The sequence below is a fragment of the Takifugu rubripes genome, unplaced genomic scaffold (assembly GCF_901000725.2).
Source record: "Takifugu rubripes unplaced genomic scaffold, fTakRub1.2, whole genome shotgun sequence".
NCBI classification, from domain to species: domain Eukaryota; kingdom Metazoa; phylum Chordata; class Actinopteri; order Tetraodontiformes; family Tetraodontidae; genus Takifugu; species Takifugu rubripes.
The window spans coordinates 17176-83211 of record NW_021821664.1 but is presented as its reverse complement, the minus strand read 5'-3'; the positions used below and the strand labels follow the sequence as shown (position 1 = coordinate 83211).

At 44.1% G+C, this 66036-nt stretch overlaps 2 protein-coding genes and 2 pseudogenes across 2 annotated transcripts; 2 read left to right on the top strand and 2 right to left on the bottom strand.

Moving 5' to 3' along the window:
• The first annotated feature begins 6857 nt into the window (after positions 1 to 6857).
• LOC115248741 (X-linked interleukin-1 receptor accessory protein-like 2) lies at positions 6858 to 37496 on the top strand (annotated as a pseudogene).
• On the top strand, positions 22007 to 22360 carry LOC105418507 (small ubiquitin-related modifier 3 pseudogene; annotated as a pseudogene).
• Positions 37497 to 45134: 7638 nt separating the features above from the next.
• Positions 45135 to 53712, bottom strand: LOC101077300 (stress-70 protein, mitochondrial). Its single transcript, XM_003977039.3, is given in 17 exon segments — positions 45135 to 45972; positions 46158 to 46298; positions 46603 to 46695; positions 46784 to 46878; positions 46967 to 47189; positions 47269 to 47496; positions 47906 to 48115; positions 50163 to 50255; positions 50347 to 50509; positions 50587 to 50693; positions 51995 to 52012; positions 52014 to 52069; positions 52152 to 52276; positions 52370 to 52551; positions 52769 to 52856; positions 52931 to 52989; positions 53422 to 53712. Coding segments are annotated over 17 exon segments (2031 nt in total). The 5' UTR covers positions 53503 to 53712; the 3' UTR covers positions 45135 to 45903.
• A 2479-nt stretch (positions 53713 to 56191) lies between these two features.
• On the bottom strand, positions 56192 to 62869 carry LOC101062138 (centromere protein U). The gene is made up of 13 exons (XM_003977054.3): positions 62752 to 62869; positions 61486 to 61564; positions 60956 to 61124; positions 60768 to 60866; positions 60615 to 60687; positions 59742 to 59828; positions 59591 to 59660; positions 59214 to 59316; positions 58086 to 58164; positions 57942 to 57989; positions 57754 to 57815; positions 56582 to 56738; positions 56192 to 56469 (listed from the first exon to the last, which is right to left on the bottom strand). Exons 2-13 carry the CDS (start codon positions 61562 to 61564, stop codon positions 56359 to 56361), a joined length of 1137 nt encoding a protein of 378 aa, XP_003977103.2. The 5' UTR covers positions 62752 to 62869; the 3' UTR covers positions 56192 to 56358.
• Between the last annotated feature and the right edge of the window lie 3167 nt (positions 62870 to 66036).

Sequence of the window (66036 nt, the reverse complement as noted above, 5' to 3'; positions counted from 1 at the left end):
CCTTAAAAAATATCCTTCAGATGCAAAATAAAGAGTCATTTTCCCAACACTGACCCTTGGGGAACCCCACGTTTAATCTTACACAGTGATGACTTTTCACTGTTTATCTGCACATGCTGGTAGCTGTTTCCTAGCTAGCTGGTTTCCAAGAATGCGCTAAACCTCTGATTCCATATGCTTGCAATTTATTCAACAACAATTTAGGATCAACAGTATCACAGTGCTAAGACCATTAGTGCTGTGAAGTGGTCCTGTTGGTTCTGTATCCATGTTCCTGCTCACAAAGTACATTGTGTTCAGTGAGAAAGTTGTTTAATCTTGAATGTCTGTTTTAGTATTTTAATGTGATGTACATATTTTTGAAACTGAAAGCAAAGAGATGGATGTGTGCTTTGAGAGAACTTTTGAGAGAACTGTATGTGCTATGTATTACATTTAACCAACATGCAGTTGTGGGTGGATCCTGCATCAGCTGCATCCTGGCTGGTTTATGCCATCACAGGACAATGGTCCTGCAGCTAGCATGCAGTAATGTTTAAAGGAATGTTCATGTAAACAATCAACTAAGGACAATAAGCATTTTAAAGTGTTGCTCAACAAACTGACATCACATGGTTAGTTTCAATATTACATATTCAGTTGGAGTAAAAAGACCATTTAACTGGCTATAAACAAACAGCTCAAAATATATCATAGTTATCCAGGGTAGTTTTCTGTGTCAACTGGACTGTTTTTCTTCTCTTTTTAAGATGTTTTGCCTTCTATCCAGAAGGCTTCTTCAGTTCTGAACTCGCTGGGGAACAAGCTTGAAAATATAGCCCTTGTGGACCATTAGCATGCTAATGATCTGGGTGGTCACCTACTTTCAGTTGAGGTGTCTCCCCTTTGTCTGCTGGATCACATGGTGGTGAGTCACTGGGTCTCCTGGAATGGTGTGAATGTTTGTTTTGCTGTTGGAAAGAGTGGAGGATTGCATTGTATGTGGGTGATAGGAAGTGCCTTAGCCCACCACCTCTGTTCAAGGATGGTTTTCCAATTTGACATGGCTTCCTTGACACCTCTCTCAAACCAACTGGCCAGTACCCGTACTTGGCTGTCCTCAAAGGAGTGCCCGCTCTCACACCTAAAGGAGAGCGGGCTTTATTTTAAAGCTCTGTCCCCAGCAAGTTCACAACTAAAGCCTTCTGGATAGAAGGCGAAACATCTTCAAAAGAGAAGAAAAACTGTCCAGTTGACACAGAAAAACTACCTTGGACAGCTCAAAATACTTCACTATAAATGGCTTCTCAAATATTCTTCCTCTCATCACAAGTGTGTCATTTTCTCTTTTGGGGTTGCTTATACCTCTACTTACTTTATTATCATCTTTTGGCTCCTGATGTCTTCATCGTGAGCCCCAGGCCATCTTCATCCCCTCCCACTCCCCTCTGTCCTGCATTGCTGCTCTGTTCTCTGCAACAGCACCTGTCCTATCTGATCCCCTCCCACCTCTTTCTCTTTGCCCTGCACCCCCCCCCACTCAGTTACATTCTTCTCTGCTCAGAGAGGCGACTCAGCCTGACAACTTAATGAGAGCTTAGTGACTGTTTTAGTCTTAATCTGTCTTATTACGCCCCCCCCCACACCCCTCGCACACACACACATGATCTAGCCTATATTTGAACATATACCATATGATTTTCTTTTTGTGGAGTACATTTTGCATAAGACAATTATGTTATTATGATGTATTTTTGAAATATTTTGCACAATAGTTTACATAAAGTAGCTATAATGTCCCAGCACCAGAGGTTGTACAAGTAGTCCAACTCCTCCAGGATGGCACATCAATATGTGCCGTTGCAAGAAGGTTTGATGTGTCTCCGAGCACAGTCTCAAGAGCATGGAGGAGATTCCAGGAGACAGGCAGTTACTCCAGGAGAGCTGGACAGGGCCGTAGAAGGTCCTTAAACCCTCAGCAGGATCGGTATCTGCTCCTCTGTGCAAGGACGAAAAGGGTGAGCACTGCCACAGCCCTACAAAATGACCTCAAAATGAATGTTTCTGACCAAACAATCAGAAACAGGCTCCATGAGGGTGGCCTGAGGGCCCAACGTCCTGTAGTGGGTCCGGTGCTCACTGCCCGGCACCGCAGAGCTCGATTGGCATTTGCCATAGACCACCAGAATTGGCAACTACACCACTGGCGCCCTATGCTCTTCACCGATGAGAGCAGGTTCAACCTGAGCACATGCAACAGATGTGAAAAGGTCTGGAGATGCCGTGGAGAACGTTATGCTGCCCTCAACATCATTCAGCATGACCGGTTTGGTAGTGGGTCAGTGATGGTCTGGGGAGGCATATCCCTAGAAGGTCGCACAGACCTCTACATGTTAGATAATGGCACCCTGACTGCTATTAGGTATCGGGATGAAATCCTTGGACCCATTGTCAGAACCTACGCTGGTGCAGTGGGACCTGGGTTCCTCCTGGTCCACAACAATGCCCGACCTCATGTGGCTAGAGTATGCAGGCAGTTCCTGGAGGATGAAGTAATTGATACCATTGACTGGCCCCCACGTTCACCTGACCTAAACCCAATAGAACACCTCTGGGACATTATGTTCAGGTCCATCATGATCCTCAGACTGTCCAGGAGCTCAGTGATGCCCTGGTCCAGATCTGGGAGGAGATCCCCCAGGTCACCATTCGTCATCTCATTAGGAGCATGCCCCGACGTTGTCAGGCATGCATACAAGCACGTGGGGGTGACACAAACTACTGAGAATCATTTTGAGTTGCTACAATGACATTTTGGCAAAATGGACCACTCTGCTGCATCATTTTTTCACTTTCATTTTTGGGGTGTCTTTGATTTTCCCCCCCCCCTATAGGGTGATCATTTTCATTTCTATCAAATTATGTGGCATCATTTTGTTACTAATACATCACCTACTTTTCATCAGGAAAGATATTCAAGATCATTTTTCCCCCTTTTAGATCTGATGTGTTTTAGAAGTGTTCCTCTAATTTTCCAAGGTAGTTTTCTATGTCAACTGGACTGTGTTTCTTCTCTGTGAAGATGTTTCGCCTTCTATCCAAAAGGCTTCTTCAGTTCTGAACTCGCTGGGGACAGTGCTTGAAAATATAGCCCATGTGGACCATTGGCATGTTAATGATCTGAGTGGTCACCTGAGTGTCATTGGCAGGGTCATTGGTAGGGTCGGTCACCTAGTTTCGGTTGAGGTGTCTCCTCTTTGTCTGCTGGCTCACCAGTCAAGAACTGCCAATAAACTTTATTAAGTGGGTTGGCCTGAGGTTTAAAAGACGTGTGCTTGACAGCCGTACAGATTAATCTCAAGTCTATAAGACCAGCTGAGTTTATTATAGCACATTTCAGGTGCAACGTGTGACAAAGTGCTTTACATCAGGATAACAAAGATCTGGAATTTTCTGGTTATTTGTTCCTGATATTTTGCACAGAAACTAAAATCTGCTTTTTTCTCACCTTTGAAACAGTCAGTAGACTCGTTCCTGGTGGCCTAAGAGTTCTGGATGGCCCATATTTAAGTAATAGACCATGAATGGATCTAGGCCCTAGTCAAAGCTTTGTAGGGCAGCAGGAGTCCATGGCCATCCCCTGATTCCTAGCCTGGACTGTGGTTTTCAATGTTCCAGACTGAAGCTGATATCTCACCTTTTCCTATTCGTTGTTGGCAACAAAGACCAGCAGCTCAGTTTTATCCTTGTTTAATCAAAGAATATTCTGGTTCATCAAGTAATTTATTTGGCCAATGCAACCAAGGTAGTTTTCTCTGTCAACTGGACTGTGTTTCTTCTCTTTTGAAGACGTTTCACCTTCTATCCAGAAGGCTTCTTCAGTTCTGAACTCGCTGGGGACAGAGCTTGAAAATATAGCCCCTGTGGACCATTGGCATGTTAATGATCTGAGTGGTCACCTGAGTGTCGTTGGCAGGGTCGTTGGTAGGGTCATTCACCTAGTTTCAGTTGAGGTGTCTCACTTGGTGGTGAGTCACCAGGTCTCCTGGAATGGTGTGAATGTTTGTTTTGCTGTTGGAAGGAGTGGAGGACTGCATTGTATGTGGGTGTTAGGAAGTGCCTCAGCCCACCACCTCTGTTTAAGGATGACTTTTCCAATTTGACATGGATGGCTTCCTTGACACCCCTCTCAAACCAGCGGTCTTCTCTGGCCAGTATCCGTAAAAACTACGTTGGATAACAATGACCTGGATGACTGAGAATCTACACAGACTTCCTCTAATTTGTTTGAGCAGTGTATATGAGTCAAACAGAGAGAATAATCTACAAAATTATTTTATGCTATGTATTGAGAGGACTTTCCTCGTGCTTGTCCTCCATATTGAGTCAAAGTCAACCCTGAATCATTGGGTCTCATTCATGAAATGTTAGTAATTTAGCCAACTCCAATAAAAACCTATTCTGGGTTCAGGAACAGGTGAAACTGTTGGGGAAAGTCAGATCTGAGTTTGGGGGACATTAAAACAATATCAACAAAAGGTTAAAAATGTATCCTTCCCAGGATACATTTACATAGACAAAGCCTATGCTGAGAGCCAGCAAGGTATCACTGCTGCCATCTTCAGAAAAACTATCCAGACCACCAACTTGCTTTGAAACATCTCACCTACAAACTGTTTGGTCCATGTTCACAGCCATCATCTATCCCCTAAACCAAGCCACATCCCTCCTTCCTCATTTTGACCCAGTTATCCACCATCTCACTTTTTGTTCTCCTGGACAATTTATTTTACACATCAATGATGTATATAAGGTAAGCAACCAGCCACATAATTTCTGTATCTTCTACAATGTCTCAACTTAATCCAACACATTATTTTCCCAACACACAGTTGTGGACACATTCCTTACTTGGTGTGCTCCACCAGTCTCAGCATTCAACAGTTATCTAGCCCCAATCTCCAGATCTTTAACCACCTTGCTATCATTATTCACATAGAAATACCTATCCCTTCCACGAAACACAACTGGACCCCAACTTTCAGAATTCTTGAATTCACTCCTTCCTCACCAACAGACACCAGTTTCAGTATAAAAAAAACTGTACCTCTGCCACTGCCCCTGTCACAGGGTGTCTCACAGAGGTTGATGTTTGGCCCCATCCAGCTCATTCTCTACATGCTCCTCTGTGCCCAGACCATCTGTCAATGAGGCCTCCAGTTTCCCTGCTATGCCAATGACATCCAAATGTATACCTGCACCAAAGCCATCACCAACATCACTCACTCATCTCTGACTCTCAATAGTGAGTTAGCATCCTCTATGGTCTACCATCCAAAGTCATCAATAAACTACACAACATCCATAGCTCTGTTGCAGTTTTTTTTCATCTGCACCATCTCCCAAGACCACATCACCCCTGTTCTCCAAAATCTTCACTGGCTCCCCATTACACAACAAATACAGTTGGAAATTCTCTCCCCTAAACTCAGAGCACGCAATAACCAGGCCCCCTCCTCCATGATAGATCTACTAAGTAACGTCTGCTCCTCTGAAGGACATCTCTCGATATTTCCATGGACCGCCCCCCTAACCCATCCACCCATCCAAACCCTCTTCAATCAGCTCTTATTATATAATTTTTAAAATGCATAATTTATATAATTTGTGTTATGTATATTTTTGTATAATATGTAGTTTGTAATATATGATGTATAATAGCTAATTAGCCATCAGTGCTAACTCCATCCTCTGCTTCTAGTTTGCACTTCACTACTAATTTCAATGAAATAAACTAGCCTTATTCTAGGTTGTTCTCATGTCTTGCAGTTACCTGCCAACTGTTATGAACAAGGTATTCTTTAGAATAGATGAGAAAACAGTAAAAAGGAGTAAATGATCAGAGACATTTCAGTGTTTTCCACAGTTGTATACATGTAAAAGTCTAATGGATAAGCGTTTCAGCCCGCTTTACTTTAAAGACACGACCACACCATGGTGGTATGCTAGTGTAATGGAAAATCACCGCGACAGTACCACCCTCCTACTGTACTGTGTTGCATTGACATTGCCTGGTGAAAAAGTGTCTTTAGTAAATGCTTGGATGCTTTCCTACCCCATAATTGCTTTGTGCAGAGGTTAGAGGCCAAGAAAATGAATCCCCAAAGATGTCATTCATTAGCCTAATGTGATCATTGGTGCAGCAGATACATCAGTATAAGTAACAAGAAATTGTTTTGATAAAGAGTTTCAGTGAATAGTTAATCTAGCATTGTTCTTGCTCCCTCAGAAGTAGGAAACAAAGAAAGACAGAAATGTAGAGATTAGTCTGGTTAAGAGAACAGCAGCCTTGATACAGTCTTAAAACTTTCGCAGCCTGTTTACCCAATGTTGATGGGGGTGGTGTGTGTGTGTGTGAAGACATTCAGGACCTGTTTAAACAATCTCTTCCAAATGTTCTGTTTTTACATTACAGAGGATGGGCTAGCGTTTACAACATGCTCACTCTGGAGCCCAGTTTCATAATGTTTTAATTTCCTTCCATTCTTCTGGAAACACACAGAAACTGCTTTCGAAGATCTAAGTACAACATTAACCAGGAGCTGAAGCACAAAGGACATGACCACATGTTGGTTAAGCAAAGGTGGTGACGCCCTGTGGTCGGGCAAATGTGGAAGATGCTCAGCAGGGGCTTGCATTTATTCTTTAAAAGCAGGCCTGATGTTTGCTGGCACCTCTAATGGCCCAGATATTTTAATTTCAGAGTGTGGTAAGAAGCACATTTGGTGTTTTTGCATTTGTTTTTCTAGTTGTTTCATGATGTTCAGGATGTGGTGCGATGATGAAGCTGTTTCAGGGTGATTGGACCAGTGTGATAGCGCTTTTGTATTTGGTATTTGAATCTGTCCAGGAACTCCACCTACTGCATGAAAGTGTCGATGTCAGTGACCATAGAGGCCAGTGACGAGGGGAAGTGCTTCAGCAGCAAAATGCGCTACATGGAGAAAGCTGAGATAACTCACGGCAAAATGATGAGCTGCCCAGATATTGAAGATTACCTGGCTCCATACAAGCAACCACAGATGAATTGGTACAAGGTATGAGAACAGTTCGGGCATACAGTCAGTGGGTTCTGCATGTGTTCTTGATTGTGATTTGATGTGGTGTCTTGGCAGGAGTGTGAACAAATCGAATGGAGGAAGTCTATTGTAGCAAACAGCACACATGTCTGGATTCCTGAGGTGGAAGAGGGTGATGGCGGGAACTACACCTGTGAGTTGCAGTATGGCTCCAGACTGGTACGCAGAACATTACTGCTAAAGGTCACAGGTAAGAAGCTGCCACTGATGATCATACTGTGTTCACAAAACCAAAAACATTTTTCCTTTTTTGAAGCAAAGTTTGGTTAATATACAGAATATAGATTTTTTTGTATTATTATTTATGGGCACATTTGGAAAGGGATGGTTGGCTGTTAACATTAACTATAAAACTATCAATACATTTCAAGATAATACAAAGAATCAATCAATCTTTATTTATATAGCATCTGTTACAATGAGAATTATTTCTAGGCGCTTTCCAGAATCCCAGGGCCTGACCCCCAACAAGCCACAGTGGCAAGGAAAAACTCCCCTTTAACAGGAAGAAACCTTGAGCAGGACCAGGCTCATATAGGGGGACCCTCCTGCTGATGGGGGCTGGATAGAGAGAGAGGAGAAGGGGGAGGAGAGAATAGGTAGAACATAGAGAAACATAATATTAATTAAAATAAGCTGCCGGTAGAGTTGAGTTGAGTGGGTCAGCGGGGTCGGAGGTCAGTAGGTCAGCATACAGCTTATGAAGGCAGTGATACCTGTACATGAATACAGAAGGGGGGGCGGGGGGGCAGAAAAACTACACAAGAAATAACATCACTGGTCGGGGAGAGGAGAGGAGAGGAGAGGAGAGGAGAGGAGAGGAGAGGAGAGGAGAGGAGAGGAGAGGAGAGGAGGCTATGACCCAGCAGGGTGACAGAGGCCTGTCAGGTGATCATGTTTCTGGACCCTGGCAGCCTCAGCCTATAGCAGCATAGCTAAGATGTTAACCTAATAATTAGACGACCCCCTAAAACAAGAAAAAGAACCTCATGTTTATAGTTGCATATAATAAACAAGATTTTCATTATAATTTAATTATTTAGAAGTTGTGAAAGATTTGGAAAGCTCTTGCAGTCACTAAAATTAAAGAATTAAAAAATAAAATATTCTATATTATAATATTCTTCTACAAATATGTTTTTTCTTAGCCTGACTGTGTTTACAATATTTCCAGTGCTGACCTGGACTAAAAGTGTCCTGAGGGTTCTCTTGCTGAGGGTCCTTTGCAGAATCTTAGCTGTTGCTATGACAGAGAACAAGTCAGAGTGTCCCTATCCCTGAGGGACAAAGGCTTGTTGAGTACATCCTCCAACCCACATCACAGCCCAGAGTGCACCAATCACCCCACCTGACACCACAGCCTGGATTTAACTCCCAACATTTTCTAAAAGTCACTTTTCAGCCTTTCAATTCAGTATTTTCTTCCTGTTGTTTATCTGCTTGAGGTTTTCTATGATCCAGGTGTAGTTGGATATTAGTTTACTCATCCTGGATGGTCGTTCTGAGTTTTTTGTAGGGGTCTATTAACAAATCACATCTGGACTTGGACTGACTCATATTTATCCATCATCTTGGTCAAAGCACACCGTTGATCTGATCCCTTGCTGTGCTGCAAGGGAACAGATCAACAGTGTCCCTGCCACCTGCCACACTCGATGCTCATTTGTGCAAAGATTTGCTAGTCTGGTTACTGGCTGCTAGTGACTCAGCTCTGTCTGGTTGTGTGGGTATTCCATAATGGAACTTTCTTGTGGTTTGTTCTTGTGTGTATGTGTTGGGTCTTGCCTGTTGGCAGCTGGTTCTTTTGTGCCATGTGGCATCTTGAAGGTCTATTATGGCACTTCTGCTACCATGTCGACGCCTGGATGTAGCAGCTGTATGTTGGTGGGTCTTGGTAGCAAGGTACTCTAAAACTCTAGTGACAGCAACACAACTGTGCATGTAGAAATGGAAAAAATATATAGATCTCCAGAGATAAAAAAAGAGAGAAATGATGATACATTAAATTACAGTCAACAGACAAATCCTGATTATTTACAGTGCGCACAATCCAAACTGTAAAAGCTTCTCATGAAATACACTTGCACAAACAGCCTGAAATTCCATCATGGAACTTAAAACTTTAGAACAAAAAAACATGACATAACCAGCCAAATGTTGCCGACAGGCTGAATTTATATTTTTCTTTGTCTTTTTTCTTTGTTTTAGCTGTGTGTTTAGCACTCCAACAACACACCACCAAGAAATTGTAAATTCAAACTCTCAACACAAAATGCAGCTGATGGGTTTAACTCTGTAAACATGTTACCTCGGTTTTGGCCAGTCAAGAGAGAGTTCTCAAAGAGTTCTGACCCCCCTCCCCCATCACTCTGCAAGATGACCTTTCACCTTATTAGCTCCACAGTGTTGATAGTTATCACACTGGCCAGAAAAGATATACAGATACACACACACACATACACACATACACACACACATATACTGTATATGTGTATAGATAAGTCCTTTCTATTGGAAGGACAGAATACTTTATCAATTACGCACTGCTTTGATTAAACAGAAAACACAAACTTGGGTATAATTAGCTGACAACACAAACAGTTCGACACAACCAGGTCACCATTTTGAAGTTTCCCATTATTCCTCATGCTCTTCATTTGGACTAACCCAATCCTCTTCCTCCACTTCCTGTCTTTCTTTATCCTATCTTCTTCTCCACCTTCTTATCTTACATCATGATAACTGGATCTGTGATGTTAGTTTCTTGTTGGTTTTTTCTCATTAATCCAGTGGATATTCTCTTTTTGTAAATTCTTTACTTACATTTTTTGTCCCAACTCATCGTCCTCTTCCTTGTGTGCAGTTCATTGTCAGATCATCTGCTGTCCCTGTTCCTGTCAACATGCCATCACCATGTAAGTTATTTGTTTGCAGCTAAATTCTCTCCTAGCTCCATTCATTGTGTGTTAGTGCTGTCTTTATTTGGGTGATCCCTAAATTGTTTAAATTGCATGGTTTTTGGATGAATCACCTTCGCAGCTCCATCTGCCTATTCATTTGGACCTCCATGTGCTTCACCTGTGGACTGTCACAAGCCATAATATTCAATATTATGGTTCCATATTCCACTGCCACTCCCGTAACTGGCCTGGATAGATGTCAGTATGATCTGGCCTCGCTGAAACACCGAAGCTTGAAATAAGTAAATTGAGATTAACAAGCGTTAAAATAGTTAGCGACCATAATGAAATACCTTGTTACCTGTTGCTTTAGCAGCTTTAATACATAGTTGCCATTCTTGTGTCCTACTGCTGAGATACCCAAGTTGGACTCCTTTTGTTCCTCAAGAAAGAATAATGAAACAGATATCGTCATAAACAGGCACATACACACAGCAACATGGTGCCAGGGACACTCAGTCAACACAAGACACGAGCTCCATCTAATCTTGTAGACCCCAGCATCCCCTGGTGCCGCAGCCTCACCACACCTACAGGTCAAGTTTCTGCAATGTCACAAGATTTATTTCTGTGCAGAACTGTATTACACCAAGATCTTGTATTGATGGTGGGGAGAGCTGGACACAAGCTTCTCCATCACAACCCAAAGATTCTCCAAGCGTGGACTCTGTGGTGGCCGATCTACGACGGAAAAATGTGTCTTTAATGCTCCCCAGCAAATGGAAGCCTTTTTTTCCTGAGTGGTTTTCTTACTTCCTTGGCTTCCTTGCGTGCATTGCCCCTGTTGATGCGCTCTTACTTCACCACTAAGCCCAGAGTTGAGTTCTGCTGGTGGTTTTCTAAGATCTCATTTCACAAAACCTTCATCATTCAGGATTTTTTCCAGAGCACATTTCTTGAAACTGATGGGTCCACAGTATCCTTACAGTTATTAATAATGGGCAGTTTCCAGTTCTTAATCCAATTTTAGTAGTTTCTGCAATCTCCTTTGGGGTTTTCCCTGCTTAATGCAGGAAAATGGTTTGATCGTTTTCAAACAGACTAATATGGTTCCCTTGAGCACAGGATGAGTGTTCCAACATGAGATATTGCTTACTGCATCACTTACTCTTAGATAACTGTTGCCAGCTGAAAGATAATGGCCTCTACAGTAATTACCCAGTAGGAGGCTCGTACCTCTTTGCTTAGTTAAATCAAGGTGGTGACGTGTTTTTTGGGCAGGCCATTAATCAGTTAGAAAGAACTACAATAAAAATACAACAGTATTTTTGAAAGGAATTCTGAGGTAACTGCAAAAGTCATAAACCCTGCATTAATTATTGTTTTGAATTCTTAATGATAAATCTCTATCTTCCCGTTAATTCCAAATCTTCATCAGATTGTGTAGCCTAATACTGTGAAGAAAAGAATCACACAAATATAATAGGAAATAAAAAAAACAGAAATAATTACAATACAACTGCTCTGATTTAGATGTATTGATTAGCATTTTACTTAAATTGTAAGTAAATACGAACCATCTATTTTCGTCTTTTATTATCCTTTACCTTACGCTTCTAAAACTTTATCACTCCCAGCTCTCCAGACCAACCCACCCTCCCAGGGTTCTTTTCCCTCCAGAGAAGCAGACACAGTTGACAGAAGTCATAGCAGGTAACAGCTGTTTCCTTCTTGTTTTTTCTGTTCACATAGAAAAAATATTTATGCTCTTGTTGCAGGTGTGAGAAGTAACCATGCTTGCTTATGATTCTTAAATTCAATGTATTATTATTATTATTATTATTATTACTACTAATATTATTACTATTATTATTGTATTGTAATAACAACAATATTATTGTTGTTGTTGTTGTTATCATTATTAATATTGTTGTTGTTGTTTATTATTATTATTATATTTTATTATTATTATTATTATTATTATTATTATTATTATTAGTATATTATTAACGTCCAGTAGAAATGGTAAATTCCATCTCTGGTGTGTTTTGGTCCCTGAGGACACAGTTTCATGTTTTTACTGTCAAAGCATTTTCACACTTGGAATGGCTTTGGAATGTCTGGAGGCTAACCCGGAGAGATGCCTTAAGTGGAATATTTTTGTCACTTTTATGTGTGGAATGGAGGTTAACGGATGGGGTATTCAAAGTCTGGTCTGAAAAACTACATATTAACGTTGAGAATGTTTTTTTTATGTTCTCATCTCTCGTTAAGGAAAGGTCTGTATGTTTGTGCATTCATATTTTTAGTTTTTGTCTCTTTATCCAGCATCTATGACCAATCAACCTCTTCTGGTCGAGTGGTTTCTAATTGGTTGAAGGGCCCTACTCTGTCCTCCCATTCTGTTAACTTACATGTGCATACGCACTTTAGTTGAGGAAGCAACGCTGCAAGCTGCTCGCAGGCATCAGCAAGCATCTGATTCTCCTGGTGGCTTAAGTGGCCTTTTCAAGGCAAAGTAACAAACTCTAAACTCACTGAAAAGCAATAAGGAGAGTTGGAATGTGAGAGAAACATTACAAAGTGAACATCGATATGGCATAGCCGTGATGTACACCTGTGGATCTGAAAAGGATTTAATGGATGTGGAGGTTGCTGCCCCTTCTGAAGCTTTTCCACTGCTCTTCTGCTCTCTTGTCTCTTGAGGACGTCCAGATTCTGAGCTGTCCTCTTGTAAATACGATGAAAGTTTTTACTAAAATTTGCTGCCAAGTTTGCTTTTGTTGCTGCAGTGGCTGTGTAGCTTCGGCTAATTATGTGTTTTACCTCATTGGATTACTCTTCAAAAATACTGTGTTTATCCTCTGTGACTGTTGGTACTGTGTCCTCTGTGCACTGTGACTGAGAGTAACATCTACTTCTCGTTCATGTTTAGTAGTTTTTATACTTCATTGGACTGTTTGTGGAGTGGGAAGAAGAAGAATGTGGATTCTGGGAGACATGCAGTAGGAAGGAGGGAGGGATCAGTAATAGAGCCAGGGTGGGAGGAACTTTTCCCCGTAGTTCTGCATGCTAAAATTCTAATATCCCACCCTTAAGAATCCAAGATTTAATGGTTAATGGATTGTGTAGAAAGCACTCAGAAGGTTAAAGAACATGTCCCTTATAGTGCTCCCAGTACTCTCCAGATGTGAAACTGACCAATGCAGCAGGGAGATGATAGCATCTTCCACACCAAAGCCCAATCGATATGAACGGCTGCAACCTCGCTGCTCACCAGGTGTCACCAGGTTGGTGAGAACAATCTTCCCCATCATTTTTATCAGGTGAAGGTTCAAGCCACTGGCCTGAAGTGGTTGGGCTTCCTGGGATGTGCTGCCTAGGAACTGGACCACACATGAGGGTTGGGTCAGGGTTATTTTCCCACAGGAGTGGAACTCTCTACGACTCACCCTGACATTCAAGATGTGTAGAAGTATTCCACAGAACTGATTTGCACAGTCCTGGAGTTAATGCCATCGGGCCAATGGCTTTTCTCATCTTGGGTGGGGGGTGGGGTTATGGTGTGACTCCTGTTGGGAGCAAATTAAAATCACAAGGATCAAAAAAGGCACTCAAAGGCCAGACCAGACGCGGTGGGACCATCCAAATATTAATATGTCCAAATATTAAAGATGGTCTGAGTCCAATGAACAACTGAATGGCATATTCTACTACAATAAACTATAGTGATTGATCCTGAAAAATTCAATATAATGGGTTTTTAAATTACAGGAAGCAACGCTTAAAATAATGATCCTGAAAAATTATGTGAAATAATAACTGCAAGTAAGTCCATTGGTGTATAATTTAAAACACACCCCTTGTGAATAGCCATTTAATTAAGCCTGTCAAAAATTTAATTTCAGTCAGTAATTTCAGTCTAATTTAATCTGTTCATTTAAAATGAGGCCAGCCCTCCCAGCTAATCAATTGTCACTAAATAGGCATTAAAGATGTAGTAATTAGAACTGTCATCAAATATAAGTGTAGAAGGGGTCATTTGTTGCAGTACTTTGACAAGACCTTTATACAGGTTATATGAAAAATATGTGCATGGGAAGAAAAATATATTTTTATAAATATATATTCACAAATGAAATTAATTAGTGATTCACTCTAGTGAGTATCAGTAATAGTTTACACTGGGAGCCTTTGAGTTGTGGGTGACACTGAATCGTGGAATTGCTGTTTTTACCACCCCATCCAGATGAAATAAACTTCTTGATGTTACGTGCTGCAAAAGCAAGTTACGGTTGCAATCTGGTTGAGATCAGGGCATCTGCAAAGCGCCTAGAGACAATTTTGATTGTAACAGATGCTACATAAAGTGTAGAATCCTGAGTGTTTGATTGATTGACTGAGTCTGCATATAAGCCTCTTGTCATAATTGTCACCTGCGCCTTGCTGTCTATCACCCTCCCTTGTAAGGAAGCAAGCCCTATTATTATCAGATAGTCAGATGAACTGCATTTGTTTGCCAGCTGTTGTTTGTTAGTGTGAATTTGTGTGAGGGTTTGTTGCCTGGTATGTCTGGACTAACGACCTGGACCACAGAAATGCACTTCTGTCCCTTTAAAAATGTGGGTCTCGGTTGCTTGCAACTGGACCCTGGTGTGGTTCTTTACAGTGGTAATGCAAATGGACCGTAAAAGGGGGGTGGCTTGCCCTTTTTGGGTTGTAGAGAGGTCCTGCCTCAAGTGGAGGACTTCAAGTATCTCGGGGTCTTTTGTGGTTGGAGTACTGGACGATTGTGGTAAAGAAACAGGCCGAGTCAAAATGTGAAGATCTAGATTTAGCGGTCAGTCTATGTTCCCACTCACTTATGGTCATGAACTTCGGGTAGTTACCGAAAGGACAAGATCAGATTCCTGTACCCAAAATGAGGCTATGTGCTTCTTTAGAGGTTGGCTAAAATGCTCAGTCACTCGGAAGGAGCTCAGGGTAGAACCGCCTCTCCTTTCCATTGAGAGGTGTCAGCTGAGTTGGCTCAGGCATCTCTTTCAAATGTCACCTGGACGCCTGACTAGGGATGTGTTCCTAGGGACATGTCCTACCAGAAGAAGGCCCCGAGGTAGACTCAAGACAGGCTGGAAAGAATATGGCCTCTTTCACATTGCACAAAATTAGCTCTTTGTCCCAGGGTGACGTTTGGCACTGTGAAAGGGTTGTCATGGCATTTCGTCCTGGGTCCTGCTATTGACCCAGGAAATTAGCAAGATGCCGCTGTTTTGCCTGTAATTTGAAAGCCGTCCAACATCGTCCTACTAAATTAAATGATGATGATGACGATGATGTTCTTAGCTATCGTGACAGTGCCCTTACAAATCACAAGATCCGCAAGCTGTTCAGCTCTGGCAGGGAAGGAATATTCGGAGGCAGATTTTTGCAAAAATATTGCCACCCTGGGACACTCAGAGTGTCCCAACTTTGCACATTAATATACGGCCACTCAGCTCTGGTTCTACCTCCTGAGCATCTCCATCTCGGAAGCGGCGCCATGGTGCCCCTGGGTACTGTTGCAGTTTCCTGACCAGACAGAGTATTTATTTTCAAAAATTCTTTAGAGAAATTATTCTGGAGTTTCTCCTTTGCCTAATCACTGGAGCAATACATTTGACACATTATCACTCAGACATTGTTCAATCTGCACTGAGCTTGTAAATTTGAAAAAAAGGGCCAAATTTGCAAAGTACAAACCAAAGTTGACATTCCTGCTGTCCACTGGTTACCTCACACTTGTCTGGTGCTCGTAAAGATGTAATGATGACATTGTAAATGCAATGATCCAATGACATATGAGAGAAAGGAAAACAGCCACGCCCCTCTCAGGGAGGTCAGACCAGCTAGTGCTGGCAATGTGAAAGTGCTGATCCACGCTAGAAAATACCGCTAATTTTGTTAAAGTGCTGAGCGTCTCTAGGCTGGCCTGGGAGTGCCTCAGGACACTCCTTAAGAATCAAGTTGGAAATATCTGTCTCTTTGAATTCTTGTTGCAGGAATGCCCCTGAGTTTGGACTGCAAGGCATTTTTTGGCTACAGTGGAGAAAATAAACAGCCTATTGTCTACTTGATGAAAGGAGAGAAGTTTGTGGAAGAACTTGCAGGACACATCAAGAAAGTGGAAGTCAGGTAACAACATGAGTGACAAATAACACGTTTCAATTGCTTTAGATGAACCTCTTCTAACTCGGGACACTTATAATACACTTATTATGTGTATTATTCCAAATTATGGACAATATGAGCACCCAGAAAAGTGTGTGTCAACTGAGAATATGACAAAAAACACTGTTTATAACTGTTGGTTAAACATCTGTTTGGGGTCATATACAACAAACTGCTGCCAAAGGGGGCTATAGTGTGACACAGATTAAAGATGCTGAGGTCTTCTTCCCTGACAAAAACTAGCCGGGTGTGTCAGGTAACCCAGCAACTTTTTCTTTGACTAGTTATTTCTGGAACATGGGATGGACAGAGACCAGATCAATTACTCCACAGATTCTGATTCACAGAATATTTCCTGATTTGACACAGAGGGGCTGATTTCAGGATAAAGAGCTTTACGTTCTGGCCTGGCTCATAGCGGGCTGACACTGTTGTCAATATGCTGCTCCCTCTATTACAACTGAGCTCTTCAGAAGAAGCTGGGAAGCTGCAGCCAAAAGTTATGCACTGTAAAATCCTTGAGGTTCTTGATTCTAAGCCAGATTTGGAAAATGTGACTTGTTTCTTTTAAAGTCAAAGTGATTTTTTTTGGTGTTTTCTTCTGTGCATTCATTCAGGGATTTTGAAGGAGCATCTAGGAGAAGGGAGGTGCAGCTCTCCTTAATATTTGATGCTGTCGAGGAGGCTGACCTTGACAATTACACCTGCTATGTGGAAAACCACATAGGGAGGGCGCAGCGGAAGTGTTTTTTTCTGCGTAAGAAATGTATGTATGATGTCCATTTCTGGTACTCAGACCCAAAAATTTTAACTTTTGACTCATGACTTGAGCTCCACATTTCTGATGACTGCACTATAAAACACAAGGTTGTGTTGGTGTTTTGTGTTTTTATTTTTATTTTACAATTTTTTAACGAAAACAGTCAAACAGGTTTGGACATTTGACAAACACATTTTTAAGTTATCTTTATATCTTCCTGTCTGAATCAATTGATTTGTGTTGATTTTGGTTTGGTTTTTGTGTTTATTCCCATCTACCTGTGTGGATTTGTCGTGTGTCTTTTGTCTCTGTCCCATCTGTGACTAACCAATGAAGCTGATGATTCTGGTGAAACAGAAGGACTATAAATGTTTGCTCCATCAACAGAGAGGATGCTCCTCTGGAGGGCTTTATCACCACAGAGTGGGGAGGTCTATCAGTGAATTCCTAAAGAAACCATTGTCCCAATGGAAAATATTTGCTGTATCACAAACAATAAACCACAAATAAATCAAGATATTGAATGTCATCAAGAAAACTGTGGCAAGACTATAGCACTGATGATTTGAGGAGGGAACTGGAGAGGTTAAGAAAAGCTTTAGGGAGAAGATTCAGAACACGTTTAGTGATAGTAACCAAAAAAAAGGCTGGGAGAAAACAGATGGGCTCCAACTAGCCTGGAGCCAGAGTGAAAGCAGACCTGGGATTTGCTTCTAACTTAAACCTGTTCTTCAGCAGGTTTGTCACAACCCCATTCGTGAGTTCGTAAGTGGGTCTGAGTTTTCTCAGACTTTCATCCTCATCCCCAGGTAGCACGTCCTTTTCATTTTCTCAGCAGCTTAAAGACGCTGGCCTGGGGGATTAAGGGTCCTGTGGACGTTTTTAGCTGTTCCCTGAGCTGCCCTCTTCTGAGCAGAGGTGTCAGTGCTTCTGCTGGAGCCATCCCTCCAGCTTGAGAGTCACAGCCGCAAGTGCTCCGATGACCACGGGGACCACTGATGTCCTTCTTGCCCACATCCTTTCCAGCTGCTCTCTCCGACCCTGGGAGTTTCTGTGGTTCTCCTGGTCCTTCTTCCTGATGTTGCTGTCATTGGGAACTGCTACATCTGCCACTCCAACCTTTGTTCCCTCTTTGTCCACCACCATATGTTCTGGCTGGTTTACCATCACCTGTTATTCAGTCTCTATCTGGACGTTCCACAGGATCTTAGCATGGTTGTTGTCCACCACCTTTGGAGATGTGTCCCACTTTTATCTCGGATTTTCCAGTCCAAACTTGGAACAGCTGTTCTTGCAAGAATAGCAGCGACCTGGTCGTGAGGTTCCACGTAGGTTTGCTACATTCCTACGTCCTGCTCCTACACGACTCAATGCTCATCATTTGACTCTTTACACACCACAATGACTTTGAAATGAAACAACAAGATCTAAATATTACCGTCTGTTTTACTATCGTTTTGTTTGTCCCATTACCGGTACTTCTGGCCCTTAAGTGGGAGGCTCATATAGAAATTGTTCATTTCATTTCAAATCTACTGTGGTGGTGCATAGAGCCAAAGATGAGAATTGTGTTGGTGACCTATTGTTATGATCATGTTCCAAGGGCGGTAGAGGACACTGAGTCTGAATAGACCATGTTCCGCTCCACCATTGTCGAGGCGGCTGTCGCGAGCTGTGGCTGCAAGGCCGCTGGTGCTGGTTGTGGCGGTAATCCCCGTACCCGATGGTGGACACCAGAGGTGAGGGGAGGCCGTCAAGCTGAAGAAAGAGGCCTACAGGTCATGGCTGGTCTGTGGGTCTCCGGAAGCAGCTGACCGGTAACAGGTTGGCTAAGCGGGTTGCGGCCGCGACAGTCACGGAGGCAAAAACTCGGGCATGGGAGGAGTTTGGTAAGGCCATGAAGGAAGACTTCGGTCTGCTCCGAGAAGATTCTGGCAAAATGTCCGGCGCCTTAGGGGCGGCAGGTGGCAACTCGCCCACACCCTGTTAGGTGTGCGTGGGGAGCTGCTGATGTCTCCTGGGGCAATTATCCGGCGGTGGAAGGAATACTTCCAGGAGCTCCTCAATCCTACCAACACGCATCCTCAAGGTGGAACAGAGTCGGATGACCAGGAGGTGGACCATGCAATTTCCAGAGCGGAAGTTGCCGAGGTAGTGAAACAGCTGCCCGGCGGCGGAGCTCCAGGAGCGGATGAGATCCGCCCGGGGTATCTTAAGGCTCTGGATGTTGTAGGGCTGTCCTGGTTGACACGTCTCTGCAACATTGCGTGGACATCGGGGGCAAGTGCCCTTGGACTGGCAGACCGGGGTGGTGGTCCCTATTTTAAGAGGGGGGACCAGAGGGTGTGTTCCAACTATAGGGGGATCACACTCCTCAGCCTCCCTGGGAAAGTCTATGCCAGGGTGCTGGAAAAGAGGATTAGACTGATAGTTGAACCTCTGATCGAGGAGGAACAATGCAGGTTTCGCCCTGGTCGTGGAACCACGGATCACCTCTTTACCCTTGCGTGGGGTGCTTGAGGGGGGTTGGGAGTTTGCCCAACCAGTCCACATGTGTTTTTGTGGACTTGGAAAAGGCTTATGACCAGGTCCCCACCCTGTGGGGGGTGCTCTGGGAGTATGGGGTGGAGGGTCCCTTGATAAGGGCCGTCCAGTCCCTGTACTGAAGGAGCAGGAGTTTGGTCCAGATAGCCGGTTGTAAGTCGGACTCGTTCCCAGTGAGGGTTGGACTCCGCCAGGGCTGCCCTTTGTCACCGGTTCTGTTCATAACTTTTATGGACAGAATTTCTAGGGAGTGGAGGGTGTCGAGTTCGGTGGGCGGAGGATCTCGTCACTGCTTTTGCGGAATGACGTAGTTCTTCTGGCGCCATCGAGCAGGACCTCCAACAAATGCTGGGACGGTTGGCACCGAGTGTGAAGCGGCAGGGATGCGGATCAGCACCTCCAGTCAGAGTCCATGGTCCTCACTCGGAAAAAGGTAGAGTGGCCTTCTCCGGGTTGGGGAGGAGGTCCTGCCCCAGGTGGAGGGAGTTCAAAGTATCTCGGAATCTTGTTCACGAGTGAGGGCAGGATGGAACGGGAGATCGACAGGCGGATCGGAGCGGCGTCAGCAGTGATGCGGGCGCTTAACCGATCCAGTCCTCACCTATGGCCATCAACGCTGGGTGATGACCGAAAGAAAGAGATCGCGGATACAAGCGGCTGAAATGAGTTTCCTTCCTCCGCAGGGTGGCCGGGCTCAGCCTTAGAGATAGGGTGAGAAGCTCGGACATCCGGGAGGGGCTCGGAGTAGAACCGCTGCTCCTCCACAACGAGAGGAGTCAGTTGGGGTGGCTCGGGCATCTGGCTAGGATGCCTTCCGGACGCCTCCCTTTAGAGGTGTTCCGGACATGTCCCACCGGGAGGCGGCCTCGTGGCCGGCCCAGGACTAGGTGGAGAGATTACATCTCTCGCCTGGCTTGGGAGCGGCTGGGGGTTCCCCCAGAAGAGCTGATGGAAGTGGCCGGGGAGAGGGCTGTCTGGGAATCCCTCCTGAAGCTGCTGCCCCCACGACCCGGATCCGGATAAGTGGGAGAAAACGAAACGAAACCTATTATCTATAGACCTGATTGGATAATATGATAATCACTTTTCATCTTTAACAAAATATTAAAGTTTTCTATGCATATGCTTTGATTAAAGCCCTGACGAAGAAATGCTAAAAAGTTTGGTTTTTTAAAAGTCCAAATTGAATTTAACTAGAATATTGAACCTGCGGGCTCATGCACACCTCCGTGCTTGTGGCAGAGTGTCATTGTGCTTGTTCATAACAGTTTGATGATCGAGCAGCAGGACTAAAAATGTTACACACTCATTAAATATGAGTCGTGCTGTAGTCAGGGGTATCATAGCATGTTATAGATGGCTATAATTCTGAAGATAATTTGATTATTCAAGAAAGGTTTAGACTTTAATAAATAAGTGCCACAAATCCAATTTTGACATAGAAAAGGAAACTAATGTATCTACTTAAGCTCTTCTTCTGTAGAAGGTCATCATGTAATAACAGTAGTTTAAACGTCTTGTGTCTCTGAATGCAGATATGTATCGTCTGGAGTTGGCTGGTGGTCTGGGGATCATCTTGTTGTTGCTGGGAGTCCTAACAGCATTTTATAAGTGTTTACAACCTGGAGATCGTACTTTGCTATAGGAGGCACTTTGGGAGTGATGAAACAGAGGATGGTGAGCCTTAAAACATAAATAAATGCATGTCTCCAAACACGCAGGTAAAGTAATCAACTCAAAAATGGTATACATGCAAAATTATTTAATCAACTAAACAATTCAGAGAATTTCTTTAGGTTTTTAAATGTTTAAACGGATATTATTATTATTAACTTTTCTAAGTGTATAAGCCATGGACAATGTCCACGAGTGAGGATCGTAATGTCTTTGTATTATTATTATTGCTGTTGTTGTTATCATCCCCAAATGATCACATTTTTGAGCCCTGTTTATGCCAGAAAACTCCCAAAAAATGTGCATCAGCAGTTGGATATATAAAAGGTTTTGGAACTCAAAGATTTCTATAAATTAATTTCTGTTTCTTCAGTGAAATAACATTTTTTACTAAGAATGAATAGAGTAACATAGGTAGATGAAAAGTGCCACGCGTATGGATCCCTGTAGGATCATAAAACCTCCAATTAACAGGAAACCAGTCCATTTAGCTACTGTGGTCAGTTGAGGCCACGTTTGACCTGTTTTGGCCTTTTCTGCACTTGGAATTTGAAGGATCAAAGGCTGTTGGGTTACAGCAAATTGAGGTGGGAATTGTCACACATCAACAAGACAATATGTAAACTTTCTGAAACAGAAAAAACTGCAAATAACATGGAAGAAAAACAGAAATATAAAGGAGGATATACTTGAAAGGCCCTCAGAATCATTGTGATTCACTCATCACTCAGATTCTTTATTGTAGTGGCTTGAAATTTTCTGGCCTGAACACTCCAAAAACCCTCCCCACAAATACAGTCGCCATGTCAGAGGAAAAGCCAAAGGAGGGAGTCAAGAGAATGATCACATCAACCTCAAGGTTGCAGGGCAGGATGGTTCTGTGGTTCAGTTCAAAATCAAAAGGCACACACCCCTCAACAAACTCATGAAGGCTTACTGTGAACGACAGGGCCTTCAGATAAGGCAGATCAGATTCAGGTTTGATTGGCCAGCCTATCAACGAGACAGATACACCTGCACAGCTGGAGATGGAAGATGAAGACACCATAGATGTATTCCAGCAGCAGACAGAAGGTCGCTGCTAAACCCTCCCCACTTCGTTGGCAGCCACCCTAAGATCTTTCCCTCAGTCACCTTCACTGTTCCACTGCTTGTCTCAGATTTATTATTATTATTATTCCTCTCTACATTTAAATAAGTTTTTCACGGTTCCATAATGATCTAGTATGGGGCTGATTAATGTACTGTCTCAAACAGAACTGAACTTTGTGCATGTCAACAGTCTCTCTGCTGGCCAATCAGGGCAACGCGTTCTTCTGACACCGCAAGCTACGATTGGATCAACAGCCTTTCACAGCTCTTACTGGTGTGTCAGTCCCTCCCAGGCGCTCTCCAGTGACAGTTTAGTATCCTGTAATGTGTGATCCCCGTTGTAAGGTTTGTGTCCAGAGGTCGCAGTCGGTGGGCACAGAAAAAGGTTTGTGACCATGATGAGGAATCAGCTCTAAGGGAAACAATATTCAATCCTCCACTTTCCCTTTGTGGTATGAGGGACAACAACAACAAAAACATTAATACTAACAACAACAACAATAATAATAATTAATAATAATGCTGTAGTAATTTCATGGTCCGGAGACATAAACAGAGAGTTTTAAATGGTTTCTAAGGTTCAGTAAGGTTTCCAGGAAACATGAAAACCTGCTGAGTTGTAATGTGCAGAGTAACTGATGAACTGATCTTGTGTCTCTTGTGTGAACTGTGTCCTTTTCCAACTGTGTCACAGACAATAAGGAGTATGACGCCTACCTGTATTACACCAAAGTGGATTTCAACTCATTGTGCAGGTCAGTTGTTTCTGACTCTTCAGAGTGGTCACACCATCAAAACTAGCTGCAGTTTGCACCACATTGCACCGTTTGTTGGATAGCAGCTGCATGAATAGTGTCCCTGTATGTTGAGAGACTTTTATTTTGTGCTACACATACTAAACCATACATTAAAAATTGAAAAAAAGAAAATGCCTACTTTAGTCTGGAGCAGCTTTTTTTGAACTTCACTTTGGTTGGTCATCCTTTGGAGAGCGGGGTAGATGTGGCACACAGAGTCTCACAGAAGCTCTGGTACCTCTCCGTAGACAGCAAGGGGGCATGAGTCCATGAGAGGGGTGATGGGGCTGCCTGATGATGGTGGGAGCTCTGAGGATGCAGGGCTGCTCCGAGGCTCCTTCAGGTAGGGGAGATGGGCACCATTATGGTGCTCCTGTGAAAAGTGTGAAAAGAAGTGTTCTTTCAGGCCTTTCTGAGCTGCCACAGGTGTTGAAGACGACTCTGGGCTCTTTTGATGAATGCAGTGGTGACGTCTTTGCATGCACCAGATGGACTCCCAGGAACTGGATGTTGCTGCTCAGTTCCACAGCAGCACCACAGATGGTTACTGATGCCAGTCAATCACCATGTCCATCATTGTTTCCACATTCCAACTGAGCTTGTGGACAGCTCCACCTCTCTCCTCTACAGACTCACCAGTGTCATGGATGAGCTCATATGAGGCTGAGCGGAAGTCAATAAGTAGGATTCTAGCAAAGGTGTTTTCATCTCTAGGTGAGACAGTGGGAAGTGGAGTGTGGCGCCCTCTGTGGATCACTTGGTCCAGTATTCAAGCATAGCTCAACTATAAACCCCAAAAATTCTCATGTTAAAAAATGGATTTCATATTTTAAATAATATCAGAGGCTTCCAGCAACCTCTGTTGTCTAATTGCACTCTTCTGTCTTTGAGTCTTTGATGCTTCCTTGCTTTTGTTCTGTTGTGATGATGGGTTCCAACTGTATACATTTAACTTAACTTTGCTTAAGCTAAAAGAAATTCCACTTCTGGATTGATGGAAACTTTTTTGAATTAAATAATCTAGATTTCAAATGAGCAAAATGACATTTTATTTTTACATTTATGACTTAATTTTTATTTTTTTATTTTCACTCCCCGTCAGAATGAACGATGATGAGGAAACCTTGGCTTTGGAGATCCTGCCAGATGTTTTAGAGAACCAGTATGGATACAAGCTGTTCATACCAGATAGAGATCTAATACCCAGTAGCAGTAAGTATCCATTAATCTGTGGAGAGATTTCCAGGGGATCTCCGCTAACATTTGTTACACAACTTTAACATGTACATTCATTTGAAACTGTTACACGTTGGTTCAGAACTCGCTTCTGTCACATCATTCATTTGCATTTCTGTTTATGGGTTCTTCCTTGTTCAAGAGGCTGTGTATCACAGCAGATGTCTGACAGGCAATGCTGGAACTAAATTGAAGGTAGTGACCCCTGCACTGACCCCTGGACCATCCGAGGTCTGTGCAGAGAGCAGTAAGTCAGTCGGGTTTCCGTGAGATTGACTCTCTTGTCAGCTTCCTGTGAGCCTGCACCTCCCCCCACCTCCTCCTTGTGCAGAGAAGGAGGTTCACGCCTTTGTTTAGTTTCTGGAGGACCTTTAAGAAGAAAGCGCAATGGTGGATGCCCCCAGCTTCAGGAGGGATTCCCAGACAGCCCTCTCCCTGGCCACTCCATCAGCTCCTCCGGGGGAACCCCCAGCCGCTCCCAAGCCAGGCGAGAGATGTAATCTCTTCACCTAGTCCTGGGCCGGCCACAAGGCCGCCTCCCGGTGGGACATGTCCGGAACACCTCTAAAGGGAGGCGTCCGGAAGGCATCCTAGCCAGATGCCCGAGCCACCCCAACTGACTCCTCTCGATGTGGAGAAGCAGCGGTTCTACTCCGAGCTCCTCCCGGATGTCCGAGCTTCTCACCCTATCTCTAAGGCTGAGCCCGGCCACCCTGCGGAGGAAACTCATTTCAGCCGCTTGTATCCGCGATCTCGTTCTTTCGGTCATCACCCAGCGTTGATGGCCATGGGTGAGGACTGGGACGTATATCGACCGTTAAATCGAGAGCTTTGTCTTTCGGCTCAGCTCCTTCTTCACCACGACGGATCGGTTGAGCGCCCACATCACTGCTGACGCCACTCCGATCCGCCTGTCGATCTCACGCTCCATCCTACCCTCACTCGTGAACAAGATTGTTGAAAGTTTTTTTTTTAAATTCATTTTTAATTTTAGATCTGCCTGATTTGTTTTAAATATTAGATTGAACATGGACTTTATTTTATCTGTAGGTGAATACCAGGAACCCAGGTCCCCCCCTCAAGGTTTTTGATCTAAAAGCAGAGAGATCATTAGCATTCTGTTCCCTGCTAGCTCAGCTCAGGCTCAGCTTTAAAGATTCTGGCAACCACAAATAAACCGGCAAACCAGGATGAAGCTGGCTTTGAGAATATAATGCTGCTGTCCGCTTCTCCAGATGTGATACCGCTGGGACTCTAAAGAGTTTAAAGCAACCTAGCCACACCAACCAGGATGGCTCATGCGTCCATCTTAAGCATACAGGGCAATTAGACTATTTAACATGTGTGCTTTCTGTGAAGAAACACCTCATTCCAGATTTCATCACTGACTGCAAGCATGGCTTTCTCTGGCATGGCAGCAACCTGATGACAAGGCTAAACTGCAGAAAGCTACAAGCCCTGAGTGATGAGTTATGGTGCAAGCAGAAGTTTGATACAAACTGCTGTCAAACATGACCCAGTGCAGCACGTGCAACAGTTCCTCAGTGGTTTGGTGGTTCGGGGGTGCTGCGTGCTACTCACATGCTCGGTTGTGCTCATCTGTCTCACCTGCCAGCTCTGGTAAACTGGCTTGCACCCTTGTCCCCTGTAACGTGCATTGTTTTGGTATACAAATACCTCCAAAAATGCAACAGTTTCTGCCCAAGAAATACTGTTGGCTCCCTGCTAAATTCTTATTATCCATAGAATTCTTGTTCTTCCGTTCTTCCGTCTGAAACATCCGGCCTGTCCCACTTTCAAATGAATGTTTTCTTTTTTTATATAAGACGGGTCTGAAGTTTCACAAACTTTCGTGTTTCCTCTGGTTTGATGGATATTTTAAAAACGATAGTACAGCTGATGAAGATGTTTCATTTAATTTATTCCAAGAGTTCAACTACGTGATGAGCCCTACTCATATGAAGTGGAAACATCATGTCCACGAAGAAACTAGAATCCAATCACCTGGACACCTTATCACTGGCAGCACTCCAGCCAAAACAGCAGAGATACAGTCCTATCATGGTCTGAGAAGATCATTTGGAACTTTAACACGTGACGTTTCTGTGCAGTGATTAACTCCACATACTGACTGAATCATTTGTGTCGTCAGTCCCTTTGATTTTATAATGACAAGTTTAAATACAGGCCTATCATTTGTTGGTGCATGTGGATCAAGTGAAGTGGGTCATTAATCAGTGGCCAATTACTACACTCTTAAAACAAAGAGGTTCTAGACCTGCTGCTAAAGAAAAATGAATTTGGCGTTGAAGACAGCCACCAGTCAACGATTTTCGGGTTGGGTTTTACAGACGGGGTACATTTAGAGATTCTAAATACAGGGAACAAGCACATGTTTATTTTTCATTTTGTTGTCTGTTATTTTCTTTCATTTAACAAAATGCTGACATGACATTAACCAAACTGTTTACTCACCTGCAACAATACAGCGATACTGCTCAGTCAGCAGAGGATAGATGTAAACAGCATTAAAGACGAAGCACAAAGAAATTTAAGGGCTCATCAGAGCCTTCCCATTTTTCTAGCGCCAACAAGGGGGGAAACTAACTGCTTTTGTGATGGTTAATTCATTTTCTTACAATTGTGAAGAAACACAGAAGTCTTGACTAGCAAAAGCAGAAGGAACATGTGTCTCCAGAGGATCTGGATCTTAGACAGTCTGTTTAGTTAGACAGTCAGCTACAATACGATTAAGAAATCTGTTTTCCTCAAAGAGAGTAGCCTTTTATTTTCAAAAATATCAGGTTTTCCAACTTTCCAGCTTGACGGTCCTTGTCGGGGAATTATATATGCTTTAACCCTAGATCTAGTTCTGGTTTCCCAGGTTTCTTTTCAGGACTGTGGCCAAATTAACTAAGAGTCACAGTGTTTTAGATCCACGTATCTTTTCTTTCCCTTAGTGGTGAAGACTTCATGAGCTTCTTCACTGATAAAGTTCTAGCTATCAGAGAAAAAGCTAACCAGGCCAACAACTGGACCATCACCAGATGTGCTGACTGTGGGAACATACAGGTTCTCCAACGAGCCCTTAAACTCTTTCATCTCTATATATTTTTCTGAGGCATCATCGCTAATTCAGAAATTCAAGTCCACCACGTGTCTTTGAGATCCCATCCCAACACACCTGTTGAAGGATGTTTTACCATTGATAGGAAGTTCTATCCTGGACCAGATCAATGGTTCTTTAGTGACAGGCTATGTACCCCGATCCTACAAGGTGGCAGTGATTAAGCCGTTGCTTAAAAAAACATCACTGGATCCTGACGTATTAGCAAATTATAGGCCAATAAACAACCTTCCTTTTATCTCTAAAGTTCTTGAGAAGGTGGTGGTGAGAAGGTGGTGGTGGTGAGAAACAGCCTGTTTGAGATGTTTCAGTCAGGCTTTAGAGCTCATCACAGCACAGAAATGGCACTTCTTAAAGTTATTAATGATCTTCTCATAGCTTCAGATCATGGACTGGTCTCTATGCTGGTTCTGCTGGATCTCAGTGCTGCTTTTGATACAGTTGATCACAGCATCCTGTTACATAGACTGGAACATGTGACTGGGATTAAAGGGACAGCACTAGACTGGTTTAGATCATACTTATCTGATAGATACCAGTTTGCCCATGTCCATGGTGTTCCCTCCTCATACAGTAGGGTTAGCCATAGAGTTCCTCAAGGGTCTGTACTTGGACCAATCCTCTTCACCTTATACATGCTTCCCTTAGGGAACATTATTCGGCAGCATGGGATAAATTTTCATTGTTATGCAGATGACACTCAGCTTTATTTATTCATGAAACCAGAGGAGACAGAGAAGTTAGTGAAGCTCCAGACCTGTCTTAAAGACATAAAGTCCTGGATGTCTTCAAATTTTCTCCTCCTTAACCCAGGAAAAACTGAGGTCATGATGTTTGGTCCTGAACCTCTCAGGGATAGATTAGATCACATGATCACTCTAGATGGTATCTCATTAACGTCTAGTCTCTCTGTGAGGAATCTAGGAGTAACTTTTGATCAAAATCTCTCCTTCAACTCACACATTAAATTAGTCTCTAGAAGTCCCTTTTTTCACTTGAGAAACATCACAAGGATCAGGAAGCTACTGACACGGCATGATGCTGAAAAGTTAGTCCATGCATTTGTTACTTCCAGGCTGGACTATTGTAATTCTTTATTATCAGGGTGTCCAAACAGCTCTTTAAGAAGCCTCCAGTTGATCCAAAATGCTGCAGACAGGTATTGACAAAAGAGATCACATAACTCCTGTAATGGCGTCGCTTCATTGGCTGTCCGTTAAATTTAGAATAATTTTTAAAACCCTTCTTTTGACCTACAAGGTCCTCAGAGGCCTAGCTCCATCCTACCTGGAGGAGCTAGTCACTCCTTATCAGCCCAATAGACCGCTCCGCTCTCAGAATGCTGGTCTACTTGTGGTTCCCAGAGTTTCTAGGAGTAGAATGGGGGGCTGAGCATTTAGCTACCAGCCCCCCTGCTATGGAACCAGCTCCCTGTCCAGGTACGGGAGGCTGACTCCATCGCTACTTTTAAGATCAGACTTGAAACCCATCTCTTTGAAAAAGCTTATTGTTACTAATTCTGTAGTTCCAGTTACCATCATAGATAGACAAATTATCATACTTAGGGGGTCGTCTAATCGTTAGGTCACATTCTAGCTATGCTGTTATAGGCCAAGGCTGCCGGGGTCCGGAAACATGATCACCTGACAGGCCTCTGTCACCCCACTGGGTCGGGTGTGTAGTTGTGTGTGTTTCTGTGCTCTGTGCTCTGTGCTCTGTGCCTCTCCTCTCCTCTCCTCTCCTCTCCTCTCCTCTCCTCTCCTCTCCTCTCCTCTCCTCTCCTCTCCTCTCCTCTCCTCTCCTCTCTTCTCCCCCTCCCTCTTTCTCTCCTTCTCCTCTCCCTCTCCTCTCCCCCTCCTTCTTCTTCTCCTTCTCCTTCTCCCTCTCCTCTCCTCTCCTCTCCTCTCCCTCTCCCTCTCCTACCTATCCTATCCTCTACCTGTCCTCCTCCCTCTCCTCTCTCTCTACCCAGCCCCCCCCATCAGCAGGAGGGTCCCCCTACATGAGCCTGGTCCTGCTCAAGGTTTCTTCCTGTTAAAGGGGAGTTTTTCCTTGCCACTGTTGCTTGTCTGGGGTTAGGCCCTGTGATTCTGGAAAGCACCAATTTTGATTGTAGACGCTATATAAATAAAGATTGATTTGATTTGATTTAAGAAACTCCCCATCTGTTATTTTGGTAAGTGTATGACCATTCTGGATTCCACCACCCCTTTTCTACTGGAAGAACGCCTGGGCCTGATGACTTTAAGATACACTGCCTGTCCCGTTCTGATTCACTCACAGACATCATGTCAGCAGACCGACCTCTGAAGGACACACAATCGTCCTGTTATACCATCGTAATGGAAGCACATATGTGAAGTGTGTCATGCATGGGAAATGCCACTGCAGCTTGAGTAATAAGTTTTTATCACTCCTGTCAGCACACCGACAAAAATCCCAGATCTGTGAGCTGCTCAGCTCCTGCAGAGAAGAGATTACACAGTGCCTGAACTGGCAACATAAACAGCCGGGGATGCACTTCGGAACCTAATCACTAGAAATAGAATTTTGGCAAAATAGGCAAATGTTGTTTTCCAGATTAGCCGCCTTTGCTAAATTAGTGCTGGGACACTGGGCAGTCTGCGCTGAGCTTGTCAACTTCACAAAAGGGACAAAATTGCAAAGTCTGAAACAAATAGGTTAATCGTTACCAAATAGGTTAATCGTTACCCGAGCTAAAGTTCCATGCTGTCCATGGTTTAGCTCGCAGTCTTCCGGCGGATGTAAAGGCGTAGTGACGACAGTATCAACATGATGAAGTATGAGGGGTGGGAAAAAAGCCACTAATCTCTCAACCGCTGCTGCTGGCAATGTGTGGAAAGGCCACCTTAGAAAACTCTTCAAGGACAGACACATTTAGGTATGAAAGCATTAGCTCGGCATGCTACGAGACAACAAGAGGGGAGAAGGTGCGTGTCTCCATAGGAATTTACAGTTTTTGGGACAGTGGCTCCCCACAATCCTGTCCTGTGGAAAATGTGTGGATGTTTTTAGATGACAGCAGCTTTGAGTTAAGGATCAGTTATAGACTTACACATTCTCCCTCTATTTAATTCATCTGTTTTGTAATTATGCTTTTGAAAGTCCTTTACAGCTAAATGTCAGCTTGACTTAAAAATATATATATAGTACAAAATTTTAGCAACATAAGTTTTAATCTTGACCTCAGCAGTTCCTCCATCCTAAATTGCTACAGTTTTGTCATGAAATGGTTCACTATGTGTTTTAACCTCTTTAAGGAAGGCCAGGATGTCACTTTGCATAGTTATCTTGGTAACTCCTTTGGAAACATTGCTTCTTGTTGTCTTTCTTCTCTTATATTTCTCCAAGCTTACGTTGAGGACTTGGCTCGCAGCGTGGATCAAAGCAGACGTCTCATCCTTGTTTTGACTCCAGATTTTGTTGCCAAAAGAGGCTGGAGTGTCTTCCTGATTGAGACTCGTCTCCATTCCATGCTGGTTACTGGAGAGATCAAGGTGTTCATTTGAGGAGGCAAACTGAAAAGCTAGTTTTATGCAAACAGATTGGGATTACATTCTGTAGTATTGCTTGGTTGATGGTATTGAGGTGTTATCTAGGTTCCAAAAACCTGATGTGTAGCTGTGTTTCTGTCTGCAGGTGATCATGATTGAGTGTGTAGACCTGAAGAACGTTATCAATTACCAAGAGGTGGAATTGCTTAAACAAACAATTAAGGTAAGAATGACAATGTGTGGAGTAGTTGTGTGATGTGAAAACCTTCAGCTAAAAAGTTACATTTCTCTTCAGGCGCTATCGGTTATTAAGTGGAAGGGTCCAAAGAGCAACAAGCCCACTTCTAAGTTTTGGAAACAGATGTTATATGAGATGCCTGCTAAACAGAAAGAGATTCTGTCTAAAGATCAGGTAAACATGTTGTCTTGCAGAATAATTTGAACAATATATAAATTGAACTTCGTTAAATTGGCAGTTTTCATTGAAATATTCCTGCAGTTTTAGTAGATGCTATTTATAGAATGTATTTTTGAAGGAGTCTAGATATACATCATATGTGTGCATATATCAGGGGTGTGTGGTCCAGGGAGGCAAAGACCATTGTCAGATGTTAGCCAGAGAAAACAAATGATTTGAACAAAGGTAAAAGAAACCTTCTTTGTCAGGCTAGAACATCCATCCTTAAGGTGTTTCCTTTGATCCTCTTATAACACAGTACTGACTACTCTCCTCAAACAGGGAGACACCCATTCACACAAAGGTGGAGTCACACAGGGGTGATCCCTGACTCGTCAGACGTGACCCTAACCACTCACCCGATGGACACTGCATCACCTGGTTTCTTGAGGCCTTTTTTGGTCCATGACTAACTGCTATTCATGAAACCTACTCCCTGGTGGTCAGAATTCATCCTTTTCACACTGCATCTTAAATAGTCTCAACTCCTACCAAACCAGAAGAATGAAGACTTCAAATGCTACTTCAGTTGCTTTCAACAATGCAGTTGACTCTTCACTAGACTTTAAGGGAATAATATGACCTGGCTGAATGAAAATCTACAAAGACTATTTCCACATCTTTCCCACTAATGCAGACTGGGGAAGGAGGGGACTTGCTTTTTCTGAAATCCACCACCATCTCCTTCGTCTTGGTCACGTTGAGCTGCAGAAGGTTCTCCCTGCTCCACCTAACAAAACTCTCCACAAGGTCCCTGTATTCATCCTCCTGTCCATTCTCCACACACCCGACTATGACTGTGTCATCCGAGTACTTCTGGAGATGACATGTCTCAGAGTGGTACTGGAAGTCAGCTGTGTAGGTGGTGAACAGAAAGGGGGAGAGCACAGTTCCTTGTGGAGCTCCTGTGTTGCTCATCAGGGGGTCGGACACACAGCTCCGCAGTCTCACAAACTGTGGTCGACCTGTCAGGTAGTCCTCGATCCAAGAAACAAGGGGAGCATCCATCTGCATGTTCTCCAACTTAGCCCTCAGCAGTCTTGGCTGGATGGTGTTGAAGGCAGAAGAGAAGTCGAAGAACATGACCCGCACTGTGGTGTTTAGTCTGTCCAAGGAGGAGTAAGCCCTCTGTAGCAGGTATATCACTGCGTCCTCAACCCCCACCTTGGGTTGATAGGCAAACTGCAGAGGGTCTTGAAAGGGGCTCACCAGAGGTCTGAGGTGTGACAGCACCAGCCGCTCCATGACCTTCCTAATGTGGGAGGTCAGTGCTATTGGCCTGTAGTCACTCGGTGCCACAGGATGGGTCTTCTTCAGCACCGGGACCAGGCAGGATGTCTTCCAAAGCACTGGGATCCTCTGAAGATGAAGGCTCTGGTTGAACAGGTGCTGCAGTATTCCACTCAGCTGCCTGGAGCAGTTCTTCAGCACTCGTGGGCTGATGCCGTCCGGTCCGGCAGACTTTCTCTGGTTGAGCCTCTCCAGCTCTCTCCTCACCTGGCCAGACGTGAAGGATAGTCCTGTCGGGGGGATGGGTGACATGTTAGAATCTAAGTAGGGTGTCAGCAGGGGGGAGGGGGAAGAAGTTGGCAGAAGTGTTAGGGGCTCTGGGAGGTGTGAAGGGGACCCACTGTTATCCAGAGGAATATTGGGACAGCTGGGGGAGGAGGAGCTAGAATCAAACCTGTTGAAAAACTGGTTCAACTCATTAGCTTGGTCCACGTTCCCATCAGCTGAGCGTGTTCCTCTCTTCTGGAAGCCAGTGATTGTTCTCATCCAAACATCCCTGGTCTGGTTCCTCTCCAGTCTCTCCTCCAGCTTCTTCCTATAGGCGTCCTTGCTCTCCTTCAGACTGCGTTTCAGTTCCTTCTGTACTCTCCTGAGCTCAGCTGGGTCCCCAGCAGTGAAGGCCCTCTTCTTCTAGTTCAAAAGGGCCTTCAGGTCACTTGTCGCCCATGGTTTGTTGTTTGGGTAACAGCGTACCTTCTTGGTGGGGACGGAGTTCTCAGTGCAGAACTTGATGTAGTCAGAAACACAGTCTGTCAGTCCATCCAGGTCCTCACCATGTGGTTCACAGAGAGCAGACCAGTTGGTGGTCTCCAGGGCATCCCGCAGACAGTCAATGGCACCATCAGACCATTGACTTGACCACCTGTTGCTAACGAACACGGCAAGTCCCCCTCCTTTCTTCTTACCGGCCGCGGTGGTGTCTCGGTCCGCTCGCACAGTGGTGAAACCAGCGATCGTCACATTAGAGTCCGGTATCAGTCCATGGAGCCATGTCTCTGTGAAACACATGATACTGGCCTCTCTGTACTCCCGCTGGGTCCGTGTGAGCGCCTCCAGCTCGTCCATCTTATTTGCCAGGGACCTGACGTTCCCCGTTATGACCGCGGGGACGCAGGGTTTAAAACGTCGCCTCTTCATCCTGTTTAACTCCAGCCTTACTCCATCGTTGTTTCCTCCTCAGCTCCTTCGGGATTTGGGGCTTCTCTCCGGCCACGAAGGATGGTGGTCTTAGAGCCATCAGCTGGTCTCGTGTATAGACAATACCGGTCCGCTTCTCAGCACAGCTGATGGGGGCCGTGAATATCCCAAGCACCGCAAAACAGAGAAAAAAGTATTCGAGCCTCCAGAACATGGTGTCTGAATACTCCAGTTGTAAATGGAAAGAAAGAAAGTAAATCCAAATAGAAAAGAATGTAAACAAGTAAATAGAAAACACTACGAAAATTTAAAAAAGAACAATTAAGTTTAGGGAGCTGCTACTACTGGCTGCCGCCTGGGACAGCGCCATTTTGATCATGCCATTGATACATGCATGGCCAGATAATATTTGTACCATGAAAACCCTTAGGGAGGATTTGGTCTAATTTGCAACATTTGCTGTGCGTAGGCTTTATCCCATGCTGGGTTAGTCCAAAGTTTTCAAGGACACGCCACCTTTATTGTCCTGTGGAATGTCAACAGGAACGTTCATGTTTTCAACAAATATTTTACATTCAATATCCATATAGGTCATAGAGAGCAGTTCAAGGATGCTGTCCAAAAATCTATTACAGTATTTAGGGGGGCCTTATCAAGGGGGATGACATTATTCACTGTAGCAATGTTTGGGTTTGGGGTTACTTAAGACATTGGAGTGTCAGGAACTAGTCAACTGGGCTGTTAAAAATAACTAAGGAATGTTCTCCTCTCGTCCAGAAGGCTTCTTCAGTTCTGAGCGGCTTTGTGGGAGTGGCCTGCCCATCATTAAGGAGTTGGTTTCATGAATAGCTGTCATTTAGGGTCATTAGCTAGACAAAGGCCCAGGTCAGTCTTTAGGGTCACATGTCCCAGGAGAGAGTGGAGTTTTTTCACCTGTGTGTGTGAACAGGTGTTTACCTGTTTGGGGTGAGTATTCTTCACTGTTATAAGTTATGATTTAGGCCTCCCCCTCCATTTTGGAATGGTGCTTCTAGACAAAGATGATGCTGGTGTCAAGATGATCTTTAACGAGCATCACATTCCTGTTTATTATTGTGACAACAGGTGGCTTTGGCCACGGAGATCCCTGACTACAACCAGCTAGTACCAGTGGGAGGCAGCCATGCTTCGACAGGAGCACAGATGAGGCATTTCTGTCACAGTTATGATTTCCAACTTCAACCACAGTCTTCCATCCTCTTGCCACTGCTTTCATCTTCTTCCAACATGCGGTTCTCCACTCTGGGCCCTGGAAGATGCCATGATTATTGCAATATCCCCATGACACTTCTGAATGGAGAGGTGGGACAACAGAAACAAGTACATTTTTGTTAACCTTACCTACAACAGCACCATCTAGCCTGTTAGACAAGGGAATGGAAAACAGGATGTGACCAATGAGCTCTAAAGCTACTTCAGGAGCCTAAATGAGAGAGGCCTCAATGTAAAGGTTAATCTGTAGGGTGACATTCTCTCTACTGGTAAGAAAGACTACTTGTTAAGGAAGAGTCATTTTTCCTTCATGCTGAGAACAGTTCACTGTGAAATAACAAATTGAAAAACATCGCCTCACATGACCCTATTATATATACCAGTATACTGTATATACAGTGTGTGTGTGTGTGTGTGTGTGTGTGTGTGTGTATACACACACACACACACACACACAATCATTTAATAAACCTTTGAACAATGTACTACACTCCAACCAACATGTTACATACTTTAATATGGTTTGAAGTAAGACAAACCATCTTAGTGAAAGGACGAAAGAATAACTGAGACAAAGATGAGTTAGCAGACAGCATTAAACAGGGTTGCAAATATGATGGTTTCTAGCTCAGTGAGTGTATACGACTGTGTAGGAAAGACAGAGACAACATCTGTTATGGCGGATGCCACACAGGACACTAAATCCACAGAGGTTTATTTCAAACAAAAAGAGCACCAAACAAATCTTTCAGGTGTCGTTGAAACGAGGGCAGGCTGGATTAACCAGACAAGACTGAGCGTGGTGAGCGAGGCTGGAAGCAAAAAGCAATCAGAAAAACTGAAATTTGTTCAACTAGCTTACAATGCAGCAGGTGAGAAGCTCCAGAGAAGGGGTCAGAGAAATCTGCCTGCCACAGCCAGCCTGCACAGAGAGGGAAATGAGCACAAAAAACAAACCTGACCTCCACATCCTAACAACCTCTGCTCCTACCCCATGGCAAAAATAGTAGTAGCAGCAGCAGTAACAGTAGTAGCAATAATAATAGCAGCAGTAGCAATAGTAGTAGCAGTAATAGCAGCAGTAACAGTAGTAGCGGTAATAGCAGCAGTAGCAATAGTAGTAGCAGTAATAGCAGCAGTAGTAGTAGTAGCAGCAGCAGTAGCAACAACAGTAAAATCACTTTGTGTTGTGTTTTTACCAGGTGTCTCAGACCAGTACACGGGGAAAGAAATTGGACCTCAACTTCAGCAGCACACGGCTCAGCACCAGAGAACTGAGGTCGGACATCTGGTAGAAGGACTACTCGTTTGATGCTGGATTCCTTTTCAGCTTATAGTCTGATCTTCCACAGACAACAGAGATAATATTTTGTGTTTACCAAGAAAGATTATCAAGACAAGACGCTGTACTTAAAGAAGCTGCTAATCTTCAAGTAGTGAACAGTGACGCGCTTCTTTCATTCTTGAGTGGGCAGCATGATTGAAAGGCACTCTGAGCATTAGGCCAAGCCAACATTTTACTCCTGATAAACCATGAACAAAACCAGTGACCGAGCCAAGATACAACTTTACTGATGATCAAACAAAAGTGCATCATAGACTTTTTTATTTTTTATCTAGTTAAAGCAATTCATAGAATACTGCATTTTATAAGAGAATGTGAATAAAGACCTGGATGATGCATCCAATCAGATCCTTTTTCAAAAGTAGATTTTTCATACTTTTTTGGGGGCATTGACAAAAAAAAAGAGATGTTCCTGGTGGACATGATTAATTGTTTTCTCAAGGTTTCAGGAAGAGTTTAAAGGCTGTTTGACACTCTCACTGTTGCATGTGAACCGTTGTTGGCTCACACGGTGGCCTGGACCTCTTCTACTGGCCTCTCTCTTAGTAGACAAGCTACTAACTGTTTGTGAGGGAAGTTCTCCTAATCATGAACAACAAGGATTTGGCTAAGAATTGCTGATGCAACCTTTAATCCTTCTAGAATGTTAATGTGTGTTTTTTTAAATCCAGTCTTTATTTAAATACCTGTTAGTTACTGAATCAGTGCAGTTTTAATAACATAAGACGGTAAGAATGACAGCTATCCTTTCATGTGGTGTCTGAATAGGGTCCAGATCTGAAGAGTCATTTTTTAAAAATATTACCGTCCTTGCTGTTTTTAATTCATGTGAAAATGTGTTTTTTTTCTGAAAGTTCTGAATTATTTTTGTTGATAATTATTAGTTATTCATTATTTCTAGGTGTAAGGTGGATCATAGTTGTCTTATTCAGTAGCAATATAAAGTAAGGTGGGTGTCCATTGGTTTCAAAAGATTTCTTTAATCTTTCACTGATTATAGTTGCAATAATTTAACTAATAATAAATAAAATAAATTGTTTTCAACATTTTGATTTTCATTTTGTGATTCCATAGCAGATTCAAGTGAAATCCCCATTAGGGATTTAAATCAGGATATTGACGTTTTCAGCATTTGAATGACGTCTTGAACCAATTATATTCAGACCATGCTGTAGAGACTGAACCATCACCAACAGATGTTGACTTTTTCATCTTGAAAATGGCGTGGACAACCTGAATTTGTTTGATCTTACAGAGACCCGCAAGCTACAGACCAATCTAGGGACCAATCTAGCCAGACAGACCAAACCCCAGACAATCTAAATTCCACCATTTAGCAGTAGGAGCAGCAACAGCAGGAGCAGTGGAAGCAGAAGCAGCAGCAGCAGTAGTAGCTACAGCAGCAGCAGTAGCGACCGCAGCAGCAGCAGGGTCAGTAGCAGCAGCAGTCGCAGCAGCAGCTACAGTAGCAGCGATGGCAGCAGCAGCAGTCATACCAGCAGTCGCAGTAGCAGCAGGGTCGGCCGCAGCAGCAGCAGCAGGGTCGCCAGTAGCAGCAGTCACACCAGCAGCAGCAGCAGCAGTCACACCAGCAGTAGCAGCAGCAGCAGCAGCAGGGTCAGCAGCAGCAGTAGCAGCAGCAGGGTCAGCAGCAGCAGAATTTTCCCAAACATCTCTCCCCTTGAGGCTCTAGCTGGGGTCTGACCAGTGCTTTCAGGTTGAGGTACACGGCAGGAGTGGAGGAGCACATGCTGTATGTAGATGTCACCTCTTTGTATCACTATGTAAATACCACCTGTGCTTATCCTCTGGGTCACCCCATTGTCATACACTAAGATTCTGACACTGCTGAAAAATACTTTGGTCTCATCAGGGACATTGTTCACCTGACTTGAGGCCTCTACTACCCCGTGCTGCTCCACATAGCCTCTAAAGGTAAGTTGGTGTTAATGTTGTGCCACACATGCACTGAGAGTAACAACCAACATGGGATTTGCGAGCAGAGCCAAGAGGTCAGAGCACTCACAGGAGTCTGGGTGACAGAAGAGTTTAACAAGGCTCTCCAGCTTGGTTACAGAGTAGGTGAGATTACAGCGGTGCTGGAGCAGCAGTGGTTTTACAGGATACATCCAGACATTCCTGAAGGGAAAGCAGGATATGTACACGTGTGATGCAAGCCTTCACCTTGTAGATGCTCCCCTAAGAAACAATCATTACCTTTACTCTGATAAGCAGGGGAAGGTCGGGGTTGGGCTGTATTGTGTTTTCCACTAGTGTGGTTGACCCATCTCTCCTGCTGGCTGTGTCCACCGCTGCAGCTAATCAGAGTGATTTGGAGCCTCTTCAGGAGCCAAGAGCAGCTGTCCATCATCACATGGTTTCATTGTTGCCAGTGGAAAATCGAGCATTCCAGACTCTTTGTTCTTGTGATTTTTGCATTTTGACTAACTTTTGTCCTTTTGTCTCCTTTCCTGAGGTCACCAGGTTTCCCTCTCTGAGGAGCACCTCACCTTTTGTCTGTTTCGGACACCATTCACCACCGCAGGCACAAGCAGCACGCGCACCTTGCTTCATTTGTGTAAATTACATTGTGTAAATAGAGGAGATAAACCATTTTTCATGATAAGCTGTCTGCATTCTTGAAGTTTGGCTGCAAATCAAATCAAATCAATCTTTATTTATATAGCGTCTTATACAATCAAAATTGTTTCAAGGCGCTTTCCAGAATCCCAGGGCCTGACCCCAGACAAGCAACAGTGGCAAGGAAAAACTCCCCTTTAACAGGAAGAAACCTTGAGCAGGACCAGGCTCATGTAGGGGGACCCTCCTGCTGATGGCCGGCTGGGTAAAGAGAGAGGAGAAGGAGGAGGGGGAAGAGGAGAGGAGAGGAGAGGAGAGGAGAGGAGAGGAGAGGAGAGGAGAGGAGAGGAGAGGAGAGGAGAGGAGAGGAGAGGAGAGGAGAGGAGAGGAGAGGATTGGCACAGAGCACAGAAACACACACAAAAAATATGATATACAATCACTTCAGCGGGGCCGGAGGTCATTATGCAGCTCCGAGGGCGGCAATACCTGTAAATAAATAGGGGGGGGGGGGGGGGAGAAGCAGAAAAACTACACAAGAATCAGCATAACTAGTCTGCTTGATGAGGAGAGGAAAGGAGAGGAGAGGAAACCATGACCCAGTGGAGTGACAGAGGCCTGTCAGGTGATCATGTTTCCGGACCCCGGCAGCCTTGGCCTATAACAGCATAACTAAGATGTGACCTAACGATTAGACGACCCCCTAAGTATGTCTAGTAACTGGAACTACAGAATTAGTAACAATAAGCTTTTTCAAAGAGGTAGGTTTTGAGTCTGATCTTAAAAGTAGCGATGGAGTCAGCCTCCCGTACCTGGACAGGGAGCTGGTTCCATAGCAGGGGGGCCTGGTAGCTAAATGCTCGGCCCCCCATTCTACTCCTAGAAACTCTGGGAACCACAAGTAGACCAGCATTCTGAGAACGGAGCGGTCTATTGGGCTGATAAGGTATCACTAGCTCCTCCAGGTAGGATGGAGCTAGGCCTCTGAGGACCTTGTAGGTCAAAAGAAGGGTTTTAAAAATTATTCTAAATTTAACGGGCAGCCAATGAAGCGACGCCAGTACAGGAGTTATGTGATCTCTTTTGTCAATACCTGTCAGAACTCTGGCTGCAGCATTTTGGATCACAACACAACACATCCACTGTTCCCTTATTTCTGTAAATAATGTTTCTTTTAATGTTAACTTCAAATTAGACTTTATTCACGAGTTTGAAATTAAGGCTGTGGCAGTTAAAGTGAACTCTCATTTAGGTATATGTGGTCAACCAACATTACTGTACATCCAGGAGCCGGGTAAAGATATGACTTATTTACATATAGACTTATTTTACATATAGACCCAACGATCAGCTCAAGATCAGCTAGAGGTTCTAAACACAAATGTCCTGCACTGAAGGATGAATCTGGGACCATGAATTGTTCTACCAAATGAAGCATTATTCAGCACTTTCCGTCTCATGGTGACCATGTTCCACTTAGTTGTGTGTTGGTGTTCTACCCCATGTTGTCATGAATTGATACCAGTCACGGTGATGCTGAGCACCAGTCTTTTCTTTCTCATGTTAATGAATTGATTTGTCGGATTACTAACAGAAAAGTGTGTGTGTGTGTGTGTGTGTGTGTGTGTGTGTGTGTGTTTATGAATGCGTAGTAGTTTAAAATGTTTATGAATTCAGTAGTAACACAAGTAATAGAAGAATAAGTACTGTTGTCGATCTTGGGCCCCCATTGTAAAGAGGTGGAATAGGCAGGTGAGGTCAAAGATGGTTGCTTCTGCCTTTACTAATAGCAGTTTTAGATTTTGCCAAAATATAAATGACTACAACTGGAGGCTTCTTAAAGAGTTGTTTGGACACCCTGATAATAAAGAATTACAATAGTCCAGCCTGGAAGTAACAAAAGCATGGACTAACTTTTCAGCATCATGGTGGGTCAGTAGCTTCCTGATCTTTGTGATGTTCCTCAGGTGAAAAAAGGCACTTCTAGAGACTAATTTAATATGTGAGTTGAAGGAGAGATTTTGATCAAAATTTACCCCTAGATTCCTCACAGAGAGACTAGATGTTAATGAGATACCATCTAGAGTGATCATATGATCTAATCTATCCCTGAGAGGTTAAGGACCAAACACCATGACCTCAGTTTTTTAGGAGTTAAGGAGGAGGAAATTTGAAGACATCCAGGACTTTGTCTTTAAGACAGGTCTGGAGCTTCACTAATTTCTCTGTCTCCTCTGGTTTCATGGATAAATAAAGCTGAGTGCCATCAGCATAACAATGAAAATTTATCCCATGCTGCTGAATAATGTTCCCTAAGGGAAGCCTGTACAAGGTGAAGAGGATTGGTCCAAGTACAGAACCTTGAGGAACTCCGTGGCTAACCCTACTGTATGAGCAGGGAACACCGTGGACATGAGCAAACTGGTATCTATCAGATAAATATGATCTAAACCAGTTAAGTGCTGTCCCTTTAATCCCAGTCACGTGTTCCAGTCTATGGAACAGGATGCTGTGATCAACTGTATCAAAAGCAGCACTGAGATCCAGCAGAACCAGCATAGAGACCAGTCCGTGATCTGAAGCTATGAGAAGATCATTAGTAACTTTAAGAAGTGCCATTTCTGTGCTGTGGTGATCTCTAAAGCCTGACTGAAACATCTCAAACAGGCTGTTTCTCTGCAGGTGCTCCAGTAACTGAGTCACCACCACCTTCTCAAGAACTTTAGAGATAAAAGGAAGGTTGGATATTGGCCTATAATTTGCTAATACGTCAGGATCCAGTGATGGCTTTTTAAGCAACGGCTTAATCACTGCCACCTTGTAGGACCGGGGTACATAACCTGACACTAAAGTGGTAAAGCATCCTCCTTGGGATGGGATCTAAAAGACACGTGGTGGACTTGGATTTCTGAATTAGCGATGACGCCTCAGAAAAATATATAGGGCTGAAGAAGTTTAAGGGCTCGTTGGAGAACCTGTATGTTCCCACAGTCAGCACATCTGGTGATGGTCCAGTTGTTGGGATGGCCTGGTTAGCTTTCTCTCTGATAGCTAGAACTTTATCAGTGAAGAAGCTCATGAAGTCTTCACCACTAAGGGAAGAAGGGATACGCGGATCTAAAACACTGTGACTCTTAGTTAATTTGGCCGCAGTGCTGAAAAGAAACCTGGGGTTGTTCTTATTTTCCTCAATTAAAGAAGAAAAATAAGCTGTTCTAGCCTTACGGGGGCCTTTTTGTAAACTAATAGACAGTCTTTCCAGGCTACATGATAGCTGTCTATTTTACAAGAATGCCACTTCCTTTCCAGTCTTCACACTTTCTGCTTGAGGGTCCTGATATGTGAATTATACCAGGGGGCACACCTCCCCTGATTTACTATTTTCTTTTTCAGGGGGGCAGAATCAAGCATGATTCTCAGTGAGTTTGCTACCTTCCGCAATAGAGTCAACCTCAGCAGGGCTAAGATTATAATGATTTACCCCTGGGGAAACACACGGTGGTCCTGGGATTAGCACAGGGATCACTTCCTTAAACTTAGCTACAGCATTATCTGAAAGACATCTGCTATAGCAAGACAGTGCTCTGAGCATAGAAGAATCCTTAATCATAAATGTGAAAGTGATAAAAGAATGGTCTGACAGGAGTGGGTTCTGAGGGAAGACTGACACATGTTCTAACACCATAAGTCAGAACTAGATCTAGAGTGTGGTTGAAGTAATGAGTTGGTTGGTTTATCTGCTGGAGGAAACCAACTGACTCAAGTAATGAGATGAAGCCATTTCTAAAGCTGTCATTTACAAAGTCTACATGGATATTAAAGTCTCCAATGATAATGACTTTGTCCATTCTAAGGACCAAGTCAGATAAGAAATCAGAGAACTCAGACAGGAACTCTGAATGTGGCCCAGCAGGGGGCCGAAGATAGAATGGCTGTCGGAGTATGTGCAAATAGAAGAACAAGCGGTGAAACTGAGTGAGCTGTTTTCCTTTTCCAGGACTCTTCCTATGGTTAAAGCAGGTTTCTGAGGTTTCCACCTCACCCCAGGCAAAGGCCACTATACCTGGTTAGCGTCCCACACGATTCACTATGGCAAGTTGGAGTCACTATTTGTAGATATTGTAAAAAATGTTTCAGTTCGAGTTTACTCTGCGTTCTGAGGCTCTGTCCTTGTTTCTAGGGTCACCTACCCTTTTTTTCTAAAGGCAAAATAGTGTATCTAGTCACATCAAAAATAGAAATACCTTATATGTTTAACTAGATGGTTAATGGGTATGCGCATGCATGTTGCATTTCTCTCCTGCGTCCCCTGTCTGTTTTTCTGGTTGCCATAGTATTCCCGGCAAAGGTTTGGCACACCCCTGATGACACCTGGTGGCCACTGATGAGGGCCTCTTTCTATGCCTCAACGTTTTGGGTCAGCACCCTCTCTCCTCTAGGTTTTGGGCCTAGGTCCTATTAAACCTTTGGTGGTTTATGTGGTTTGGGTTTGTACCTTTGTATATTACTATTTTGTTGGATTTCTGTTTGGTTTTTTTTGTTATTCTTTGGAGTTGTAGTTACCTCTGCCACCGCTAGTAGGCATAGTTTCCACTCTCTACCCAGATGTACTCCTGAAGGGCTTTCATGATGGTTGGACTGGACATTTCTCACTCTCTTTTTTTTTGGAACTGAATGTTCATTTTAAGTACATAAAATTATTTTATGATTATTATTATTTGTTGATGATTATTTTCATGATCATCAACAAAGCGCGTCACAGATCCAAGTTAACGGACCAACACGTCAGCTCTAGCCTGAGAATTGCCACAGCAAAACTAACTCCCACTTCAATCCACTGGCATAAAAGGGAGACCAACAACACCATTCCTGCTGAAATTGCATGGAAGTTTCTCTGGTGGAAAAAATTTGTGAAAATAATTTGTACAATAAGCCTTGCATATTCATGCTTTACTGCCTCTTAAAGACCAAAACCTTTTGTGTAAAGGCTTTTACATGTGAATTATATTCATTTACACAAACATTCCTTTCATCTGTTCCTGGTCCGGCCCCTCGGTCAAATTTTAGAACCCATTGTGAACTCAGCATCCAATCTCCTGCCACTAGTATCAGATGAGGTCAGATGACGAGAGAAAGGTGTACTGTTCACAAGCAGAGGAACAGATGAGTGCCACTTTGTGAAGTAAAAATGGCAAATAAAATTGATTGAATCCCTAAATTTGATTAGATTTAAATTGATTATAACTCTTGTCTTGTTTTTATATTTGAAAAGTCTAAATATTTTAAATAAATGTGTATGTGTACCGGTAAATATTTGTATTTAAGCTCAATAGCTTCCAGTGGTCAATTGACTCAAATTAGTGTTGAATCATGTTGCTTCATGTGATCCCCCTGTGGTTTTGCATTTTAACATTTGATATTTTTCTCGTTTTCTTAACCACTCTATCCCTCTCGGGGTCTCGAGGAGAAGCCACAATGGGTGAAGGCAGGTCCACCCCTGGATGAGTCGCCGGGTCATAACAGGGCCCTAGATGAGCATTTGTGGGTTTGGTACCTGGGCAGTGCTCTGAAGGTGTATGAGCCAAGAACCCTCTGCTCCTCAGCCTAGTTCCCAACTGGCTGAGCTGTCAGAATCCGAACTTGGGACTTCAACCAGTATTTATTTGTAGTGTGAGCCATCAGGCACCCCTTACTTGTAAACATGTCATTAATTGTATGTAAAATAAAACACTTTGTAAAAAAAAAAAAAAAAAAAAAAAATCATTATCACCTTAAACTGTTATCATTGACTCAGGTGGATGTGTTTCTATTTTCAGACAGTCAATGCTGGCATGGGTCATTTTATGACAGAAAAAATTTGGGTTTATTTACTGAAATATGCTGCATAAAGCACACACACACACACACACTCAGTGATTTTTTTCCAAAGTGAATCATAATTGTTCTTTATATATATTTCACCTGTGGGTCAAACATTTGACACTTAGTAAAGCACTCAAAAATACCAGCTGAGGTCTAAACTATCAGAATGTACAAGTGTCCAGCCACCTCCGCAGGGATCAATGTCTCATTCGCAACATTCAGGAGGAAACGACGAGCAGGAATGTTTGCTGAAGTCAACAGCCATGGAGCAACTTCACACTTTAATAGAAAATGTTCCTTTCTCTTCACTCCTACCAAACCAGAGAAGAGCACCGGTTGGTTCCTTGGCTCCCCATCACAACACCGAAGAGTTCCCTCCCACCCAACATCATGAACTGTCACCCAACACATCCACCATCCAGACTGGAGGTTACAGGCTTCCCATTTGCATAATCAGCACGCATTTCTTAATGTTACAGCAAGAACTTGTGGCCTCCTATTATACTTTTAATAGGATTGATGGAGCTGAACTTTGACTCTCTCATTGAATTTGTCCTTTCCAGCATGAAAAGATCTAAAATGTCAAACTGGGTGAATGATGCCATGCATGTTGAAAAACCTCAATGATCCCTGTTGAGGGTTCTAAAGATCAGACACACAGGCCTGACAGCAGTTCATCTAATCCCCACTGACCTGAGGCAAAAAAACAAAGAAAACATGAACTAAAAGACATTTTACTGAATCACAAAGTTAACAGCTTTGTAAATAACAGATGACAATGTACAGACAAATTACAGACAGGATCAGAATGTGGAAGGATACACTGACATTTTTCTCTTATTAGAATATTTTACTGCCAAAACACAGTAGAATGATAGCATAGAGAGAATGATCAAGATTCAGCTCGTCACTCAGAGTTGCCACCCGTCCCTACCATGAACCCCCCTACCCACCACCCCCCCACCCCCACCGCTGTAGCAGTGCAACTATTCCATCACCACTGAGGGGGGTCTACTGCTGCCCCTCTTTCTTCTCTCCTTCTGATGAGCCTGAACTGCTGCCGTCCCGCTCTGCTGCCATCTACAGAAGAGGGAGGGAAATTGCAGTTCACTCAACAGGAATACACACCATTCAATGACATCTGCATTCAGGTCCCACTTCAGGATACAACACCCCCAGCAGCCAGGGAAGGCTTTTGCTTTACTAGTCAACAGTCACATAAGTATTTTCAGTCCATGAATCTAAAAAGGAGTGTCAGTTCTCACCTTCTTGTAGGCCATTTCAAAGAGTTTAAGCGATGCTTGCTGCAGGTTGTTGGCAGCCTGTTTGATGTTCTCTCCAGTTTCTGAGTCTTTGTTGGCAAGAAGGTCCCGGACCTTGGCGATCTCATCCTTCAGCTTGTTGCACTAACAGAGCAGATAACAACAACTTGATTATCTCCACAGGGGAGAGTCCAACCTCTGTTTATCCGGCTGAAATGCTGGAAAAAAAATCAATTCTCATTCAAGTGGGTGCTGTTCCTGGGTGCAGAGGCCCAGTCTGTGAGGGCCCAAGCAGTAGATGTGCTGGGACCTTGCCAGAAAGCCTCCTCACTACCCTCAACCACTGCACATGTTCATGTGTTTTAATGCAATGTGAAAACAATATCTCTATTTGGGGGGTGATAAAGGACGGTTAGGGATTAAGTCAGCTCCGAAACACCACACAAACCTCGTCAGCAGGAAGTTGATCCTTGAACTCCTCCATCTTGGCCTCTGTGTCATGGACGATGCCCTCAGCAGTGTTGACAGCCTCTACACGGTCCTGACAAACATCACACAAGTGGTCATTCAACCAGCAACAACTCAGGTGGACACACTGCAAACATCTGTTGGGGTCATCCAGTCCTCACCTTCCGCCTCCGGTCTTCCTCAGCATATTTCTCAGCGTTCTTGATCATGTTCTCAATGTCGTCTTTACTGAGCCCTCCTGATGACTGGATCACAACTGTGGGGAGGAGAGAAGGTGTTGACATGCTCATCAGCATATTGGCAATAAAGCAGCATTTAAAAAAAAAAAAAAGTAGGAGACTCACTTTGTTGTTCTCGCCCTGTCCCTTTGTCCTTAGCGGAGACGTGCACAATGCCATTAGCATCGATGTCAAAAGTGACCTCGATCTGAGGGACACCACGAGGGGCAGGAGGGATCCCGATCAGAGTGAACTGACCCAGCACCTTGTTGTCTGCAGCCATTTCTCTCTCTCCTTGACACACTTTAATTTCCACCTGAGTCTGTCCATCAGCTGCTGTGGAGAACACCTGCAGCAGAGCACAAACCATCAAACCATGGTCACACCTCCAGCTGGCTGGATGCTGAGACTGCATCTGATCCACGTACCTGGCTCTTCTTTGTGGGGATTGTGGTGTTTCTGTTGATCAGTTTGGTGAAGACACCGCCTAGGGTCTCAATACCCAAAGAGAGTGGGGTCACATCCAAGAGCAGCACATCAGTGACATCACCAGCCAAAACACCTCCCTGGATGGCTGCTCCGATGGCAACGGCCTCGTCGGGATTCACAGACTTACTCGGAGTTCGGCCAAACAGATCCTGAACAGTCTGCTGAACCTGCAAAACCCAACAATGGCACTGCGGTTATAAACTGAGCTCCATTAGTCACCTCAGAACAACTGATGCTGTTTGGGGAACAAGTTTTGTAGCTTTCGGCTGATACTGTGCAAGCAAACATGCCACCTTGTACTAATGCAGCAGTATTGTTGGTTTTAAACACTTGCTTAGAGCTAAAAAAGGTGGGGGAAATGTGTTGGGTAGTGCAACAGTTAAGCATAAAGTCTGCAGGCAGCAGAACCCAAACATGAAAGCAGGAAAATGGCCTTTTATTTCTCATTGAAAAAAGAAAGCAACATAGCAGCCAGGCCAGCAGCAGTCAGCTTCTAAAGTGAATTGACCCTGTGGTCACTGCTCATCTAAACACAGGCTTTAGCAAGGTATTTACACTTCCCATTGTCTACTGTACCTTGGGCATCCGGGTCATGCCACCAACCAGAAGCACCTCTCCGATATCGCCTTTGGACACCTCAGCGTCCTGCATGGCCTTCTGACAGGGAGCCACGGTGCGGCGGATCAGGTCAGCCACGATGCCCTCAAACTGCGCCCGAGTCAACTTCATGTTCAGATGTTTGGGCCCAGAAGCGTCCATGGTCAGATACGGTAGGTTGATGTCAGTCTGCACCAGCAAAAACAGCAGTTCCTCAAAACTCTGGATTCAACCACTGCATCGGTCCAAACGGCAATAACATGGAGCAAACATGTACGGCTGCTTCTCAACACGGGACAATATCAGAGTAGAATTCAGATTAGACATTCATATATTCAGGGATTATAGTGATCACTGACAGCTAATGAAAAACCAAAATTCACCCATTTCAGAATTTTAGAAAAGAGGTCAAGTCTGCAGAGTCTTGGCATCTGGCATTGATGAGCACACCTCACTGGAGACATGTCATGTACCAGCTTGCTTTAAGACCACCACCATCATCCCCATCCCCATAAAGCCAAGGATCAGAGGAATGAACGACTACAGACCTGTCGCTCTGACCTCTGTAGTAATGAAGTCCTTTGAGCACCTTGTGCTTCAACACCTTAGATATTTCACAGACCCTCTCCTTGACCCCCTGCAGTTCGCCTATAGGGCCAACAGGTGTAGATGACGCAGTTAACATGACTCTCCACGACATCCTCCAGCACCTGGACTCTGCAGGAAACTATGCCAGAATCCTGTTTGTGGACTTCAGCTCCGCATTTAACACCATCTTACCACCCCTTACAAGTCAAGCTCTCCTGGCTGAGCGTACCCAACTCCACCCACAGGTGGATCACAGACTTCCTGTCTGACAGGAGGCAACATGTGAGGCTGGGGAAGCGCACCTCGGACTCTCTGATCATCAGCACTGGTTCCCCGCAAGGCTGTGTTCTCTTCCCTCTGCTATTCTCCATGTATACAACAGCTGCACTTCTAATCACCAGTCCGTCAAGCCCCTGAAGTTTGTGGATGGCACCACCCTCATCAGGCTCATCTCCAGAGGGGATGAGTCTGCTTATAGGCTGGAGATTGATAACCTGGCGAACTGGTGCGCAGAAAACAATCTGCTGCTTAACGCACATAAGACAGTGGAGATGGTAGTGGACTTTAGGAAGAACTCAGCCCCACTTACAGCCATCACACACCCCAGTCAACACTGTGGAGTCCTACCACTTCCTGGGCACCCTCATCTCCCGGGACCTTAAGTCGAAGCTGAACATCAGCTCTGTTATCAAAAGAGCTCAACAGAGGATGTACTTCCTGTGGCAGCTGAAGAAATTCAACCTACCAAAGACAATGATGGTGCACTTCTACACTGCCATCATTGAGTCCATCCTCACCTCCTCCATCAGCTACTGCCAAGGACAAAGGCAGACTGCAGCGTGTCATCTGATCTGCAGAGAGGGTGATTGGATGCTACCTGCCCCCCCTTCAGGACCTGTACACCACCAGGACCCTGAGGCGTGCAGGCAGGATTGTGGCGGACCCCTCCCACCCTGGATTTAAACTTTTAGAGCCACTCGCATCTGCCAGAAGACTGAGGTCCATCAAGACCAGAACTTCTCGCCAGCGAAACAGCTTCTTTCCCACCGTGTCAGGCCTCCTCAACAAGGCCCAGGAACCCACAGATATTGCCCCCGCCCCGAGTAAGAGACTCTATGGGGCCACTACAATATAGCAGCACCATGCACTCTCCTCCACCACACCACCATCACCCTGCACAAGACACTTTTCACTTCCTTATACCGGACTTTAAATATGCTTTTTGTATTGTAAATATGCCTAATTTTTATATTTCCTTATCTTTATCCTTATTTTACTGTATTATTTTTATCGTGTCTGCATGGCAAGCAACAAACACCAAGTTAAATTCCTCGTATGTGTAAACCATTCTTGGCAACAAAGTTTGTTCTTGCTTGCTTCCTTCCTTCCTTCATCTCAACCCCAGAGAGAATCTGTGGGATACTGTGAAGTTCCAACTAGGACCACAACCAAAGATTATTCTAACGCTTATTTTGATAGTCCATCAACGCTTGGGTGAGCAGATGAGTAGCACCCTTCAGCGTGGGGAAGGCGTGCGACTACTTTGTGGACCACAGAGAATGCAACGCTCTTTGGACAGCTGTCTCAGAGCTGGAATATCACCTGATTTAATAATATGACTGCTATAGTTACTCCAGTGATCACAGACCTGCAGGGACGAGGACAGCTCACACTTGGCCTTTTCAGCAGCCTCTCGGACTCTCTGCAGAGCCATGTTGTCTTTGGTCAGATCAACGCCAGACTGGATGGACAGAGGACATTCATCAGATTCTAAGAGTGCACACAGAAAAGATGCTACATTCTAGAATCAGTGCTCTGCACCATTTCTTTACCTCTCTCTTAAACTCCTTTACAATGTATGTGAGAAGGTGCTGGTCGAAGTCCTCGCCGCCCAGGAAGGTGTCACCATTAGTAGACTTGACCTCAAAAACTCCTTTTTGGATCTCCAGGACAGAAATGTCGAATGTGCCGCCTCCCAGGTCATAGACAGCAATTCTGCAATCAAGCAAGCATGCTAATGCCATTCTGTCGTCATGTGTCTCCATGTTTCAGTAGCAACCTGGTCAACTTACATCTTGTCCTGGGTTTTGTCCAGACCATAAGCCAGAGCAGCAGCGGTAGGCTCGTTGATCACACGAAGGACGTTTAAACCAGCAATCTGACCAGCATCTTTGGTAGCCTGAAATTCACCAACACACAACAATGTCTTTAATATCTTAAATATAATCCATTATCAAGCAATTATAGTGGGGAATTTATAATACAATAGACCTTTTAATAAACATCTGCTGCAGTTGCTAAACAAAAGGTGTTAAAGTACTCGAGGCTTTTGTTTTTCCATGAACCCTAATCAAGAATTTTAGAGGGAACATAGATGTTGGGGTGTGGGGTGGGGTGTTTCTGCCCAAACTCTGCCCCCCTACAAAGGCGGCCTGAATCCGACTGAAGTTTACCATTCAAATTGCATTTACATTAGCCCCTTTGGCACCAAGTGGTTACATGAGCAGTTCTCAGAACAGCTCCCTTCTCAAACAGTTCTACCAACTACCCTCCCCCAAAACCAGCATTTTATTTGCTTTTGGACTGATCAGTGGTTAAGTACAAATGGTTAAAGTTAATTAGAATTTATTAAGCTAAAAATGCTAAATGATGTGCAGGCACTAATACCAATTTATGAGCTTTTTATATAAGACTAGGCTACATACAATAAAGGGCCATCAGTTGAATAAAAATAGCACATAAAACAATGAAATCAAATAATGTCTGTTTGCTTAAAGTCTACAAAATATAGGTTCAATAAAAACTCTAAACAAACTGAAAAAATATCCAACATGTTCCTGGCTTCCACTTTGTCTATTTTTGCTGCAATGAAATGTAAAGCAGTCTGTGAGCATCCAAACAAAGAGCAATGTTGGCCATCTTTGAGCAGCAGGAATAAAGAGCATCTGTGTCAAGGGTTGAGGATGTTTCTTCTTCATAGAACTGAAGCATAATTCACCTCTTTATCTGAGTAAATTTGACATTGTACTTGCTCTAACAAGAGAAAAACATTAAACCTTGTTAGCGTTCAGCTACCTATACAGCGAAGAAAATGGAGCTGGAACAGCAGCTTGATTATTTAAAAGTCAAACATGGGGTGAGGCTGTAAGGCACTACAGGGGGTTAGGAGGTGTCACCACGTTTCGATGCCAAGGAAGAAGACCCCACTCTGAGGTAGGAGCTACAGAAATTCTAGGATCTACGGACAGTGAAGGGGAAAGTTCCCAACTCCGTCCAGACCAAATGAGAAAAAAAAAAAAAGGGTTACAGGAACTGCAAAAGTCCCTCCGGTGCTAAAGGGGCTTTTGTCTGTGGAGGTAGTCCAGGAGGACATTGGTCACAAATGTAAATAAACATACCTATCAATCGAGATGAACAGGCTGTACACCCTTTAGCATGGTAACGAACAACACTGGAACATGCGTTCCTCAACTTGCTTACCTGTCTCTGAGAGTCGTTTAAAGTAGGCCGGGACAGTGACGACAGCATTTTTTGCTTTGGTTCCCAGGTAATTTTCTGCAACACAAAAGAGTGAGGGATGATGCAGAGGTCAGAAAGAGACTTGGGATTTCTCCTCTAGAGTTTGTGGGACTCATACCTGCAGTCTCCTTCATTTTCATTAGAACAAAGGCTCCAGCCTGACTGGGTGAGTACATTTTGCCATGAGCCTCCACCCAGGCATCACCGTTGGATGCTCGGACAATCTTGTAGGGGACGTTCTTACTGTTGAAAGAACAATGATGTACGTCATATAATGAGCTGACAAAAATGGTCTAAAACCCTCAGATGTAGTTTTGTGACTAAATAGCTACTCACAGGTCTTTTTGGACCTCTGGGTCATCAAAGCGACGTCCAATCAGTCTTTTGGTAGCATACAGTGTGTTCTGCGGGTTGGTGACAGCCTGGCGTTTAGCTGGCATACCCACCAATCGCTCTCCATCAGCTGTGAAGGCCACAACTGAAGGGGTCGTCCGCGCACCCTCAGCATTTTCCAAAACCTGGCAATATACACCAAACCCTCAAATTGGAACGCTTGCAACACACATTTCAGCCACAAAAATCTTCTTTCTAGGACAGAGAGGCAACAATACTTGGACAAACAATGGTTGCATCAGTGAAGGTGTTAAAATCATCGAAGGATGCAAATTATCCCCATCATTTAAATTGAGCCGTTAGAGCTGATGCCAAGCATGTTAGGGGTCCACTCCTGCCCACCTTGGCCTGTTTGCCCTCCATGACCGCCACACAGGAGTTGGTTGTCCCCAGGTCAATGCCAATGACAGCACCCTTCACAGCCTCTGACCTACAATACAGACATGGTTATTAGGTAGTTTCTCACACACACACACACACACAAACACACACACACACACTCACGCATAGTCCCTTCTGGACAGAGCTCCGAAGGTGTCTGACTGGAAACCACCCCAACATGCCTGTAAAGACATCACAACACGGACAATTATCGAACTTTAATAGGTTCCTCAAACCGAGATGCAACTAATGGCACCAGGTTGTGTAAAAGATGTCGCATTGAAGGTCAACGATTAATTTGTGCCACAAAAAGATATTAAAGTCAAATCGCAGCAAACCCACTTCTGACGGTATCCAAAGTGCGTCACATATATTTTACCAAGAACCTTGTGTAACCATCAGGTCAACGAGTCGATGTTTAATAACGAGCTGAAAGCTTTGATTCACCGTGCAGAGATCAGCGCTGTCTCTTTTCTCCTCTATCCTTACACAAGACTTGCATGCGTGACTTTAACAGAGCCTCGCTCGTCAATAAGTAGGTCTCGAGTTAGCAGACTAAGCTAGCCGGGAGGTTGTCAAACCTTAACACTCGAAATGTGAATATTCAAACCTACCTTTTTAATCAGAGACGGAACGTTCGTTCTGCAGCTATTTGTCCGGACAGTCCTTGAAACGCTTACTGCTACACGTAACATCTTGGTAAGTCTAATTAAAGGCTAACTTGCGCTGAATTAAAGTCCGAAGCGACGTGTTTGACGGTCAAAAATAAGCCGTCAACCTGTTGAAGAGTAAAAAAAAGTGAGAAAATGTGACCAAATCTCCAAATGACGATCAGCTGCCTCGATCACGACCCTTTCACGCAGATGTCTGAGCAAACTAGAGTCGCTTCTAGAATTATCCAACACATGTTGCACCACGCAAGGATGAAGGACCGGAAAGCGGGCGGGCGATTTATATGCCTGAGTAAAATGTAGGCGTTCTAAGAATCTATAGTTGTTTCTAAAGAAATATGTACATTATAGAATTGATTAAACGCTTGTGATATAAAATACAGTTTTATTTTGGGACTAAATATGTGTTGTTTCACATTTATGTTTCCTCTTTCTGATCAAGAAAGGAAAAGGGCAGTCTCAAGTAGTGGGCATGTGAAGGTCATGATGTAAAGCGGGTATACCGGCGTTTGGCGTTTATTACGTCAGTCAGAGATGCGGATTCGTGCAAATGATGAAATATATTAATCCAAAAATAAACATTATGTCTATTGTGAACGTCGACATTTTACAAGCCAAATCGACAATGTAATGCCTCTATTAAAAGACTTGTTGGGCATTGTTAAAATGATTTACAGTGTCCCATGGTTGGGAGAACTGCAAACTACCATGTAAGGCTCATATTCACATGGAACACAACCAATCTGACCATATCTATTATTATCAGCACTTCTGTCAGAGCATTTCTTGATAATGTTTGGGTTTTTACATTACTGTTTTTTTTAAAAATCATGAGATACAACTATAACACACTTCTGTTCCTTCTTTTCCCAGAAAAAGGCATATGACATCAGGACAAGCTTTTCTTCCTGATATCCCCCTTAATCAAATTCTAGTGTCAAGAACCTTCTTTTGTTCAAGGCCAAATTAAAGTAAACCATGGTACAGTTTGCATGCAGCCCCCACTTACAGAAATGATGCAGCTGAGATTCACACAAATGGGGACTTCACAGAGATCTGTTCAGCCTCGCTCTGGGTGAACCACATTGATTTTTGTCTCTCTCCTTCCCAACATTACAATCGTCACCCATTCAACCAGATCAGATTTTGTGGCCCAACAGAAGATTAGAAATTCTGGTATTATAGCTACAAGTCCAACACTTCAGCAGAAACAACCTTAAATGAAGCACCTTTGGGGGTTTTGGTTTATCTAACAAATCTGTGACATTAGTAGCTTTTCTTATGTATTGGTCTTTTTTTTAAATGTTATTTGTATATGCCAATGATGAAAACATTGATTTAGGGCTTTTTATTCTGTCTGTCTGTTTAATGCTACAGCTTCACGTGTAAATGCACCTGCATCAGTGTATTCTAAATGACAAAGTTTTATTCTTTTCTATTCTGTTCTTTTGTGGTCAGGCCAGTGAATAGATGTTTAGCCCCTCTTGCCCATCCTGATACTCCTCCACAGTAAGTTTTACTGTTGTACTTGTGCTCTTCTTTGGACAACTGCCATGACAAGAAGGTGTAGAGGTGCATTTTCCCAGACCAAGGCTGGCCCTGATCCCCTCCTTGGAAGCAACAAGTAGTAGCTTCTAGTACAAAAGCCATCAGAGGGAGGGAATAACGATGCTTGAGAGTGATCCGTGCAGGGACTCGTCCTTTTCTTTCTTTCCGTTTTAAAACAATATTTCCATGAGGTGAGACACATTAGAAGAACAACATGCCTGACTGACATTAAATGTCCCATCACAACCACATCACTATAGAAATATTGAGACCACAGAAATACTGCGCATCTCAATAAAGTGAACAGCAAATTAGGGCTTCCTAGTGGCCCGGAGGAGCATAAACAGGCAAAACAAGTAAGAATGCAGAGGTTGAGAAAATAAGAAAAACAAAATAAATAACAGTGGATTCATTAAAAACATATAAACGCTACTTAATATTAATGAAAGATACAGAGGGAAATTAAAGAACAGAAGCGGCCAGGGTCCAGAAACATGATCACCTGACAGGCTTCTGTCACCCTGCTGGATCATGGCTTCCTCTCCTCTCCCTCTGTATCCATCTACAGGTATCGCTGCATTCATAGCTGTACGCTGATCCACTGAACTCTTACACTAGCACTTTGTAATAATCAATGTATTTCCCTGATCGCTGCCTATTCTCTCCTCCCTCATACCCAGCACCACCATCAGCAGGATGGTCCCCCATATGAGCCTGGTCCTGTTCCAGGTTTCTTCCTGTTAAAGAAGAGTTTTTCCTTGCCACTGTTGCTTGTTGGGGGTTAGGCCCTGGGATTCTGGAAAGTGCCGAGAAACTATTTTGATTTTAACAGACGCTATATAAACAAAGATTGATTTATTTTAAATCTAGACTCAAATCAGATCCATTGCAGCCATCTGTGCTCTTTATTACCTCTTATTGGTTCATCATCAGACCCTCAAGGGTAATTAACTGTGAGAGGCACCTATAAGGCACAGCCGAGAGAGTAAAGGTATAAACACGGAGGACTCAGGTGGGACGGTAAGGTGAGGGTTTGAGGAAGCTGGTGCCACAGGGTGCAGTGGAAAACTCAGGATGGATGAGTGAGAAAAGAAAGGAGTAGTACATGGTCTCCAAACAGTGATGGTGCAAGAAGACTGGTCAGATGTTGTAATGAGATCACACCGTTGGTTGAAGCATTTATTTATAATTGAGCTCTGAAGCCAGAAATGGAGTTCCCACACACCAGCACGAACAACCTGATGAATCTATGTCAGTATATACTGGGCTGTACTACACCACCAGTGGAATCGCCTTCATGACCTCTTCAATCCATTTCATCTATGTCATTATTTACTGTTCTGTGAGTTTTTCAAGTTGGTTATTGATTCTTCTCAACTGGGCCTCTGTGGATCGCAGATGGTTGACTTCCTGTACCAGAGCCGGCAAACTAGATGCTCCATACTGGAGGACAGAGCACAGGAAATGGGCTGTTTTAGAAAAGTGTGATCAACAGCATTCAGGGGATTCTTGTGTGTGTGTGTGTGTGTGTGAGAGGGAGCATGTGTGCACAGACCATCTCATTCTCCTCCGAGTTTTGGTGTCTCCAGTCCAGGTATTGTCTGTTGAGCTGAGTGAGGTGATGAAGGAAGGCGCGTCCCTTTCTCAGGTCCCACAATCTCAGCTCCAGTTGAGTCTTCTGCTTCTGCAGCAGGAATGTCTGCCTCTCTGCTCTGAACAGTCACATCAACAACAGTCAAGCACAAAACCACGCCTGTCTTTAGGATCAGAACCAGACAGAGGGAGATTTGATTTTAAAAGAACTTTTATTCCTGATTTGTTTACATTCTCTGTTTATCACTCAAACAAAATAATAAAAAGTTAAAGTTTAGGATCAGATCATTTCCTCTGAACACAGGACACCCTTCACACCCCAGGTGCATCCAACCATCTCTATAGTCCATTTATGCAACCTAAACTCCACCCTTAGACCAGTTATCATGGACACCAGCTCCTCAGACCTCGGACTTGGCGTTCCAGATGGTTAACTCAGCTGTCCCCGAGATGACATTAACCAGCTGGTGTACAGCATTCCTCCTAGCACAATAATGTGGAATAAAAGATAAAAAGGCTGAAGGAGAAAACCTCACTGACAAATTGGAACCACCTCTGCTGCTGTCCAAACAGCCCCTCCAGTCTGGGACACTGGACAAAGAGGTGGTTAAGGGTCTCTGACTGGGAGCAGAAGGAGCAGGCATCCCCTGCACTTGTCACCAAACAGTGCTCCATTTTTAATAAACGGAGGAGCGTTCGAGATCATTATCCTTTTGGCTGGACTACCCAGAACAGGAACAAAGGTATCATGATAGCTACTGGTACACCAGTCCCATAAACATCGCTAACTTTAGCCATGCTATCTGAAAAGCTAACAATGATGAGCTCCAATCATGCAGGAGGCAGCATCCCACCACCTCTACAAAGCTAAACTGGCTTCCACCAATAAGCAACTCACTGGTGGCACCAGCTTAAATATCAGGCCAGCGACTCCACCTCTCCAATTCTCCCTCACTGAGCTGGTTACCAGACACCAAACCAAACTAGCCCCCAACCAACCAGTGATGAAACTATGAGGCGTGGAGGGAAAATTAAATACATAGAGCAAAAGGTTGAGTAAAAAAGTTCAATCATGCTGAGTCCCACTCACCAGAGACAGACAGAGACAGAAACAGAGACAGAGACATACGGTACCTCATTAGCTCATATTTTGTGTCCAACAGCCTCTGAGTCTTTGTTTGGCCCACATATTTCATCTGTCACACAAACACATGTGATTAGCAGCTCAGGTGGATTTCAAAGCAACATTAAGCTGCGACACCAGTTTGATTGTGTATGTATCCTCAGCACCTAGCTTTGTGCAAGAAGCTGTTCAGCCTTACCTGAGCATTTCTTTGTTTAAGGACCTGAAGGTTCTTTGTGTTGCAAATCTAGAGAAACACAATGAGATTAAGTCAAAGCTTCTCATGACAAAAAAGGTGGCTTGTGTGTGATTAAAGTCCCTATGTGAGTGTGTGGAAGCTCACCTTCTCCTGCAGCTGCTCCTCTACGATGGAGGAAAAACGGTTGATTGACTGACTCACAACGTTTGACTCCACCGATTTCCTGAAATCAAGTCCAGCACAGTTACATGAACATCAGCATGCTGTATAAACGCAGCAGGCCTTCAGAGAGTGGACGCTGGGACAGGTCACCGATCCTAATCTGGGACAAATTTCACTCATGCGTTTGCCCCAACGATGACCGCAACATCTTGAGGAGCCAAATTAGAGAATTTGTGCTATTTTTTTGGTCACTGTCCTTCAAGGGTTATTTCTGAACAGAAAGAAGTGACCCAAAGCCGAGCAGTGCCCCTCAAAAGACCAGTGCTGAAATGGAAAACTAGGACAGGGCATCCTCATCACTCTCCCCCACCGTGGAAGAATTGCCCCATTCTGAACCAGACTATGCCCCCCACTGGATGGTTGAGAGGGTCCTCTCCTCTCCCTCCCCTCCTCCTCCTTCTCCTCCTCTCCTCTCCCTCCCCTCTCCCCAGTCGGCCATCAGCAGGAGGGTCCCCCTACATGAGCCTGGTCCTGCTCAAGGTTTCTTCCTGTTAAAGGGGAGTTTTTCCTTGCCACTGTTGCTTATCTGGGGTTAGGCCCCGGGATTCTGGAAAGCGCCTTGAAACAATTTTGATTGTATAAGTCGCTATATAAATAAAGATTAATTTGATTTGATTTGAAATGGAATCACTTCTTGACATTCCCCAGGGCTCCAGAGGAACCAGAGAGGTCCTTCACAGGTTGTTGTCCACCAGGCTGGTCCAGCATGTTTCAATCATCCTATTGGTTAAATGAACTCTAATCTGATTGACAGATGAACCAGCAGGGACGGGAAACTAATCTGAAAGCCCAATTCTGTTGAATCCCATGTCGTTCACTGGTCCCCACTCATGAACTGGGATTGTCACCAGAGTTAAGGTTCACTCCAACACTAACGTAGTAACAAATCAACCTTTTCTGGTTTATTTAAAGCGATAATAAACAGATGCAATTTAAGTCTATAATTTAATTATTTTAAAGAATATGTTACTTAGTTTTATTTGCGGTCCCTTGTTTTCAACTCTCTGGTCAACAATGCATCCATCCCATCCTCCTGCGATGCTGGTGTACCTGTAATGGTCGATGAAGTCCAAGAACGCGTTCAGAACCAGCTCTGCCTCTGGCCTCTTCTGAGCTTGCCGCCGTCCTCTCTGACGATGGCTGACAGCCCTTCCTGAAGAAGAGCAACAGGAACCATGAAGTCAGTCAGCATGGCTCTGAATCTCCAACTGTCAGAACCTGAGGCCACGGAGGTAACCTGAGGTAAAGGAGATCCTCCCCACGTTATTATGAACACTTCATGACAGACACAGTATATCGGACAACTGGATCCTCCCATTTCTATTCTTCATGATAAACTCACAACCAGAACCAGAATGAGTAGAAACACTCCATATTAGAGTTCATAAAAGCCTGCAGCAGGTCTTGTTGTCTTGTTCTCCACCTGCCTGAAGCGTTCTTTCTGGATGCGGCCCCATCAGTGGAAGTCCACATCCTGGCTTTCTTTGGAGCTGGAATCTGAAACCCGATGCAGGTGGGAATGAATAACAACTCAATAACAATGGCCTCATGTCTGTGCATGCAGTCCTCCTTCCTCACCCCGCTCAGGTCCTGATGGGGCACTTCGTCCTCAGAGGTGGAGGAGGGGCCGTGACCTTGAGAAACACCAGCAGCACCAGAATCCCCCTAGAAACCAGGAGAACATCGCAACATCATCACAGTGGTAAGGGTCAACCCAATATTCACTAAATATTCAAGCTTGAATTATTCTGAAGATTTAGTGACTACACTGAGGCAAAGGTCAGGACCCCTGTCACCTCACAGACCCCCTTTATCTTCTAGCATCCAGAAGCTTCTGTTGGGGCCTGAGGAAGGTTTGTTGCACTTTGTGACACAGAATTCTGTCAGCTCTTGTATCTTCAGCCTGACCACCTCAGCTAAGCTCTGCCTTTCCACACTTTGAGGAGGTGGTTAACCTGCTGCAGGGGCCAGACTTTTGCTCCTCCAAACATCACAGTGGGAATTTCTGACAAATTTGTCTGAACCAGTCCACCGACCTCCAAGACCCGTCTGTGCAGACAAGGTTCTTCCAGAAGTCTTGGCTCCAGGCTGTCCTCTCTGTTAACACCAGCCTGGCCTTTATGCTCAGAGCAACGCTTTCCTCTCATGAAAGGGAAACCTTCTGACTCCATCAACAGCAGCAACAACATGCTGCTGGTCTCGTTTAGGGAGTTTGATGGCCTCAGCCACCTCCTGTGTCTCCATGGTGCTCATGCTCACTCCAGCTGTGAGGAGCTACACGTGTGAGCCTCCTTCAACATGCTGATGCTCCGATCATGTGCACGTGATGTCACACACCTGGGTGGCATGTTAGCCAGAGCTTTTAGGCATTGAAATACACATTTGATTACTTGACTTGTGCTTTATGGTTTCCACCCATTCAATAGCCACATGTCCCCATTCATCTCCTACCCGTGTCCGAGCTTTCTTGGACTTTGGAGTTCCTGGTTCCCTTTGCCATCTTTTCTTCTGGGTTTTCACTGACCTTGATGACAGATAATTGGGTTCATCCTCAGCAGAGGCCTCATGCAACGTCTGATAAAACCATGATCTCTGTGGCCTCACCTCAGTTCAGACGCCCGCCGAGGACTCGCTTTCTTCTTTCTACCCGAAGGAACAAGCTGACTGTGGGACTCTGGCTGCGAGCCTTCTTCTGACATAATGCTAAATGGATCGGTCAGGTTTTAGAGAGATGCTACTGCCAGATTCTTTTTACAGGCAGAAATGTGGAAAATGGCCAGATTTGGACCAACCCTGCTGCAATCCTGCTCCTTCTGCTCCTCTTTGCCTCTTGTGTTTGACTGGCAGCACCAGCCTTGGACATGTGTGGGTACTCCCTTCTCTCCGCATGCTCTTCATGGGCACAGTCACCCTCCAACTCATTCAGGTGCTCCTCCAAAGCCGTACTGTGCAAACGGTGTCCTGCAAAGAAATAAACACCAGGACAGGTTGTGGAAAGGTGATGCAGACCAGAGTTGGAATCCAACTATACAGCGAGAAAATGGCCTCCAATCTTTCAATGCAGCATCAACAGAGGCAACATTTTCCAATGAGTCAAAAACATGTGCCATTCAGTAATTAGTCATTAAAGGATCACTTGGACTTTGTTACTCAATGTTAGGTTGTTCTACCTTTATCTAATAGACAAACATAATAACCACAGTCCCTTAATGACAAAAAGTGTTTTACTCAATCAAATAAAGAATTTGTTTGAGAGTATTTATTTCTGTTTCCAACAATTCCATACTGATCATAAATAAGACCAGTATGAGGAGACACTCACCACCATGGAGCTGCAGTCCCTCCAGGAAACTGGCTTTCTCCACAGTAGACAGGTTGGGAGAGTCCAAATCCTTTTGCATCTGAACACATCAGTCAGACTTTTAAAAACTGCTAGAATCTCAATCAATCAATCAATCTTTATTTATATAGTGTCTTTTACAATCAGAATTGTTTCAAGGCGCTTTCCAGAATCCCAGGGCCTAACCCCAGACAAGCAACAGTGGCAAGGAAAAACTCCCCTTTAACAGGAAGAAACCTTGAGCAGGACCAGGCTCATGTAGGGGGACCCTCCTGCTGATGGGGGGGTGGGTAGAGAGGAGAGGAGAGGAGAGGAGAGGAGAGGAGAGGAGAGGAGAGGAGAGGAGAGGAGAGGAGTAGAGGTAGAGGGAAGGGGAGGTAGAGGAGAGGAGAGGAGAGGAGTAGAGGTAGAGGGAAGGGGAGGTAGAGGAGAGGAGAGGAGAGGAGAGGAGAGGAGAGGAGAGGAGAGGAGAGGAGAGGAGAGGAGAGGAGAGGAGAGGAGAGCAGAGCATGACCCAGTAGGGTGACAGAGGCCTGTCAGGTGATCATGTTTTTGGACCCCGGCAGCCTTGGCCTATAACAGCATAGCTAAGATGTGACCTAATGATTAGACGACCCCCTAAGTATGATAAGTTGTCTGTCTATGATGGTAACTGGAACTACAGAATTAGTAACAATAAGCTTTTTCAAAGAGGTAGGTTTTAAGTCTGATCTTAAAAGTAGCGATGGAGTCAGCCTCCTGTACCTGGACAGGGAGCTGGTTCCATAGCAGGGGCCTGGTAGCTAAATGCTAAATGAAGTAACAAAAGCATGAATGAACTTTTCAGCATCATGCCGCATCAATAGTTTCCTAATCTTTGTGATGTTCCTCAGGTGAAAAAAGGCACTTCTAGAGACTAATTTAATGTGTGAGTTGAAGGAGAGATTTTGATCAAAAGTTACTCCTAGATTCCTCACAGAGACTAGATGTTAATGCGATACCATCTAGAGTGATCATGTGATCTAATCTATCCCTGAGAGGTTCAGGACCAAACACCATGACCGCAGTTTTTCCTGAGTTAAGGAGCAGGAAATTTGAAGTTATTTTCTTTCGTTAGAAACTCCAGAAGCAGCTTCCTGCTGAGACAGGTAGACTAATGCAAATGATGGGTTTATTAAAAATACTCTGCTATAAAACAGTGATTTAGGAAACCAAATACTGATCAAAACCCTAAACAGTTTGAATTCGAGAAGCCGCCAAACGACTTACTTGTCTTCGCTGCTGCCGCCGGTGTAACCATCAAATCTGTCCGGGTTGCTGCAATTCCAGCCATGGCGACACCAGAGCCCCGCCCCCTCTTTTATGACCCGCCCCCTCATGCTCTGATTGGCTAACGGTTCTGTAGTCTCTGCTGGTGCAGACCTTTCTTTCTTTCGTTCGTTCGTTCTTTCTTTCTTTCTTTGCACCTGTATTCATACAATGTAATATAATTATTTGTTGTTCTGTCATGAATTAAATGCTCTAAATGACTTCACTGAATTCTGTGGTGGTTTTAATTGTGTCTTATAAATATCTTAAATATAGGCAGTCAATGCCATTTATTTTGTTATTTAATTTTTGTAAATATAATGTTCTGGTCAGACTGGGATGGCAGCAGCATTTACGCCAGCATTTATGTGCTCCAGAACCACAGTCCAGGCCCGACACAGTGCTGCCATCAGTCTGGCCGATTCACTGGATACATCACGCCTGGCTCCACGGGTTCCCTTAGCAACCAGAACAGAGAGTCAGAGCTTTTTCTTTGTGCGCATTTAAAAAGGGCCCATGCCTTAACAACACTTAAATATAGGTAGCCCATTTAATTTGACGAATTTAAAGTCAGTTAAAAACAGAGCTTCATCCAGTCCCAAAATATTCACCTGTCTGGAGATACATCTGGCCACATCTCTCCATGTTAGATCCGCTGGATCTGTTAAAAACCTTTGAACAAACTGAATTCGCAAAGTTGTGTTCCTGCTGGCCAGGTGGATGAGACCCTGCCCTCCCTCTTCTCTAGGCAGGTACAGCACCCCCTGCTGGACCCAATGCATGCCATTCCAGAAGAAGTTTAGAACTCTTCTCTGAACTTGAGCCAACAACCCTGGAGGAGGCTCCAGGCAAGTAAGCCGGTGCCATAGCACAGGCCACCGGGTTATTGAGGAAAAGAATTTTACCTCTGTTCAGGGAGAAGTCACTTCCATTTTTGAATTTTGCTTTCAATTCTCTCAGTTGTGTCAAACCATTTCCTTTTCACTGTTGTCTCATCACCAATAAAAACACCAAGATAATTTAGACCGTCCTTCCACCAGGTAAAAGAAAGGTAAAATCAGGCCATCAATGTTTGCACGAATTCTAGAGAGGAGGCGTTTGAAGGAGAGGAGGCGTTTGAAGGAGAGAGCGTCAGACGCCTCTATGCACCCTGAAGGGAGCACACAGATCGCTGGAGATTTAGCATACTTGCAATGTCACTAAAAAGGATCATGTCTATGAAACCGGGGCTGAACCCAAACCTCTCCATCACCTTCCAGAGGAACTTGTGCGCAACTCAGCCAAAAGCCTTTTCCTGGTCTAGTGAAATGAGACCAGTATCGATCCCCAATCTGCCAGACACCTTCAAAACATCCTTAATTAGGTGGACTTTGACCACCATAGACCTGCCGGGCACACAATAGGTCTGATCCCAGTGAAGGACCTGCTCCATAGCTTCCTTCAACCTGATAGCCAAAGCCTTGGACAGAATCTTGTAATCCAGAAATAGCAGAGACACAGGGCGCCAATTTTTTATGTCTTGCAAGTTACCCTTTTTGGGCAGAAGGGTAACGACTGCTCTCTGATAGGACAATGGCAGGGAACCCAAGGCCAGGCTTTCATTAAACCCCTCCAGTAAGTCATGGGCCACAATGTCCCAGAAGGCTTTGTAAAACTCCACAGTGAGCCCATCGACATCTGGAGCCCTCCGACCTTGCATGCTGTGCAGGGTGGCATGGAGCTCGTCCAGCTGCAGCGGCCTGTCCAGCCGTGAGTTTGTTTCTTCCTACAGAACTCCTCAAACAGTGCCTCATTCTCATGATACTCGCTGACATAGAGACGTCTATTTTTTGGACTTGAGGACTTCAATGTGTCCTTGCTCTCCTGTGGAACTGCCAATTGCCTCCATTTCCACTATCTTAGTCTCCAGGTCTTTACTTGATCTGCAAGTGTCTTGCATGGCGTTCAGAGTATAGGAGCTGTATCTCTGTTTTGCCAAAGTCCCACTATTGTCCAAAGCATGTAAAATCAGATTTCCTATGCTTAAAACCAGAAGAGAAATAACGTTAAACCTCTCTTAAAACTATTATCCAGTGTTAAGCGGGTGTTAAAATGCCAGTACGCACTCTTAGGTAAAATATTCTTAATAGTTACTTTGCTTAAAACCAAAGAATGATCCGTAAAACCAACTGGCATAATTTTAAAGCCCCTAAAAAGACTGAAGTGATGTTTGATGCAATGAAATCGTTCGAGTCAGGCCGAGGAGATCCTATCTTGACTCAGGCGGAACCATGTGTACCGTCAGCTCTCTGTGCATCCTCCTCCACACATCCACCAGGCCATGAGAATTAGACCAGAGAGGCTGGATGAGGCTCTGCATGATTGCGGTCTAAAAGGTGCAGTTAAAATCCCCACCCAGGAATAAAAACTCTTCCGCCCCACAACCATTCAAAACTGTGCTGACTTGGCCACCATGGCGACCACACGCGGCTGGCCGCCACACACTCACTAAATTACTATAGAACCATGAAACACCACACTAATGTGCGATTTTAACAGGAAGTGATCAGACGGATGACCAAACGATGATGGTCGATAATAATGGTAGATGTACAAGCGTTAATGTGAATACGGGAAAAGAGTCTGTGCTGTGCTGTGTCTGGCAGCATTATGCTCTACATCCTGACACACTGTGGTTTGGTGAGGAGTATCTGGTGATTAATGTGTCAAACACTTTTCTGAGATCGATGAGAACAGCACCAATGACACCACCTGCGTCTAGCTTTGATTGAATGTTTTCCAGAAAGAAGCAAACCACTTTCTCAGTAGGACAATGTTGTCTAAAGCCAAATTGCGTCCTGTTCAGGGGACATGGACTGATGCTAATGTGATCTACAATTCGCTCCACTGCTATTTTTTTCTGCTGGAAGTGTGCTTCTTGGTCTGGAGTTGCTGGTTATTGCAGGATCACCTGATTTAAAGACAGGTGTAATGACAGAGCACTTCCATGGTTAAGGGAAGAAATGTTTGTTTATGGATATATTTAGAATATATGTCCTCCTGTAGCTCCCCAATTTCTGTCCGCACTATACTGTTTGCCCTCATTTTTTTAATATTTGTCCAGATCTCTTTAGCATTTCCTTTTTAGTATCAATTATGTTAATGGATAAATTTGCTTTTGCAGATTGAATTTCCTTGACTACTTTATTATTACTATATTTTTCATTTTAAGATTCAAGATTTACTTTATTCATCCCCGTACGGAAA

Coding starts and splice junctions, on each gene's coding strand:
- LOC101062138 (XM_003977054.3), bottom strand. CDS start 61,564: ATGCAAAAGGATTTGGACTCTCCCAACCTGTCTACTGTGGAGAAAGCC. Junction 60,688..60,767: donor CGGCGGGCGTCTGAACTGAG/GTGAGGCCACAG, acceptor TCTGTCATCAAG/GTCAGTGAAAACCCAGAAGA. Junction 59,661..59,741: donor CCCATCAGGACCTGAGCGGG/GTGAGGAAGGAG, acceptor ATCGGGTTTCAG/ATTCCAGCTCCAAAGAAAGC.